The sequence below is a fragment of the Rhyacophila brunnea genome, unplaced genomic scaffold (genome assembly GCF_057557595.1).
Source record: "Rhyacophila brunnea isolate RB1 unplaced genomic scaffold, BYU_Rbru_1.0 scaffold_14, whole genome shotgun sequence".
Lineage (NCBI taxonomy): Eukaryota > Metazoa > Arthropoda > Insecta > Trichoptera > Rhyacophilidae > Rhyacophila > Rhyacophila brunnea.
Window position 1 is genome coordinate 25,332,376 of NW_028232796.1, and position 60,948 is coordinate 25,393,323.

A 60,948-nucleotide genomic window follows, 5' to 3' on the forward strand; every position below is an offset into this window, starting at 1 on the left:
TCGGATACGGACTCAGACGAGCCAATTGCATTTTTACGTTCTTGGAGAACTGGGCCACATATTCCAATAGTTCATGAATTCGATAACTTTCAATCCGGCATAATATCAAACGACCTCAGTGAAACCTCTTCTGAATGCCATTTTTTGAACATTTTCTTAATAATAAATGTCAGAGATAGTGACACAAACGAACCATTTTTTTTACACATATTTACACTAGAACTGCCCTGGGACCGAAATCGCAGTCACATAACTGGACCAATACATCAGTGCCGGAACTAAACACATTTTTTGCTGTCTCTTTGCTGATGACCAGAAATAGACATACTACGATCGAGGAGCATTGGAGCACCGATCCGTACCTCCATGCTGATATTTTTGGTAAAATTATGCCAAGAGATTGGTACCAAATAATCCTGCAGATGCTCCATTTCTGTGATTCGAATGTGACCACCACAGATAGGCTGGTCAAAATACGTTTACTTCTGGAGCACACGCGCAAAATTTTTAGAGAGACAATGCTCCCGCACCAAAACTTGTGCATTGACGAAAGTATCATTGTTTTTAAGGACAGGCTCATATTTAAACAATTTATCCCGTCAAAAAGGCATTGTTTTGGGATAAAAATGTTTGTATTGTGCGATGTCATGACCGGCTATTTAATTGATTTTATTATATATTGTGGCAATGGCACAGATATAGTGGACAACCAAAATTTGGGTATATCTGGTGGGGTGGTAACGACGCTATTAAATGATTATATCGGAAAAGGTCATACCTTATGGTGTGATAATTGGTATTCCAGCCCAGCTCTTTCTAAGGAGATGCCGAGCTTTAAAAGTTTGAAAAAGGGAGACGGAAGCCAAATCAAAAATCCATTATTGGCCCTTACATGGCACGATAGGAGGGATGTCGTATGTTAACCAGTTAACCACATTAACACGTACCAAATGGAAAAACTAATTTTAGGACAGGGGAACCCATCATGAAGCCTAAGTGTGTGTTGGACTATAACAAAAATATGGGGACGGTGGACAAAGTGGATATGATGCTCAGTAGTCTTTCGTGCATGCGAAAGTCTATTAAGTGGTACAAGAAGGTGGCTTTCCACATAATAGACTTATACTTATTAAATGCTAACTATTTATTCAAATTTGTAACAGGTAGCAGAAAAACATTGGCTGAATTTCAATTATGTGTAGTTAAACAACTTGTGGATAAATATGGTGTAAAAACTGCACATCCCCATAGGCCCATTTCATGCCATGGCTATTTTCAGACCATTTCATGGTTGAACATTAAATGTATGTATGCGGTATGAGAAAGATAAACCGGATAACATACTGATACCTCCACGTTTCTACGTGTATGGAGGACCCCTTTAGGGTAAAGTACGAGCGAAGCTATGGATGCCACATTCATGTTTCTTATAGTCCGCTAAGCCAAATGTCCGTCTATCGCCACTCGGTAATTTAAAAAAAAAAAAAAAAACCATACCTAATATTGTTTTTTTGGGGCACAATTCCCCGAATTCGCTGTAGCTCTCAACTACTTGGATGGAATGTGACCTGAATGACCCTTAAGGTAAGGCCCAGTTAGAGGCCAAGCATTCCGCCGCGTTCAGGGTTAGATTGAGAGAGACAGCGATAAAGCCAAAAAAATGGGACATAACCGATGGTCCAATCTGGCAGGTTAGTAAAGCCGAGGTCGTTGGGTAGGATGGACAGGGTGTCTCACTGCGTGCCACTCCTAGGGTTATAATTTTCGCTGAATTGTCAAATAATTTCAGAGTTCGTGGGCTACGTACGTTGTAGTGTAGAATTCGCTAGTGTTACGAATCAAGTGATTCATAGATTCTTAAACTTTAATTGCTGCAGTCCACGGCGCCCATTCTTAACAAATTTAGGACTGTTGCAAATTATTTATGTGAAAAACTTAATAATTGTGTATCTGTGTGTAATAGTGAGTAACCTTTTTGTGAACCTTAATTGTAAAAATAAAACTTTCTTCTAAGATTTGTGCTACGAACAACGTGTGTTTCATTTTGAATATTCACTATCATCAACTGTCAATCCTACATCTTAACCCAACTGTCAAGACTAACCTTACACTGAACGTGCTCTACCAACACCAAACCCAGCTTCGATTGACCGCCCTGAACAATTTACCATCACTGAGCTAGTCGAAGGGTGGAAGCTGGTCGTGTAACTTACACGTAACGACCGAAGGCGCGCTACCAAGGGCGTCATTAACGACAGGTCGACCGGAGAGCTGAGTGCGGAGGTCAGAGTGTCAATACAATACAAATACAATTATAGAAATACTTTTTAATGTGTCTGTATTTGGTTGACTTCAAAGACCATCTTTTCGACTTCAGATGTCACAATAATTGTACGTTAAAGAGCATGTTAAAGTCATGTAACACTGGAGCTATTCCATTAGAATATCACGGGTGGTATAAGTCGCTTCCTACTAATACTACCAGGAAATTATGTGTGTAAAAAATTCTTTACTAGCACTTTAAATATAAGTAAGTGAAAAATTCATTTTCACCACTACAAAAAAACGGACGTCAGAAGGATTTCTGAAACCTGGGGAAAAGGGTAAGCATTTAAAAAATAAAACCAAATACCACAACGATAACATGAATCGGAACCTAATCGTCCGGTTTGAAAGGACTGGATCGGTCGGCGATCTTCCGGGAAGAGGTCCTAAGCGCACCATGCACCGAGCCATGGGAAAATTAACTTTGAGAAGTGTCCTTATAAAAGTGAAAATCACTACAAGCACTAAGGTAAATGTACCAATATCCGTCACTGGTCCAATTATCGGCAATTTTAGAATGAATTCCAAAAAATAAGAATGGCAGGACTTCTATGGCTGTAAGAATGTGTTATCCGAAATCCACATTTCTTATGCGATAGAAAGAGATAAAGTTTTTGCTTCATGCTTGTAAGTACTGTTTCCTGCCACACGTCGAGTGATTTAGATGTACTGGGATATTTGAGGCAAAAGCTTGACAAGTAAGTAAACATTTCGAATATCTAGTGTTAAGCATTTTTCAAACTGAAGTATTAGATGTAAGGTTATATTTTAATATTTAATTTGTTTTTTTCCTTAAGGGGGGACATGCTCGTCGAAGGTCAAAATTGAGTTTTTATAGTATTTTCAAACCATGATCCTGGACACTCCTTAAACGTTGTAAATGATCTATTTATATAATTTTGAAGCCTTATTATCCTTTATAGTTATTTTAAACATTTGATGACTGCATGAAGTATTTTTGTTACATAAAATAGTATTCTTTTAAACCTCTCGCTCTAATGTTTTAGAATATAGTCATATTTCGGTACATAACTGTGCAGTGGTGTTAAATTTTTTTACATTTATTAATTTTTAAACGCATTTATAAAACCATTAGCATAATTTATTACGAGATAATTTTTGTAAAATATTCACGATAAAAAATTATATTGATAATCTCTGTGATCCCAAATTTGACAAGAATTAGGCATTTTATTATTCAAAAAATCGGCAAGATTAACACATTTGAAGATGATTCTAAAGATATTTATTATAAGCTATGTCTTTGACCATTCAAGTGTGATAAACATCTTATGAATAATGATTGCTTTATAATAATTATTGACCTAAGAATATGGTAGTGTTTTTTTGAAATACGCCATTTCTTTTGTCATTCCCCAGTGGTTAAGCTACAACATACGGCCGTAGCCATAAATTGACAAACTATAATTAAAGTAGGAAGTAAAATGATATTGACGCGCGTGTTTGAACATGTACCGTTTAAAAAAAAATAAAAAAAAATTCGGTTAGGTACATGTTCAAACACGCGCGTTAACATAATTTTACTCCCTACTTTAATTATAGTTTGTTATTTTATGGCTACGGCCGTATGTTGTAGCTTAACCACTAGGGAATGACAAAAGAAATGGCGTATTTCAACAAAACACTACCTTATTCTTAGGTCAATAATTATTATAAAGCAATCATTATTCATAAGATTTTTACCACACTTGAATGGTCAAAGACATAGCTTATAATACATATCTTTAGAATCATCTTCAAATGTGTAAATCTTGCCTATTTTTTGAATAATAAAATGCCTAATTCTTGTCAAATTTGGGATCACAGAGATTATCAAAATAATTTTTTATCGTGAATATTTTACAAAAATTATCTCGTAATTAATTATACTAATGGTTTTATAAATGCGTTTAAAAATTAATAAATGTAAAAAATCTTAACACCACTGCACAGTTATGTACCGAAATATGACTATATTCTAAAACATTAGAGCGAGAGGTTTAAAAGAATACTATTTTATGTAACAAAAATACTTCATGCAGTCATCAAATGTTTAAAATAACTATAAAGGATAATAAGGCTTTAAAATTATATAAATAGATTATCTACAACGTTTAAGGAGTGTCCAGGATCATGGTTTGAAAATACAATAAAAACTCAATTTTGACCTTCGACGAGCATGTCCCCCCTTAAAGTGTAAAATATTTTGCGTGTTTTTTGGTTAGTTTATCTAAAAATCAAGTAAATTTTGCTGCCGGTAATTGGCACCGATACGATTTGCACTTGTTCTTATTATCGGCAAAAAGCCGATAATAGGTACAAGCAAACAAACTTTTAAAAGCGCGTTATTGTTGGATAGAAACTAAATAATTTAATATTTTAAAATCTTTTTAAATTATTTAAATATTAATTAACCTCCTGGCTAATTTTCGGCACACCAAATTTATATCAGGAGAATCAGAAATAATCTTTTAAAATTGAATAATAACTTTAAAAATTCGGTGTGCCGATAATTAGCACACAATGTACCGGTAATAAGAGATATCGATCATTATGCAAAAATATTAAATACTGTTATAAATTATTTTTAATTACACAAGTAGCAGAGATTTTAGGAAGAAATACTGTTCCTTCTTAATTTAAAACTTTTTACAATAAGATATAAATTATAGTTTACTTTATAAAATACGATTACAATGTATGCCGATAATAAGCACGAACGGTGCCGATAATTGAAACATTTTTATTTTAAGGATGAAGAAGGTGCGAAAATTATACAGACGGCAGTCGCTTCAAGATGCAATTGAAGCTGTTAAAGGAGGAATGGCCACAATGGCAGCTACCAAAAAATTCGGAGTGCCCAGATACACAATCCAGGATAAGGTTCTAGGCAAATCATCATTGGACAAAAAGAGTGGACCACCAACAATATTGACCGCAAAAGAGCAGCAACTGATTGTTGAATGGATCACCATATGGGAAAAATTGGCTTTCCAGTAACGAAATAACCCCAACTAATAGAGAGTGTAGCTTTATTACTGAAAGAGCTACAAAGAGCAAATCGCTTCACTGGTGGCATACCTGGAAGACATTGGTGCGAACTATTCTTGAACAGGCATCAAACTATAACAACAAGGGTCTACCAACATTTTTTCATCCCATTAAAAGCTTATGGAAAACTTCGATCCTCAATTGGAAAATACAAAATAACAATTCAAAACTGCTGCGAGAAGATTTTGCTCCATTACTCAAAACTTGTTTGGATCAAACAAAGAAGGAAACCATCAAAAACGGATTTAAAACAGGACTATACCCTACTAAGTATATATTATATTGTAGCAAAGTATGAATGAAGAAAAATATAAATGTTGCTTACAAAGTAATTGTTGAACCTATATTTTTTAAACTTAAGTTTTAGGTTAAGTTTTTTTAACTTTATAGAAATTTCCTGTATAAGTTTAGTTGTGCCGATAATACGAACATAAGCTGCCGGAAATTAGTACCTAAATTTAATTCAGGTGCCGATAATAGGACCAATTGGCCTAATGTTGTTAAAACATAAAAAAAATAATATTTAACTTAAAATATTGTTGATATTGAACTTTTTTATTGTTAACAATATTTGTAAATATAAATACAAAAAAAGAAATATACAAATATATTTAAGCTGAGCCTATTATTTTAATCCTATGACCACATTTTCCTACTGGTGCCGATTATTGGTACATTTACCTTATGACTGGTTGCGCAAGCCTTCATCAGTAGAAGTATATATTTTCTCAACCGGCAGTGCAGAAACCAAAACCAGTCTCAGGTAACGACACGGACCCAAAAATCCCTCCCATAATCCTGCATGACAAAAAAGACTACTTAACGATCCTCCAAGATACGCAACTAGCCGGTCTCACTATCACCGACGCCACCGACCTAAAACAAGGCATCAAATTGACCCTACCAAACCCCATCAGCTACCGCAAAATAGTACAATTTTTAGAAATAAGACAGATAGCTTTACACTCATTCCAAATGCAAACAGAAAAAACGTATAAAATCGTTATTAGCGGTATTCCTGAAACTATAGAGGAACAGGAAATTCACACGGAACTAAACAACCTAGGATACCCTGTCACATGAGTACAGAGAATGAGGAAAGGTCCTGAAAGAATACCCCTACCCCACGTCCTCCTGGATGTCGAAAAAACCGAAGCAGGCAGACTATTGTATAATCTAGACTCTCTTTTCAAACTTAAAATCAAAATCGAACCGCTGAAAAAAAACTGAAACCAGCCAATGCCATAACTGACAACATTTTGGCCATGCAGCTTTAGCGCCCCAACATGCTGTCTGAAATGCGCACAAAACCATTCCAAGGCAACATGCAAATATACCCGCTCCATGCGCAAACTGCGGCGGCCCCCACCCTGCAAACAACAAAGGCTGCCCACCGAACACAGCATTCCTCAAAAATGTACACCAAATACCAACCTGGCCACGACTCCCCCTACCAGCCCCTCAAATGCCAGCATGGGCTAGACCCCACAACCCCTCATGGCAACCACAATTCGAAAATCACTTCTCCCCACTCCGCAAACCCTATGGGCAACAATAAAATCGTTGCCACTAAAACCAACCCCTCCAAGCCAAAACAGGGCAACCCCCCCCGAACAGAACCAACCTCGACTCATCCACAACAGCAACATAGATCCCAACGTAGTATCCTTATTGACAGCCCGGTTCATATTCCGAGCTAGCTGCGAGCCGGGTTACGTCATTAGGTATAAGACAAAAATGTATATTTTCTGTTATATGTATATTATTATAAATGCGATTAATGTTGTATTTAGAATTACCTGTCGTTTGACGTCACTTCTATAGGGAAACAACTCAAAAAACCTTGTTCTGAGTAAATCGCATTTGAAGTTTTACATAAAATGGTTCCTTTAAATCCACCACCCGGAACAGTTGTGGATAATACAATAACACAAAGAAAATTCTATGGTTAAATAATTTCGGTCAAATATGTGTACAATTTTTTTTATATTGTAGGAAGGTGACACAACCACAAAAATGCGTGCCTTCAGCCAGCATTTCTTGCGACGATTTTATGATGTCACAACTATTTCAGTCCGATTGTGAATGTCAATTCCGTGTTGAATTACACGGCTTACCTCGAGACAAAGCTAAAAGAAACATGTGATAAGTCCCATAGTTCAGTCTGAGCGACTTACAGCCACTCAGAGTGAACTATGGATGATTTCTTTCAGGCAGACCAAATGGTCTTGTAAGAAAAATGTAAGTAATTAAATGGTCTAGAATTTGCGATATCATTAGCTAAATGCTGTAAACAAAAGTTAATTCATAACTAATCTTTTTTGTATTATATAAAATCATTTTGCGTAGGTACGTAATATTTTGAATCCGCGTGAGAAAATAAATCAATAATGTGATCAATCTATTTTGGGCAATGTAAAATCTTCAGTAGAATGATGACATTTTTATAGCATTCGATTGGCTGAATGTAAAGACATTTCCGACCAATTGGCAACAGTATAAAATTAAACGTAAATGTCATCATATAACTGGACTATGATTCGCCAGAAATGTCATTTTTCCGATAGTGTCCAGGCTGTTGAGTTAAAATTTTTAATAAAATAGTGGGGAAGAATAATCCGCAGAGGAAGGTCGTGCCGATCGATTCCTCTGCGGGAAAAAGTTGAAAATATTCACTCGGGAAGAAAAGTCGAAATTTAACCGCGTAAATAGTGGTGCATTAATGCATTCATTTGTTTTCCGTGAGAAAGCTCTTGCCCTGATTAGAGTTCGAAAGGCATTTAGTGTAAAGATTTCAAAATTGTGACGATTATCTCGCATTCGATGTAAACAATTACATCATCTTACGATGAGATCACTCATCATCAGCCGTGCATGACAGCCGGTTTCTAATCTTTATAGTCGGTGCCTCGATAATATAATAATTGTGCAGCCATACCTATAAATAAAAATAAATACAGTGTCATGTTATTTATAACATGACACACTATTTTTTATGATGGCAACACTACGCAAAAGATCGACAGGATCACGCCTGCGCACGGGATAGTTTGTACGCAGTTCGTCAAACTATTTCCAGCGCTAAACGAGATAGGGGGCTTTGTACATGAAGGTGAAGCAGGAGTCGGAGCTCTCAGTGTTCATCGTTCGAAAGAAGCAGACGTCTCTCTTAAGTTCCGAGCCAATGGAACCGGGGCCATGGCTTCGATTTCCTGACGTTGATAATGGCCAACCAAAGGACGTCCCCCCACAGGCCAGGAGATTGAAGGAACCCCATGGACCCGGCACGTTTGAAGACGCACTCCTCGATTCCGTCCTGGAAGGATTCGAGGACAGCGAAGAGGCTGAATGGCATTTGTGTTTTTGGTATTTATTGTTGATTTCTTTACGTTACGGTCCACCGAACTAGCATTTGATTTTTGTTCTAAATTGTCTAAATATTATATTCCATTAGGCGCTCGTAATTCATTTGATTAATTATACAACTTTATACACTGTCGCCCGCAAGTAAATTTTATATATATTAATTATACATCTGTTGAAATTTCTTTACACTCTTTTTATTTAAATTACCTTTCATCAATATTGTCTCTATGCATTTCATAGAGTGGTGCTTAAATCCGAGATATCTATTAATTCCATTTTTATGTGTTTTATTAATACAGGCACACCCACGAATAAGTGAAGTAACCGGACAGGTAACTCAGGTCTTAGAGGTATTGTCAATCTACTCACGACCCTGCATTTCCCCCAAGTCTCATGCTCTCCGCGCTCCTATCCCATTCAACTCCAATCCACTCCTCTTTTCCTTACGTCACAATCTGATCAATTGTCACAATTCCCATCCTATCCATACCTACTTCAAATCAATATATGACAACAGATAGTTTTATACAATAAACTAATTAATTAAAATAAGTTTATATAATAAATATAGTTAATTATTCAGAAATAAAATATAGTGTTAAGATATTTAATAAACATTAATTATAATAAATTTATTTATGAAGAAATTAATAATTTAATAAATAATTAAAACAATACTTTTAAAGATTTTTAATTAAAAATAAATCCGCGATCTTTATCTCGGGTACATAATTCGATATATGAACCGAATGACAGCTATCAGCTGTTCTCTGACGTTTCGCGCACGTGGGTGCAGAACGAATTTGGATTAAAATAAATAAAGTATCTAAAGGATCCTGACGTCATCCTATTATTGGGTGGCGATTTAAAATCAATAATATAACAATATTGTTGTGGTGTGTTCGCAAGTGTCGATAAGAACTCTTATTTGACTACCCCCTCTGACCTTGTGCTGAGTTAGCCTAAAGTAGGGGTTGTCAACCTGGTCTAAGGGCAGGGCCGGTTGAGAATATAACGCCCTAGTGGTTTTACCAGGACCGGGGTTACGTCAAAGGACCACAGTAAAGGCAGCTTATTTGAACATATTTCTTAGACTGACTGGCATTTTTTCTTCTCACCATCCTTCCCATGTTTTCATAGATCGATGGCATATAGCAGGAGTGGCCACACTTTATTATTCTAGGATCGATCCTCTACATCTTTAGTTCTATAAAGAAACAAGTCAAATGTTTCCTTAAAAATGAAATATGTTTGCTCGCACAAACTTGTTTGAATGCTACTGTCTATGGAAACATTAAATGCGCACCAACTGAATCTGACATTTACCGCATTTGTTGCGTGCGATTTGTGCTGTTATTTCGATCTTAAAATAATATAAAATACCGAAAATGTTTTCAAGCCCCATGCATATCATGTCGTTGTGTGCTTGCACGGAAAATATCAAGGAAGAACAAAGAGTACGTATTTTTTAAGTAAGTAACGTAAGTTTTTGGAGCATCGGCAATGTTGCTGGGCGCTGTGCCGTGAGTTTGTTCTGCGGCAAATGTCAAAAACAACGCCCCAGTATAGATATCCAACTCACGAGTCGAATCGTGCTGAAAATAACTCGTATAGTTTCCAAGTGGAACAGGAAACTATACGTGTGCAGAAAATTTTTTACCAGTACTTTAAATATAAGTGAAAAATTCATTTTCACCACAACAAGAAAACAAACGTCCGAAGGTTTTCTAAAACCTGAGGAAAAGGGGAAGCATATTAAAAAACACCAAATACCGCAGTCTATGAAAGACGATATTATTACAAACATAGATTCATTTGCGCGGGTCGAGTCTCACTACAGCAGGAAACGCACACAAAAAGAGTACATAGATGGCGCTATCAATATTTCAATTATGTATAAACTGTATGTGTATATCTGCACGTCGGAGAACAAGCCAGCCGCCATATTCAGTATGTATAGAAGACTCAACACAAAATTTAACATATCATTTTTTAAGCCGAAAAAGGATGCTGCACACTTTGCACATCATTCAAGATGAGCAGGCTGCTAAAATGGAATTGTTACAACAGCATGATGCTGAAAAGAGGATGTGTCGACTGGAGAAAGAGCGAGATACAGTGTTGGCTACGACGTCGCCAGACATTGAAATGAGTTGTTTTGATTTACAGGCAGTTCTTTCGACGCCAACAGGTAACGTATCGGAGTTATATTATAAACGTAAGCTGTCGTAATATAATATCACCGTTTTTAATGTAATTTTAAAAAAATGGGTTCTGCTATATACATGGCATGAAAGAATAGCCAATAGAGGGGCTATCGACATCGGTAGCTGCATTTATTTATATTTAAAAAAATATTGTGTGGGTAAAAAGTAAAAAGACAGTTATGTTATATAGCGACAATTGGATGGCGCAGAACAAAACCAATATTTAATGTCTCTATACTTATATTGTTTAGAGACATTCAATTGTAGGTACATAAATATTTTATAATTGGCCATGGCCAAAATGAAAAAGATAGTGTCCACGCGTGTATTGAACGGGAGAAACCACGCATCCTGAAAACAAAAGACAATGTTATTGCTGTTCCTTGTCAGTAGACTGCTATTATGCAATCTGCCAAAAAACTGGGTCGGCGGCATACACTGTCAAGGTAATTGCAAATGATGAATTCGTGGACATTAAAAAACTGTGTGCGGAGACGGGAAAAAACTTTTCTGTGAACACAGAAAATGAAAAGTTTATATGGAATGACGTCAAAATGGTGAAGCTACTGAAGACCACGTCATACATCATTCACTATAAAAATAGTCATGGTGAAGGGAAGTTTAAAACTATTAATGTTCGTCGTCTGATGAGAGGAACCCCCCAAGTTCCAGTTTTTTTTAAGGCATATAATTTATGCACTAAAATCAAAGAGTGCAAGCTCTCGGTTAATGCAAACCAGGGCTAAATCTGGGAAACTGCACGCCCTGTGGCGCCTGACAACCCCTACACCCATAACCATGGCTGATGACCAGGTTAACCCCCCTGCCGCCACAATGGGAACCCTGTTCCAGGACTCCACAGCATGAGAGTCCAGCAATCTGAGCCTCCCATCGGCGGAAACTCGGACCGTCAGCCCCATGCCAACGTAGCTCCGAAGGCCATAAGCCGGAGCTCGAGGTGGAATATACAGGCACTGCTCACCAAGACGTGGGAGTATTCCTGCGTGGGTGTGCGAGGAATGTTTCATCCGAGCCCGCACCTCAGCCGCGAACTGGAGCACGGTTACGAACCGCCAGCTGAGAGGAGAGGCGAGTTGGTGGGCGACCACGCTCCCACGTGCTTGCAAGTGGGAACTTTGGGCGATCAACCGATTTTTCAACTCCCGCGCACGACGAGAAGAGCAGGAGGCGGATCTCCACATAAGGGTGTTGTAGCCTTATTAAAATCGGATATCAATAAAAGTGGAATAGATTTTTTCCATTGCATCATCCACCAATTGTGCTCGAGATTGGTAAAATTTACAAATGTCTTATCTGTTGTAGTAAAATGCATCGACTTCATCAAATAGACATGAACCGCCGCTAATTTAAAGAATTATTATCTGACGTCGAATCGGAACACTCTAATATGAAATATTACACTGAAGTAAGTTGGCTTTCCAAAGCATCAATGCTTTGAAGATTTTTTGCGTTGAAAGAGGAAATTAGAATATTTTTGGAGATGAAAGAAAACCCTGTTGTAGAGTTAGAAAATGACAATTTTATTTTCGATCTGGCGTTTCTTGTTGACGTTATAAGTTTTTTGTATGATTCAAATTTAAAATTACAAAAAAATCAACATGTTAGCCAACTATACGGACATATACAAATGAAACAGGTTTTATGGACGTAACTACAAAAAATGCAATATTCACTGTTTCCCCACTCTATCAAAATACAGTGAAAGATTTAATTGCGCTATATACGCTAGGGAATTCGATTTGAATAGTATTCTTGAAAAGAGGTTTAGTGATTTTAGAAATAAGGACATTTATATTGACTTATATTCGTCACACAAACATCACTAAACAAGGATTTATGAAACCCGAGGAAAAGTCGGTTAAAGCGGATACAACGGAAAACGCATTTTGAAAATAGCCGATAAACTGGATTATTTATTAGGTTAACCTAACCAAACCTAAACTAACCCAAACTAACAAATAATCCAGTTTATCGGCTATTTTCAAAATGCGTTTTCCGCTGTATCCGCTTTAACCGAACAGTACCGAAAAACCAAATACCACAGCGATAACATGATTCGGAACCTAATCGTCCGGTTTTAAAGGACTGGATCAGTCGGCGATCTTCCGGGAAGAGGTCTTAAGTGCACCATGCACCGAGCCATAGGAAAATTAACTTTCTGCAAGAAGTGTCCTTATAAAAGCTAATGAAAAAACCTTCTCCTGCGACCAGTGTCAATACAAAACTCAGAAGTCTTGCTGGTTGTTCCATCACAAAGCCGTCCATAGTGAAATAAAGCCATTCGCAGCGAATGCCCCGACAAGGCTAAACTACATTCCAGCCTCACATTACATATAAACTAGTGACGTGAAGTATCGGTGCACATATTGAGAATATTCGCGCACCTATCCCCATCGACTTGATCAACATGAACTCCATCATCACGCTAAGAAATATTAAATGCACCACTCGCCGTTATATATTTAAAACGGTCCTTGCCCTAAAAGCCTATCACAAAAAGCCTTTTAAATGTGGGAAATGCCCCCACGGCACGAGCATATTGACTGATTTAGAACTTCATACAAAAACTCACGAAACCAACAAGGTTTAGGTTTGCCAACAGTGCTTATTCAAGACAAGGGATGAGGCTATTCTAGAGGAACACAGAAACAATACTCATCTTGAGAGAATCCACCATTTATTTGCGAAACTTGTCATGTTTCTTACTGCTACTTCTGCTAAGTCAACTCTAAGGGTAAAATACTTTATATTTTTTGATCCACTGATAAAAGCATTAAATGTTATGTACCTAAATAAAATTGTGAAAATTGACAGCGTTGATGTAACGATAACATTTATGTGTAAGAAATCAAACGGCATATTTCATTGGCGTTATTTCATTAGATGTTTCGCAAATATTTGCATATGACATTGTCAAAATTTTATCAAACCCAACTGATATTCAACGTAGTTTGTTAAAATTTAAGTGGATTTGTAACTAAATCACAATTTATTTTTTAATTACTTATTTTGCCTGTTCTTCTTGGTGTGGAAAAAACGTGTGAACATAGCAAAGAAATAGAAAAAAAATATATTGACAATAATTATGCATCGGACACTATTTTAGATGACAATTTGATCTCGAATACGGGTAATACCTCATCAGAGGGTGGGTCCTCTGACGATTCTTAACCCGGCCGGCGCCGATGTCACACACCTTGCACAAATCAGGCAAATTTCGCAATGCGCATGTTACAAATCGATGTCACCGCTTACATATTTATCATACGAAACTGAATTTTTCACGTAAATTTGACCTGATTTGTCCTTCTCCTGCCACCTATGACTTATTTTAAAAGCATTGGTTCTAAATATAAAATAATCACCTAAGTTTCGAACCAATTCGTACGGCCAAGTTTCGCCGGTCGACAGGAATAAGCACACGTCGATAGAGGAACATTGGAGTACCGATCCTTACCTGCATGCAGACATTTTTGGAAAAATAATGGCTAGAAATCGATACCAACTTATTTTACAAATGCTTCATTTTTCTGATCCTAGTGTGACCACCTCAAATGACTAGCTAAAATTAGATTACTGTTAGAACATACAAGAACAATTTTTAGGGAAACGATGATACCGCATCAGAATCTTTGCATAGATGAGATCATAATCGTGTTTAAGGGTAGATTAATTTTTAAACAATTCATTCCTTCCAAAAGACATTGATTTAGAATAAAAATGTTAGTGATGTGTGACGTAATGACAGGATATATTATTGACTTTATAATTTATTGTGGGGAAGGGACTGACATACAAGACAATGAAAATCTCGGTATTTCCGGTGCGGTAGTGACAACGCTGATGAAAGACTATATCGGGAAAGGTTATACCTTATGGTGTGATAACTGGTATTCGAGTCCGGCGCTCTTTAAATACCTTCACTTCACAAAACGAATGCTTGCGGTACAGTGAGAAAAAATCATAAAGATATGCCTGAGTTCAGCAAATTGAAAAAGGGAGACACCGAGGCTAAGTACAATAGTCCACTTTTGGCTCTGAAATGGCACGATAGGAGGGATGTTCACATGGTATCTACCCTCCACGATGCAACATTTGGAACAACGCGAAAAGTGAACTATAGAACTGGCGAAGACATTGAAAAACCGAAATGTGTTATAGATTATAATAAAAATATGGGTACAGTAGATAAGTCCGACATGATGCTTAGCAACTTGTAGTGTATGAGAAAGTCGATCAAGTGGTATAAAAAGGTCGCATTCCACATGATCGACTTATATTTATTAAATGCTTTTTATTTATATAAATTTATTAAATGTGACAAAAAAACATTGGGCGATTTTCAACTCTGTGTAATAAAACAACTAGTGGACAAATATTGTGTGAAAATTTCAAATGCACCCCTGCCCAAGCCGACAGCGTCAACTAGCGATAATCCCGTACAATTATTGCCCAAAAGTGCAACGGGACATATGCCAGAGTATATTTCACCGACACAAAATACCGATAAGCCTAGAAGAAGATGTTTCGTATGCGGGAATTCTAAAAGAAATCCGAAAAAAACAAAACTCTCTCGCTATATGTGCCCAACGTGTGATGTTGCGTTATGTCCGTCACCTTGCTTTAAAATATATCACATATCAAAACAATTTTAAAATAGGTTCATTATTGTATTTATTTTTTTTAATATGTGAGTTTGTGTTAACTTATCAATAATATTCAATAAGTTAAGTATTTGTGTAGTAATGCTTCGATTCGTGGGAACGTATGCACAAGTGTCGAAATAGTACACACCGCGCAGAGCTCGAACTACTGGCTACAAAATGGCGTCTTGCGGTAAGTTCTTTCAAATTTGTATAGCATTCGTTTATTCGAGTGTTTCTGATATTATAACTGATTTATTACGGTTTTTTAGTGTGTCGAAATTATCTAAATGGCTTTGGGTTCTCGACTGGTGCTGACATATTTTTTATTGCTTTTTTTAGTATAGAACAAAGACGATAATAAAATTCATGCGTAGTTATGGTGCGTCATACAATTTTTGTAGGCAGATGCCGGGTTAAGACCAATAGCCACAGACGTTTTTTTAATATTTGAAAAAAAATATTTTCTTGTAATTTTTTATACTTTCATCAGTAAATCGTTATTAATTTTGAATCAATGTGTTTTAATTAATACGCAAAAAAACATTTATTACGCTAAGCAGCCGCCGTTGATCGTGCTCCCGGGCATTCACGTCCCGCGCTAACTTCGCGAGATACTCAATTGTTGTTAATTTTCAATTATTATAAACAAAAAGAAACAATAAAAACTGTGCCTATTAACCGTGTGTTTATGTACAACCCTTCTTGACCAAGCTTAGTGTAACGGCCCGCCATAATTCGCTTAGACAGTCAAAGGCCGGTCGGTGACAACACATCACTCAACCGCTAGATGTAGCTTTTTTTCAGCTGATTCATCTGAATTTGATATTGAAGAATTCAGCAATAAAAGCTGTAGGTTCCCCTCCCTTTTGAAGAAAAAAAGGAAGATAAAGAAATCAGCAAAGATAATAAGGACAACGAAGAAAATGAACAGAAAACTGGCGACTTTATATCAGTAGTTTATTAGTATTAAAAAACTAAGCACACATTTGTTAGTAAAATAATTGAAATATTTCAGAAGGCATTACCATTCAATTTCTGAGTCAAAAACCGAGAGGTACATACATATTTTCGGCCAGACGTACACGACATATCAACAGTATTTTTGTCTGATATTATCAAGATATTACAGTCTGAAAACAATGATACAGGATCTAATAAAAAAGACTTGGTTTTCCATTCGGACAAATTTTGTGGTTAGAACAAAAATTAATTCATTACATCACTAATATACCTATTGGCAGTTGTCATGTTACAACATGACACACTGAAGCAATTCAAAGTTTGAACGCTGGCAACACAAAAATAGACAGTCAAGGCAAGATGGCGGCTTGTGACAGGATATGGAGATTGTTGTTTCTGTGTGTGATTGGCGAATTGTGCGGAAATCAATTAAAGAAATGATTAAGAAGAGAGAGTTTGGTGACACGAAGCTTACGTGTGGGACCACCATCGAGGACGGACGTGCATAGTGGCATTTCGCAATTTCGGTCCGCTTCAAAAGAAATGGCATTTCGACGTGTACATAATGGGAAGGCAAGCCATTGCCAGCGCTCGTACGCGGATCCACCTTAGATACTCGGATAATCGTAAGCTGTATTCATTCCATTTTTCTTCAATTATTTATTAAAACCTACCGCAAGATTGTCAGAGTACCCTGTTTCTCGCTAGATAGTGTTTGATCCGCAGCGTAGATTCTTTTGTCGTAACATGTAAACCCAGCTGTCAAACTTATTGCGACACAATATAACTTCTTTTGTTGAAATTAACCTTATCTTTTATTTTGCTCCTAGTCTCCCAAATCATTATCATTTCAGATCTAGGAGCTGGCGCCCATTTCCTGCATTAGCTTTTGATACTTGATATATGGTTCGCTTTTAGTGCGGATGTTCCGGAGGAATGAAATTTCAGAACGGCCGTTGGTACTCAAAAAACCCACGGCCCGGGTTTGAGGTCTCTTACATTTGTTAGCCGGCCTTGAATACATAATACTTACCCCTTTTATAGGCTTTATAAACCCCGTTCACGAGAAGTTACGTGACACAGTGCTGAAGTTTAAAATTCAATAACCCAAATTTTTGATTACGGGGCATACACAAAACGAAGGCGATGGGCGTTCATTCTGTTATCGAGAAAAGCATCAAACGTAGTTTAAAGTCTGGACCTATTTACATTCCATTTCAATACGCCCAAATCATAAGATGTGCCAAAAAAATAGGATCACTTACAGTGTTACCAATTTGTCACACAATGATTTCAACTCATTGAAAGAACATGGTATTAATTTTACTAAATTGAAAATATCAGACTGTTATGTTCAAGTAATCAACATAACTAACTTTATGATTGTCGATTTGACTGGCAACACTTTCGTTATCTATGGACAGCAGCGGAGTTTGACAGCCAACGTCAAAGGCAGGGGGGTGAAAGTTCCATAAAACCAAATTTTTCATATGTTTGGTCGGGACTTCGAAAGATGGCTATAAGCCGATAATTTTTGGTAATGAACCATGCTCAGTCAATCATCGTTCAATGCTATCTATGGTGTGAAGTACATCCTAATGCTTCAAATACACTATATGACGATCGGTCACATATATGTCGGAAAACCCGTTTCTTATGTTGGCGTCCTGTGTGATAAGAGTGTAAATACGATGTCATAGACTGTCACATATATATCAAACGATCTATGACGGCCTTCTATGTCGTAGATTTTCGGCTCAGTGTAAACACCTCAGTAATTTTGTGTGACACTAATTCCATGTCTGTGACATCTATGCCAAACATGTTGTCATATATTATTGTTTATGGGTCATAGATCGCGCGGGAAGTGTTTTTCTGTCTTTGATTTCAAACGCCATCTTGACATCAACGAAACAATACCTTAAAAAATGGACAAAAGAAGTCGCAAAATCGTGTTGGAGTGGACGGATGAAATAATCATTAATTTAATCGGATTGGTGGAAGGTAATCCACTATTGTGGCACTGTACACTGACCGATTATAAAAACAGGGTCAAAAAAAATGCTGCTTGGGTCCAAATCGTACAAGATTTGGGCCCTGAAGCCCTTGAAAGCAGTTCTCAGTACTCGGTGGATGATGCCACGCGTAAAAGGCAGAGTTTGCGTTGCCAATACAAAGACTATAAAAATAAGGAAAAAGAGTGGCCAAGGGACCAGCGACAGGTACCACGTGAGATACCAACAATAAATATGCCACGATTGCCGCGGCAGTAGCTCCATCCGCCGGCATTATAATATGAGATGGACTGGAACCAAATAGATAAATAAATTTTAAATCTCACTAACAAGCCTATTGATTTATTTAGTTTTATACTACTATCTGTTTGACGTTTACGAAGGCGTACCAACCATAAAGTTTGTCAAGCGTCATGTTGGTAGTATTTATCAGTGGCAAATATGTGACACAATAGATTTTACGGCATCGTGTGTAAACGGATTGGCACATACGGGTGTCATAGAATCTATGCCCACGCTTCTGTCATAGATTTTTTTGACATATATTGGCTTATGTGTAAACGGAATGGCATAGATATGATCATAGACACTAAAACGCTTTTGTCACATATGTGCCCAATCGTCATAATATAGTCTATTTGAACCTTTAGTAGCAAATTTTTTGAAATTATTCAGTGACGTTTGACATTATTCCAATTATCAACTGCCATTTTGCTTGGATTAAAACGCTACGGATTTTATTATTAATAATATTTTATTGTTTTATAGTACTTAACTACCAGAATAAAATTATAAAATTGGTATGTATTGTGCATTACATTTGTTAATTTTGTTGTACACGACAACTGTTTGATATATAAGTGTAATAAAATAATAAATCACTAATACCTGAAATACTTTTTAGTGAAGTGATAGAGGCAATAAAGAGACTAAAAACCCACAAGTCACCAGGTGGCGATGGCATAGCTGCAGAAGCATTAAAAAAGGTCAATGATGACGGGAAAAGAATCATACATCAATTATGCAACATGATCTGGAAAAGTGGTGTCAGTCAGAAAGGTGGAGTCAATTTTGATCCCCCCCCCTGCACAAAAAAGGTTCCTCACGTAAATGTGAAAACTATCGAACAATCTCACTTATTCCACATGCAAGTAAGATCTTATTACATATAATCAGCAGGCGTCTGAAGCATTTCATCGACCGACAAATACCCAAGGAACAAGCAGGTTTTGTTATGGGGAAGGGAACTCGAAGCAAATTCTGAACATCAGACAACTAATTGAAAAATGCTAAAAGTTTAATACCCCTATGATGTTATGCTTTATTGACTACCAGAAGGCATTTGACTGCGTAAGATGGAACTGTATGTAAAAGGTACTTCTGGAAATGGGAGTTCCATCACACCTTACCTGTCTCATCAAAAACTTATATAACAATAGCCACACAAAGGTGAGAGTAAATAGTGCGTTTTCTGAGAGTTTCCGAACCGAGAAGGGAGTTCGTCAGGGATGTGTTTTATCTCCCCAGTTATTCAATATATATGGAGAGCATATAATGCGAAGAGCCCTAGATCATTGGCAAGGCGGAATAACAATCGGTGGCCAGAAAATAAATAACTTAAGATTCGCAGATGATACCACACTAATCGCTGCTGATGAAAGAGAACTCACAGAGCTGCTACACCGGGTAGAGGAAGAGAGTCGCAAATACGGCCTCCTTATTAATAGGAATAAAACCAAGTTAATGGTTGTTGATCGGACCAACCTTCTACCAACACCAAGTACACTCCAAAACCTCGAAACAGTCGACGAGTTTGTATATCTTGGATCGACCATCAGTGGAAAGGGCGGATGCGAAGCGGAAATAAGAAGGCGCACACAAATTGCAAAAAGTGCGATGACACGCCTTCCACTATATGGAAGGATCGGGGAATTTCGATTGCCACAAAAATGATGCTTGTGCAAACATTAGTGTTTTCGATATTCCTATACGGAGTCGAGTCGTGGACCCTGAAGGCAAGAGAACGGAAGGCCTTTGAGATGTGGTGTTGGCGCCGAATGCTTCGCATTTCTTGGACGCAGCACAGGACGAACCAGTCAATCATCCAGGGACTGAAGATAAAGGAACGGCTCTCGACGATATGTCTGAGAAGAATTCTGCAGTTTTTTGGACATATTGTCAGGCGCGGACCGGACAACCTGGAGAGACTGGTAGTTTTGGGTAGCCTCCAGGGAAGGCGAAGCAGAGGAAGAGCGTCTGCGCGATGGAGCGACCAAGTGAAAGAGCTGACTGGGGGCACCATCCATTCTGCCCTGAGAGAAGCGGAAGATCGAGGAGGATGGAAAGTCTTGGTCGCTCAAAGGATGGCGAAATTTAAATGTGGTCACGATCCTCAGCCATGAGTGCACGACCAAGAAGAGAGATAATAATATACATCACATGGGAAACATAATATGAGGCGCCGAGTGTCAAAGGAGCTCAACCGCCTACTTTACGATTTTTACATTTGATTGTAGGTAGGTTTTTTCTATAAATCGATATGTGAAATTTTACAATTAACATTTATTTTCTGTGGCAACATTGTTTTGATCATTATGTTGGCACACCACAGAAGATTATCCGTCATTATTCTATGGAGAGCGGGAGACCAAAACAGCTGTCAGATTTGTCTAATTGAATATACATTCTCAACAGTGAAAAAAACTAAAAATGAGCTCAAGGATTAGAAAAATGGGTGTTGAACCTGTAAACGAAGAAAATTAGGGTAAGTTTAACACGTTTTATTTGTTTTTTTTTTCACAAACGCTGTTGTTTAAAATATTTTAGGTGACTTTTGAAGTATGCTTATTAACGTCATTTTAGTAATTATTTTCACCAAACTTATACTTCAATGAAGGAAAATAACTCTTATCTTGTTATATCCAATAACAATAGATATTCACTAAAAAAAGTATTCAAAAAATCACCCGAATCCTTGGCAAAAAATGATTGTGTTAAATTTGAATAATGATTTTGTTATTTTGGCCAGTTTGGAGTAACGATTTGATTTAGTATTATTAATGATATTGGGTAGATAGATGGTTGTTACAACAAAAATAATCCAAAAGCTTTGAAATCATTGCTGTAATGGCAAAAACGTGTTTTGTGGCGGTTAGGTTTGTGTGGCAAACTGTTTTTGGGTAATGAGTTTGTTTGGCATACATCTTTAGTGGTGACTGGGACTCTCTGGAATGGAGTTTTGCAATAAATAGGTAGTTAAGTTTATTTGGCATGCATTTCTTTGGATTTTTGTGTTCATAGTTTTAATTAGTAATTTTTCCAGATGCTGCTGGGAATGTTGGAGTTACCGATCATCATAAAACTACCGCAAATGCTTTAACCAACTCAGAATTGATGGAAGCACTTCAACAAGACCTTGTTTTCGAAGTAGAAGTCAGGGATTGAAACGATTGCAACTTGTATTGGAGAAGATATTGAAACTGCTGAAGGGACTGTAACCGAGGAAGCACTTCAAACCGAGATCATACTTGCAGTAGAAGCCGTAGATGGAATGAATGCAGCTTGCAACGGAGAAGATATTGATATGCTTCGTCAAGATTCAAACAATCAATCCGATCCTGAACCGAGAAGATTTGTATCAAGAAAACGTGTCAAGGATGTGCATGGCTGGAAAAAAAACATTCGGAAGAATTAAAGAGACTCTGGAAAAAGTTATGTATCAGTTTGGGGTATACATGTGTCTGCTAAAGAATATCGATTCTACGAGTGTACTTGTTTCAGGAAATGCCAGGAATCTTTCCTATTCTAAGAGAGAAGTCGATTGTATGAGTTGTTTTACAAATTAAAAAACTTGTCACTTCAAACAGCTTTCATACGAGGAAGTATAAAAATTGTAAATATCAAAAGTATACGAAAATCAAAAGACGGAGATCAACATAGAAGAAAAGTTACACGATCCTATTATTTTACGCATTCTAATGGTCGTGATATTGAAGTTTGTAAAATGGTTTTCAAATATACATTAAGAATTTCTGATACCCGCAAAGCTAATGCAATAAAAACAAAACGAACGAGCCAGAAGACTCAAGAGGGAAACATACACCTCATAATAAAACAAACATCGCTGATACAAATATTATAAAGATTTTCATTGAAAGGTTTCCATCGTACACTTCTCACTACAGCCAAAATTATCCTATTATCTCTCCGAGAGGATCTTAAGAAACACCAAGAGATTGCAGATTACACCAGAAACATGATAGCTATGTGATACCAGATGAAGATATCCCTCGGGATACCATCGCGACGCAGCTGACCGAATCATCGGTTTTCCCAAAAAACCACAGCCTGCCGCAGCGTACTTCCACTTCAACATCAGAAAACACCACAGCCAACGTCCACTCTTTACAGTTCTCACGACCCTCAGCAAGCAGAGCCTACCTCCACCCTAAAGCAATTGCCTTGTCAAGTAAATCAATTCCTTGTTAATATTAATAATTAAATTAACAATCAAAACGCCTCGTGCCCCGCTGCAGCCTGCACCACGTGCTGTGCCGCCTTGTGCCCCGCTACAGCCTGCGCCACGTGCTTTGCCGCCTCGTGCACAGCTACGCTGCTCTCCGACCCGCCAGTTCATTGCCTTACCTCATAGGTATCGCCTTATTATCATAATAAACTGGTCTAAGAATACGGTGTGTTTCAGTCCCACCTCTCATTCTTGGCCAAAGCTCAGTGTAACTCGCCTCACCAGCAAGAAGGACGGTGACATTCTGAAGCCCTGAAAATGTGAGGCTTGCGGGCAGAATTGTGTCCGCCGAACCTAGCAGCGACCCTGACACCAACAGCGGGAAAAAGAGTGAGTACCTTTGACAATTATTAGTGCAAGTTGGTCCATGAATACCAGGTCCAAAATCTGGGAAATCGCACACCCAGTGGCGCCTGACCAGCAGATCAATCGACCAACCAGAGACAACAGCCATGGCAGACGATCAGGCCAACACTCCTGCACTGGACGTCCTCTTCCAGGACTCCCCAGCTGGAGAATGCAGCACTCCCGAGTCTTCCATCGGCGGAGACTCGCACTACCAGCCCGGCACCTAGCGCTCTTACCAAGGCCGTGACTCCGGGCCGCAAACAGTTCAACCCCTGGGGCGACAAGCCAGAGCTGGAGGTGGAATACACCGGCGCCGCCCATCAGGACATCAGTGAGTTCCTGCGAGAATGCGAGGCGTATTTCATCCAAGCCCGCACCCCAGCTGCGAACTGGAGCACCGTGGCAAACCGCCAGCTGCGCGGAGAGGCGGCTCGGTGGGCAACCACACTGCCGCACGCGTGCGAGCTTTACGTGAGAGATACAACACTTCTTTAACTCCCACGCCCAACGTGAAGAACAGAAGGTCGTCAGACCGTGTTTAGGAAAAAGGACGTAACCCTCACAGAACAAATTTTACAGGAGGGGCAAAAAACGTTATTTGAATGATTTTGGTTTAATATAAAAATAAAAAAAAATAGGCACAGACATTGGGTGCATTATTATAATGTACTAATATTGAGAATTGTTTTTCTATATGTAAAAAAAAAAATATGTAATATGACTCCAGTTGTTCAAAATCAATTTGTCACACTGAATTCACAACAAAATCAATTTTCAGAACTTATGTAAGTATATGATTATAATAATTTCTTTAAACTTCAACAATAAATTCCTATAAAATGTAATTAATATTAAACTTATTATCAGAATGTTAAGTAAGGCCCTCCTCCCACGGCGCAACTGAAATCTGACAGAACTGGTTTGTGAAAGATCTCATAAACTGGCCAATGTGATGCTTCGCACACGGCGCTACTGAAACTCAGTTGAAATAATAATCACATAACCTCAAACTGTCAAACTGGACTATCAGCTGTGTTGTACAAAACACGCGCGCTTATTAGGTTATTTTAATTTAAGTTAATATTTAACAAACAATGTCTTCGAGCGGGTCAAGCGACGAGGAGACTTTGGTTTTGTATCAATACAACAGATACAGGAGTCAAAATAAAAGAAAATATTGGATTCATCCTTATTTATAAAGGAACATAAACTGCAGACTATTTGTTGCTGCAAAGGAACTGCAAGAAACTGATTCCAAATTTCTGGCTTTCTATAGAATGTCCATACAAACATGCTCGCTTCGCTCATCTTGTACTTTTGAGTTTTGACGTCTCTGGTTGTTTCGGTTTTTACGATATGACGCTAGCGGCTTTACGAAGTGCTACCAATTTTGGTAAGAAAATATGATTTTTCACCGAAATCTAATGATGTTGGTACCACTGTTTTACGGTGACTGGAAACTTCAGAGACCGCGCGACTAGCATGTCGCATCTCTTCGCGACCGTTTTGAAGCTGAGAGATTCCGGTCTCGCCGTCAGCGAGCCGCCATTGAAATACATTAGCTAGATACTGGCTGGAATTTTAGTTTCAGTTCCGACGGACATAAGTTGCGCCGTGGGAGGATGGCCTAAGTCAATTCTCAGACATGTACCTATGTAAAGGTTTTATTAAAAATGTCTAAATACTGTAAGCTGTCATTCATATTATTATTATTACTATGTCTCTATTATAGAAATAAGTATGTTGTATTAAGTTATGTTAAGCAACAATGTAACAGTCCACCATTTATCTAATCTTTTAACCAAACACATCGTAAAATTGTACCATAAGTTTATTCTTTTGAAGGGAGATGTAATGTGCCATTCAAACTACGTAACTATAGTGAGTCAACATTCCAGTAGCTTCGACTGGGCTGGAAACAATGAGTTCATTATTTTACATGTTTAATCATGTTTCATTTTTGGTTTCTTGCATCATCAATCACTCTTCAAACCTAACCTAACCTAACCTAACCAGAAACACATATTGTAGTAATATTCAAACTTTATATTAGTAGGTATACCAGTAAAAGTGCTATGTGATTTTATGTTATAAAATGGAAAATAAAGGACAACATTAATTTTAATTAATAATATCTTAACTCCAACCCATAACAAAACATAACCCTACCCTGGTGGATGGAAGCGAAATATACAAAAGGAGAAAAGGGATACATGTTTACCCTATGAAAACAGAAATGGTAATATAAAATCTGCAAAATTGCCAAAAAACAATTGATTGCTCTTCCTGTCGGTTTAAATGTAGTACACACTTTAGTCAGGAAGATCGAAGACAGATTTGTCAAATTTACTGGGGATTAAAAAGCTTCGAGTGCAAAAAGCGATTTTATTTTAAGGAATGTAGACAGTGCTGCTGCAAAAACCCGAAGGGTACAAATTGCTGACGGAAAACTGCGCAAGGACTCAAAGTCATACCACTTTTATCAAAATGAAATTAAAAGAAAGGGTTTGCCAAAACTTCTTTCTTAAAACCCTTTCTATTTCAAATACTGTGGTAACGAATGCTTTCCAGAGTAGCAATGAGCAAGGTGGATTTCATGGGAAGGATATGAGAGGTCGCAAAAGCCCCGTAAACAAAACAAGTTCAGACGATGTGGATTTTATAAAAAACCACATCGAAAAATATGCGACGATGGAGAGCCATTATACGAGGGCATCCACTAAAAGAAAGTAGTTGGACAGTAGCTTATCAATTGCGAAAATGTATTATCAGTAGAATATTTATTGTGAAGAAAATAACCAAGATTCCCGCAAGTGAATTTATTTATTTTCCGACCATGTCCGATCCTAATAGGAACATATGGGCCTCCATAGAGTAGAGGTTTGTATTAACAGATTTTGTTTTTTACGAGAAATGGATGTCAGCCACTTGCTCAACCTATTAGGTCCATACCCTGACTCACACACAAATTGAAAAACAATATGTGTACTTGCCAGACCCAGGATTCGAACTTGGGACCCACGGCGTGATAGTCCAACGCTTAAGCCGCGCGGCCACCGTGGGTGTCTTTATTTATAGAAAAGTATTTTGTGAAAACTATAACCTTAGCTTCTTTCGACCAAAAAAGGACCAATGTATGACATGCATGCAATATTCAAAAGCATCAGCCCAAGAAAAACCAGCCTTGGAAGCTACATACCGTAAGCATATCGAAAGAAAGGATGCAGCGGAAGAATCAAAAAATGCTGACAAAAATATTGCACTGATTGAAAGCGACAAGTGTCTCACGGTAACGTTTGATTTGCAGAAGGTACTACAGATTCCCACGTCACAAGAGTCATTAGTATACTATTTAAGAAAACTAAATATGTATAATTTGACTGTTTATGAAAGTGCTCACCCAGAGGGTTTTGTTACGCGTGGTCTGAGGTTGATGGAAAGCGAGGAGCATGCGAGATCGGCTCATAATTGGCGATGTATATAAAAAATGAGGTTCCGGTCACCACAAAACATTTAATTCCATATTCGGACACTTGTGCGGAAACCGAAATATACATGTGGCTTCATTATTTTTGAACCTAGTTCAAACGACAAATTTGGAAGTAATCGAGCACACCTACATAGAGGTGGACAGTATGCATAGTGCCATTGAGCAAAAAAAGATATTTCTAGACGTCTTAAGTGTCCAAGACTGGCTGAACATTTTTGAGATGAGCCGTGTGTCGAGGAAATCTAAAAATAGTAATAAGCCGCCATATCATGTCAAACAAATGACTTTTGGTGACATGCTGGATTGAAGGCATTATCGAAGTCTTCAATTAGAAATAAAACAATCAATGAAAATCTAGACAAAGTGCATTGGTTAAAAGTAAAGTGCTTTCGATATGAGAAACATTCTCCATCATGCATTCTAGTAATTATAAAAAAATAAATGTGTTCGGTAATCGTCTCTCGCTAATTGAAATGCATTCCAGTGTAGGAATATCGGGTTCTGTAGTGTTGGCTTTGTTGAAGGACTATCTTGCTATCTTGGGTGCGGACATCGTTTGTATGTCGACAACTGGTACACTTCTCCCGCTTTATTCGATTGCCTTCATGAAAATAAAACAAATGCTTGCGGAACGGTGAGGAAAAATCGCAAAATGCCAAAATTCAACAAGGTGAAAAAGGGCTATGTTGTGGCCTACAATTCTCAAAACGTGATGGCTTTGAAATGGCAGGATAAGCGGGACATTTTGATGCTGTCTAGTATTCATTCCAATAACATGGTTGAAACGCAGAAAATAGACTATTCAACTGGATTGAGGAAGCATTAGCCGGAAGCTGTCGTCGACTATACAAAGCATATGGGAAGTGTCGACAATGTTGACAGAATTTTAGGACATGGAGCAGTCAGTCGGAAGACAATAAAATGGTACAAGAAAGTTTTCTTCCGACTATTGGAGATCGCACTCGTCAATGCGTTCTTTTTGTATCAATCTGCCAAGTCACAAGATACTACCTTTGAAGAGTTCAAAGAGAATCTCGTAGTCCAGATGGTTCAAAAATATCATACACCGAGAGCATCATCATCTATAAGGCTCACTGAAAGACACTTCCTACGACCAATTCCACCCACAGAGACCAAAGGAAGCAAAGCCCAACGTCGATGTTCTGTGTGCACGCACACCTCAAAAAGGCCACCACAGAGAAAAGAAACTCGCTACATGTGTCGTGAGTGTAACGTTGCCTTGTGTGTGCACCCATGTTTCATAGACAAAAAACATTATTAATTGTATGTCATTGATATCTGTTTAATTTTAAGTGAAAACAATAGTGTTTAGTAATTTTTAAATTAATATTTCGATTGTTTTTGTGATAGTCAATGGTTTGTGACAAAAAAAACCATTAAAATCGTAAGTTTTATTTTTTTAAATCCTTTGTGCTATCATAACACATATATTTATGAAAAAAAATAATACTATTTATATGTAAAAAAAAAACTCACCCCCCATAGCAAGGCTAAGATGAATCCAGTTACTCTCAGAAAGGTTAATATTCCAATGCAACATCTCTAAAAAACAAAATAGCGTCGATGACAGAAACGATTCTAATAATTCGACCCTTCAGGGTCCAAGTGTATTTCAATTTTTAGAAATTTTGAATTACTTACGGTATTAGACATAAAATATCATATTTCATTAACTGGCAAGGAGACATCAGAGAAAGATAGTTCAATACGTATCTTCTGAAAATACTTGGGGGGCCAAATTATGACCGCTGGCCACACATTCGAAAACCTTTTGCGAATGCAATTACTCATAGGTGATCACCCTTAGTTATACATGCAAGCCAGGTGATTATAGCTAGACTCCGAGTGTCTGGGTATGGGGAATGTATCTGAAGTGTGGTATTCCATACCAGAGATTTGACGGTACCTTCAATCTCTTTGCCCCACACATAACATTGAGATACACAAGGACAGCTCAGTCACAGTGGGCGGATGACTAATTAAAAATGTAAAATTATGTGGAATAATTAAGTTTTGTTTCATCTTTATTTTATGTCAACCGGAGGTGGGTCCTGGTTTTCTTTATTGACTTATGAAAAATAATTCTTCTCACAGAATGTTTCAAGTTATACCCAGGGCTTTTTTTGAAATGTAACGCGGTGGAATGGCGTTCCGGCACCCTTTTTCATGGTATTTTTAATGTTTCAAAAGCAATTAGACGAAAATTCGCGTTTCAAATATTTTTTAAGTGACTACCACGACGAAATGAATTTTTTAAATTACGAAAAGTGGCTGCAAAAACAACTTATACCAAATTTGAAGCCAAGATCAGTGATTGTTGTAGATAATGCTTCATACCACAACAAATTAATGAATCCAGCACCTACATCTAATTCAACAAAAGCCGTAATGAAGCAACATTCATTTTTTGACAATTACATGAAATTTTGGCAGTGCAATCTTCACAAAGCCTGATATGGTCAAAAAGTCCCTAAGTTAAAAGTCTTGTAAACAGTATGGAGACAATCTCCATTTAACTACGGGTTGCACATTGTTATCAATATAATAATCCTACATGTACAGTGGAAATAGAAGACGTACCTACATGGAGAAATTAAAAAAAAATATTGACAAGTGAAAAAAATTTGACTAAAAAATATCAAAACATAAATACAATATTAAAAAAAATACATACAGTATAACCCCATTATTTCGGCAGAACTCAATTCTACCCTCTAAAAATGTTTTTGTTCATTATAAATAAAAATATAATATTTTTTATTATTTAATTCAAAATGAATTTCATGCATTTTCGAATCAATGCAATTATACTGTACTTAATCTTGTAGAAATAACCTTATTTCAGCATCGGCAGAAAATATGTGGAGATGCATCATAATATGAAAGTTGAAGATGGTGCCGCAGGCGCATAGGAATCAAGAGTTGGGCTACCTCCTCAGCAAAAGGTCCACAAAAACCAGAAGCCATCACCCGTCAAGTGCAGCTGTACTCGTACTCGGAACACTGCATGTTTCCTGTCGCAATGAATTCACTACTGGTCGGTTGTATCTAAAAAGTTTAAGTAAATTGTTAATAAATGAATAATTGCATGGAAAGATGGGGACAAGAAAAAGATTACAGTGCCTCTTCGGTGTAAAACCATAACGTTGCACTAGCAGGAACAACTGGCTGTTCCGTTAGGCCCACAAATCATAGCTATGCCGGATCTGCTGATCAATCGTTATACCAATTTAACCAAAGATGTTGCACATAAGACAGAGCTATTCTGTAGTTTCCTTATCAAAACGCTGAAGTAACTTTCAGTTTGTATAAGTACAATTTTTCGATGTAAGACACAATGAGTTTCTTCTTCTCTTTTCAGAGTTTAAATGAAAATTAGTAGAGGGAGCTCCATCCTGGTTTTCCTTTGACATCTCAAAATTTAACATTACACTATTTTATTATATCATGAAATATTATTACAGATGAATCTTGACATTTTTTAGTTTGCCTAAATTGCTCATTGGCAGTAATGACTTAAATCGCTGTTAAAAATGACAAAATGTGTTGCGTCATGTTAATTATTGGTGTATTAGAATTTTACAATTAACGTAAATCAATGCCATATAATGTAGAAACAATGAATACGAATAGCTGTTAAAAAAAAATTGGTACGAACCATATGACAATAATGAAAATATGTACATACATTCTGTATTTCATAATTTTGAATTTTCTTTCACATTTCAGTCCTGTCAATTTTGAAATTGTAACAGGGTTTTCGTCAAAGAATTTGGACTCCAGATAGGAGTCTCATACGCATTTCGTGTTAGGAATTCTGAATTTGATTTTCGAATCGCACCATTAAATGTGTGTTAACAAGTTTATTATTTTCCTTTTGTATTGGCAGCCACAAAAACAAAATGTTGCTTTGTTTACATAACCTACGTACGCATTTCTTAGTGTTTTACATGATTATTCATCTTTCACATCACAACGAAGCATCTTTCCCCAGGTATCGCTAATTTTATATTTAAATGTCTGCTTCAATATGGCAAAACGTGAGGTCCATAAAATGTTAAATTTTAATTTAATTTTACACCATCCAATGCTATGAATTTATATTCATAGTATTCATGTTTTTTTGGCAATATCTACTAATAGAATCTTGTATGTAATGACTAATTAGTAGGTATTCTGAGTTTTTTTTTTGTCTGAATTTCATACATTTAGGCTCAATCTCTGTAAAGGTTTTTTCAAAATTTGCAGTTTTACTGTATACAGTAGAACCTCAATATAACGGGCTAATGCAGGTGAGTGGGGTGTCCGTTAAAGCCGTAAGTCCATTATATAAAACCACAAACAAAATCCTCCATATTATTCATTTTCAGATAATATATCCAGTCGTGGAGTGACATTAATATTTCGGTAATCCTGCTTTAAAAAAATAATCAAGTTTTGTTTGCACTTTTTTATAACGTTTTTCTTAGCTCGTATTCTTATTTGTCCGGTACAAATCTTGCAATCGATTTTTAACTAACTTCCCGACTAGCTAGACATTTGAAACTTTTAGAATAATCAGAACACGATGCCAATGCATTTTTTTAACCCGGCCGCCGCGTCAGTTTCAATATGAAAGAAGCCCGCTCTGCGGTAAGGTTTTTGTAAATGCTGTGCTTCGCTGTATTATGATAAATACGGCAATTAAAAATAGCTGGTATAACTGTTATCATGCCTAGATACATAAGGTTCGAAGTGCCACACTAAAAAATAGAATCGATTGTTGAATTTAGCTGTGTATACTTCAATAAAATCATTGATAGTCCCTTGTATTGAAAAATCATGGAGCCATGTTTGATGACGTAGACACGCTTGTGCGCCCATAAAAATTAATAAATCACTCACTATAATATTTTACTCATGTTAGAAACACTTAAAAATGCCATTAAAAATATTTAAAATAATAGCTTTTGTGTGTGTCGCATATTATTACATGTTTTATGGTTCGCGTAAAGTTGAGTCCACACTGGTTGAAATATTATAATAATTTCTTTTGTTATTTTTTGAGTGAAATTTGGATTTTTACTAGATTAAACTTTTCAGTTTTATTGAGGATTGTGTTATGTTAGTGATTGTTGTTTTATGTTTTATAAAAAAAACAATATTTATTTTGTAAAATCTGCGTAATTTTTTCTAAGTGCTATAAAAACATTTTTTGCGTGAGGTTTTAAAATTTTATAAACATTAAATTGCATGCAAAGATAATATGTAATATAGTTGAAAAGTCAATATTCCATGATTTATATTTTATATTATGTTGTATACCCGTGTGTTTTTTTTATACTTACGTTTATTTATACGTTTTATATATTCCTTCATAGTAATTCGTAATTTATTGGTAAAACTCGCAATCGTCCTAACTAAAATATAATAATATATTATATTTTTTCATCCGTGTGGACGCATCTTTACAAATATTTAAGACTTTCAATAATGAGCTCGATTTATGACTTTCAAACAATTGGGGTGACACATGATGACATGACCATGAGTAATAAAAATAAATGACATAATCCAGAACACAAGTTCAAGTACATATTTAGAAATATTTCGACACACATTATTTATTGTTTTCGGTTCGGTTTTTTGGTTGTCTTTTATTCCCGCAAACATGGTGTTGTAAAGATCGCGGTGAATATTCAACTTGACACGATAAATCACTCGGCGCACACTCAACTCGAATGAAAATATTTTGTATGCCTAGTGCGCAGGCGCTGTAAAATACCGCGTAGATTTGAACTGATGCAATCGTACCGGCGAATCTCAATATATCGAGAGGGTTCGAAAGATCGATGATTATGAAATTAAAACAACATATTTTTGACAAAGTTATATAGGTGGAAGTAGGCGGATGGATCGGGCTATTTTTTAATAAAATTCTCAATGCCGCATGAAAAATATTTCTTGCGTTATCCACAGGTCAAGGTTTGCGTATCTGACTGCTATACGGTCGCCCATGTGTTACGTACTAGCCGTATCCTACTGGAATACGGTCGCCGGGAAAGGGTTAATACTTTTAGCCATTAGTAGAATTAATTTCATTTTCAGTTACATAATTCTGTTTTGTATGAAAAGTTATTTCGGAAGAAATCCATAAAAAGTAAAACTATTATTGGTTGCTAAGTGGGTCCTAAGCAACTTAATTATTAATATTAATATATACGTGCGTTACTATGGAAATCAATATGAAGTGTCAAAATGACATTTCAGTATATTTATTCAGTATTTCTATCAAGTACAAATTATTTTGATCGTTTAAGCTAGTCAAGTCAAGTTTATATGATTCAACAGAATATTTAAAAACGTTTTTTTTATCTTGTAATTATTTATATTGAACTCTCTAAAATTACGAAAATGCATGTAATATAGTTGAATTTCATTATCTGATGGATAGTCAATAAATGTTATTAGATTAGATCGTCCAGATGCGATCATATAACTAATAAATTTGTTTTTGGGAGTGTTGTTTCATCTTCCTCGCTATCTTCACTTCCATCCTCAAGATCATAACTTAATCTGCTTTTCACTTTCTTCAGTCATGATGGGATATCTACTTCCAATCATTGTAAACTTATTGAATGAAGTGATAAATGCACCCAGTTACTTCGAGTAAACTAATTAAACTGCTGTGCAGCTATGTGAATTAGTGGCCGACGTAACAAACGTTAGTGCTACGTTCAGTCTACGAGCAGAACGGCATTATGACTCAAATTCGAGTGTGAGAGGTATGAAGTGATTATCATGCGCAGAACATTGTTTACAAGCAGTAACACTTGGATTTAAAGATGTAAAACATTAACAGGATGTTTTTACCAATTTTCACATTTGACCGGATATTTTGTCCGTTATATCGAGGTTCTATTGTATTATGTAACCAAGAAATGACAATAAAATACATAAATACAAATAAGAACTCAACAAAAGAAAATCTCTAATCTGTTTAAATACTTACATTGCAGCTGTGCCCGTTTTATCATCAATGTGCAGGTGGTACTGTCACCATCGTCATTGTGCGAATTCTCATATGATTATCCAATGTAAAATGATTGCATAAAATTGTTCTCAGCGAGTTCAAAATAACATGTAGCATAGATTATTAAATCTGGCTATGCAAAAGTCTTTTGATTTTATATCAAAGTAATCATCGCATTAGCTTAATAGGAACAAACGGCGATCCAATTCAAAGCGACCGCTTTTGATTATAATCTTTGGTTAATCTGCGACAACCTATATGTATTGCGTTATATCACAAGACCTTATAAATTAAGCCTGAGCACACTTATCACAGTGTGTTCAATAAGATTTATCTAAGAAGCGTATGAGAATATTGTCACTCTTTGTTATGAATTTCACAGTCCACTCAATTGTTGAATTAGAGAAAAGATATCTGCAAAAAAAAAGAGAAAAAAAACAGTGTTATTTAGTTACGTGTACATTTCCAAAGAATAGACAATGTTATTAAAAATGACATCCGTAATTTTCAGTGACATACAACAGCCTATCTTGTAAAACTAGATGCTATTTTGGTAAAAAAATATGATTATCATTAAATACGCTAATAGGGCGGCGCAGAAAGGCTTCATCTGTATCCAACAACGCATTTGAATGAGTCACCACTTGACGCGCACTTTCCCTCTGCCGTGCATCCCCCCATAAGCAATATTACGGCGGTCGCACTCTAGTATCAAATATCTACCAGTAGGATTCTTGATAATCAAGGTGCGCAAATTCGATTCCTTCACATACACAGAAAATAGATGGACCCAACCTGTCTAATCTAGCTCGCATCGTCTCTCTTCCTTGTTCTGTGCCCAAACTAGCCAACCCTACTTATACACAATATGATAGATTTATAGTAGTTAGTTAAATTAGCATCTGAATTTATTCATAACAATAAATAGATACATAATATGAACATCATTGTAAGTAAGGTTTGATGGTTCGGGCGGGTTACAAGAGTCGCGAGTGACACAAGTGAGACAGGCCGATATAAATAAAACAATGGAAACACCAAGTCGATAGTAACCATATTATAGAAATACAAATTGGCCACACCCCCCTCCTATAAGTGGGGAGAGATTGCACCTGCATACATTAAATCCACTTAATTTTCGTAAATATTTGTGAAACATCCAACTACCACTGCAAAAATCAGTCCAAATGCAGATTCCTCAAGTTGTTAGGTCAATGGGTGGTACCTTTTGACTGACCTTTTAAGAGATGAATGCTGTCCTCCATGGATGCCAATGCGTGTTGTCAAAAAAATAACAATGCGAGTGACGCCTGAGTTCTTTCAATTTCATAATTTGAGTACCATGTATTTTTTGCCCATTCTGCAAAGAAAAAGAAAATAAACAATAGAATATACAGTAGCACAATACGGGTAAATATGAGATAACATTTTGAATGACAATTTGTTGATAAAATTGTCAAGAGTCCATTTACAAGCACAAACACCATTGAAAGCAGCACATGTCTTGTGGATAGCGCAATAAACATTGCCACAGTAATATCGAATACTAAAATACAATCAATTTTTTCTAATCAATTCTAATCAATTGGAAAACAAACAAAAAAATGCAGAAATGCCACTATTGTTGATTATAAGCGATATCTACAGGTTGAATCGAGCATATTATCAAGAAATTTGGTACTTGAATTTACAATTGACTTTTCTATGAGACTCGATGGGTTCTGCGACATTTTCCGCAACTCATCAACATTACATACCGGCAACTTAAGACCCCTTTGATACGTAACAAGGAAATTTGTTCTCTCAATTTATTTATAGACAATGTTTGAATATTAACATTATTTCTATAATGCAGATAATTTGAAAATACGTCCGAGAAATATATATAACTACTAGAAAAATTCATTTTGAAAAATATGACACTCAGCAGGAACTGAACCAGCCCCCGATAACGCAAAGTCAACATTTTATGACATCAATTTATTGTAACACTAGGTATTTTAATATGAGGTGTGCTATTTCTTGTATTAGCTTTTATTTTTAGCCGTAGTAGTCAAGTAAGGAAGCATCTTCTGACTAATCCAGGTGGACACACCTATAAAGTTGTAAATAAAAATACCGAATAAGAACGAGCCCAACATTCAAGGTGAGATGTAGATATTTATTTTACCTGACGTACTTTTTATTATTTTGAAGATATCCCATGTCATCCATGGTGATAGGGAGAGTGGAATCATCGGTGACTTCCTGAAGGCAGAGAGTCTCCTCAGACTTCATAGGGTGATCGGTGAACTGGTCGATGACTCTGTCCAGTGTATGATGTAGATTTTCCAACAGATTAACGTCGCTGAATGTGTAGGACATGTCCATCAGAGTCTGGAGCTTCTCCCGGACTATGTCACGACTCCTGTCCATCTCAGTCATGTAGACAACGCTGGTGACCTGTGATTCCTCGGCCAGCACGGTGATTTCGGCCATCTCGGCTGCCTCCGCCTCCGCTACTTCTATGACGTCTGTCATGTCCGATACGTCTCCTGTCTCGACCGCGTCCGCCATGTCACTGCCGTCTCCGACGTCCACTGCGTCATTCACATCTTCCGAAGACGCGGTTTCGGGTTTGTATCGATTTTTACTAGCTTCGAGTATGCCCCTCCTCATGTGATTATAGATAATTTTGTCAGTCGGATAATAGCAGCGGTTGGAATGATGAGGGGGCGTCGTGTTGGCAAACATGGTCTCCACGAATCCTTCTAACTGTTCCTTTATTGCCTTGACGGAGCGGTAGTTCATATCGACGAGTTTCCTGATCTTCGCTTGCAGAATCGGGTGGAGTTGCAAGCAAGCGACGGCTGTGTTGATGGGGTGGGTGTGGGCGTTTTCAGTGGATATTTGAACGTATACCCTCTCTTCTGTTTTGATTAGGATATCTTTGTTGTCTAAATCGTTCTTCAAATTTTTCATGAGCTGTAAAAAAAGAAAGTAAATATAAATGTCTGTATATTATATAAAAACTGATTTACAGATCAGCCCAACTCATTAAGTTTTAGTCCGGTGTTTTTGTAGTGCCACAAATTTATCTGAAGAATTGATGGGGGAGCCACAGTCGAAAACTACCCAATCAAGACTCGCAACTGGACAGAATCTGACAGTGGAATGACTACAGTAAAACCTTGTTAATACGAATTCCACGGGACCGCAAATCGAAAAAAATTCGAATTATGAAATGTATGGAGGAAAATACTCAATAAAAAAAATTAAAAATTTACATTATTTTAGTTTTTAATCATAGACCCCCCCCCCCCCCGCGTATCAAATTTCCGATACAATTCTTTCAAATTAAAATCTGTAATAAATACTATGCGTCATTAACCCATTACGTGAAGGTGCCAAAAAAAGAATGTACCAAGTAGTGTAGGTACCTATGTATTTACCACCTTATGTTGAGCTATATTATAAGAAATGGTGAACCTACCTACCTAATGAAAAATATCCTAGTTTTATAGCGAAAATATTATTGCCCTCATAACAAGAAAAATGTAAGATATACATATTATGTTACTTGGGTTTTGTTTGCAGCATCTTAATTTTTCATTGATCAATAAATAGACCAACTGCTTGTATGTTATTTGATAATTCGAAGACCGTTACTACTGCCGAGAACTAGAATTAACATGTGAAACGAAAGATAATTAAGTCAAAAAATGATACTCTAATAAAAATTACAATTTGGAAAGCATTACATACCTTATATTCCATTTTCGTGGGTTTAAAGTGATTAAATGTTTGCTATAATACATAACATAACAATAAAAAACATTCACATCAATCATAATAATAATGTATATGCACTGTTTAAGTTGTATTAAGGCTTTTTAAAGAGGCACCTAGCGGAAAAATACGAAGCTTGCAATTTGAGATTTTTTTTTGATAATTTACAATTTCAACTGTATTAATGATTAAATATGTATCTGAAAACATTAAAAAGAAAAATATTTTTTATTTTAAGTCAAAGATAAACTTAAACTAAAAATGTAATAAAATGTGAATTTGTTGAATCGGACCGCACCCTATTATTACATAATATATTATATTTTATGGTATATTTATAGAATTTAGTAGATAAAAAATAGAGGTTAAACACATTTTTTATTCATACATTAGCATCACAACTAATAAACAGCTTTATGAATTTTTTCGTTAATCATTCATTCAACTCGTTGGGTGATACATAACATACTGATATGTAAATAAAAAAAACGGCTTACACTATCAATTTTGTTCAACATTATTTAACCGACAACTCACATCAAGTTTTTCGCGGGTGTTTCTGAAGTCTTCCATGTCGTAGCCAAGAAATATCTTGATAACCTTGACGAAAGCTTTGGCAGGGCAACCGATCCGCTGAGTGTTAACAGCACGCTTTCTTTTTTTTACAGGAGGCTGATTCAGCTGCAAATTGTATAAAATACATAAGTAACATTGAATTCATATATCACAGAATACTACGGGCAAAAAAACTATTCGACAATATCTGCTAAAAAATATTTCAACTGATTATGACTGACCAGATAATTAAACGGATAGCTGCCAATGACGTCTTAAGACACGAACTTTTCCGTGAACGGAATGCCGCTCATACAAAAATGACATCTTTGAATGTCCCGCTTTAAACGGGATTTACTAACGTAAATCAATTATTTTAAACATACAAATATTTTGAACACACAACGACATATATTGGGTGTATCGTCACTTACTCAGAATTGAAACAGAATTCGTTTTAACCACTTGGAAACAGCGTAAGGTTAGAGGGTAATAAACGATTCGGTTTGACCTATTTCGATGGACGGGGTATAACGTTAGATCGTGGGGGAAAATTCTACCAAATGTAGACAGTGATTTTTTGGATTCTATCGAGCCTGAGACAAGTGAAATAATAGTATCTGAAATATGTGAGCTATTGGCAAATTTACATGGCTTTGAAAATGTTGATAGAGAAAATATTGAGGAGTGGTTAGAACATGATTCATGTGATCCAGGTTTTCAAATAATGAGTGATGCGGATATTAGTTCCAATCTCATTTAACCAGAAGAGAATGAGGCTGAAAGTAAGGAAGAAATTATCAATCGCAATCAGTCAAGGCACTGACTTCTGTTGACACTTTATTGGAGTACATCGACCAATGGGAATTCGAATATAATGATAAAACAGCTCTTAGTAAAATTCAAACTGATATTAGAAAAATATTAAAAGATTCCTGCAAACAAACCAAAATCACAGATTTCCTTAAAAATAATGAGTATTAAACATGTTAAAATAATTGTCTGCTTTAGAAATGTATAATATTATGCAGTATTTAAAAAGAAAAAGCCAGTTTGGATTATATGTGTTTTTCGTTTATCCGTGCCGCCTCTCCCCACCATTAGCCAGGATAATCGGGAGTCTACTGTACGTAATTTTGTGTGGCATTTTCTATATACAAGGGTAATGGTTTTGGGATATTTTTTACAACTGTGTACACTATATTCTTATCAATCCTTAGTAATAGTAATAAAAAAACAAATCACCCTTTTCTGTTCGGCATTCCGACTTTCTTTTGACTTTTTGTAATAATGCGGTCCTAAGGAGCATTCCATGGAGAAGCATTTCGTTATTTGAAATGGTGAACCGAAAAAGGAAATCTCACATTCTCCTCGAAGATTGGAATAGCAGATTCTTGTCGTTTCTAGGCAGAAAAATATGGGAAAATTGATTGAAACTTTGTTTTTTATTAATTTTAGTGGATAATGGTATCTTGAAGTTAGTGAGTTTAACCCATTGAAGACAAGGGTACAGACCTACAAACTTATCTGTAGAATGGCTAAAATTGGAACTACCAACTACCACAGGACGGCATTTTGAAAAGGTCATTCGAATGTCAGATTTTGTCCAGTTACGAGTCTTGATTGAGTAGTTTGCGACAGTGGCTCCCCCATCACATTCTTTAGATAAGTTTGTAGGTCTGTACAAGTCTGTTTACTGGAAGCCAGGCGGGAACAGCGGCAATTTTCATTGCCGATGTAGGCAAAATTCATGAATTCAAGAATTATAACCTATCTTAACAAATAATCCAGTATATAGGTTATTTTCAAAATGTGTTTGCTGCTGGCTTCCACTAAAAAAACAAGAACCGAGACAAGACAAGGCACACTGATATAATTGATATAACCCATTTATAATTCAATACATTCAAATAAATCCTTTAAATATCTATGGGTATTGAATTCTTCTATTATTTATTTATATTTTAAGTTAACTTGTGCATCAGTGGAATCAAGGAAACATGTCAAATAGTAGTTTTTTTTAAAAAAAAATTATACAAAATGACAAAAAGTCTATGATAGAAATAAATAAAGAAAGATAACCTAAAACTGGAGCTAAATATAATGCTCTGAGATATTTAGGAGATGGGGGACCATTTTATATTTCTACTCTCTCATCTATTAAATTGATCAATTTGACAAATTGAAATAAAAATAGATTTTATAAATCAGATTCTTAAAAAAATACGGTAAATATGTCACAGATGCCCCTCATGAGATTTTATAACTTTCTTTTTAGACCAAACCAAACCAAAAATTAACAATTAATTATTGGATCGAAAAGGATCGCCGCGCACAGAAACGGTATTTGGTATTTAATATAATTGTCTACATGGAATAAACTGTTTTCGTTAAAAAAAGGTACAAGTCGGGGTAAATGTGCCGCAGAGGTGGCCATGAGATTTTACAACTTTCTTTTTAGACCAAACCAAACCTAACCTACCCCAACCTAATATTACCTCATATAATCTTAGTTTGTGATAATGGTGCATCAAAATTTATTAAAATTTCAAATTTTCAATTAAGCTGCGTTGTCACGGTCCAAGAAGACTTGGACCAAGCACACTCGTATGAGACATCTTCATACTAATTATTCCTATCCAAGTCAGCTTGGATGAGTAGGACGCGGTCCAAGTAGCTTGGATAGGAGTAATTTGTATCAAGATGTCGCGTACGAGTGCGCTCGGTCCAAGTGTACTTGGACGGTGTCAACATGGCTTTAATGATTATTGGATCGAAAAGCTGATGCGCCGACAAAAAAAGGTATTTATTATAATTGTCTACATGGAATAAACTGTTTTCGTAAAAAAAAAATTACAAAAGCTCATGGCCACCTCTGCGGCACAATTACCCAAGTCGGTTATGGAGAAGCCAGGCGATAACCGCGCTAATTGTCATAGCCGATTATGGGTAAAATTAATGAATTCAAGAATGAAAACCTAACCTAACCCAGCCTAACAAATAATGCAGTATATCCGCTATTTTCAAAATGTGTTTGCTGCTGGCTTCCCCATAACCGACTTGTAACAAAAAAAATATAAAAGCTCATGCTGGCATCTGCGGCACAATTACCAAAAATAAAAATCTGATTAAAAACGTTTGATTTTCACAATGTTCTGCACCCTGTAAAAATTGGTTAATTTATAGATAAACGGTAATGCTAAACACGAGTGACGAAAAAGCGAGAGTTGCAATTATTAGCTGACACCTGGGCCCCAATTTCCTAACTATCGTCTCGTGTGGCACCAGACGACATGACGTAATTGTGACGTCAGCCAATACACGCTCGAGCGGGCGGCATGTATTGGCTGACGTCACAATTACGTCATGTCGTCTGGTGCCACACGAGACGATAGTTAGGAAATCGCGGTGCAGCACCTGCCTCTATTGTCACCTAGATGCGTGGACTTGTAACTCCATATCGACCAACTTTACAGGAGGAAGAAAAAACTGTTTTAAAATTAAACGAAAAAGGTTTAGGAAAATTTTGCAAACACTATTAGTATTTTAATGTTATAAATGCGTAAATCAGGTCATTTTTACCAAATATTTATTAACAAAGAAGATAGAGAAATTTTGCAAACACTATTAGTATTTTAATGTTATAAATGCGTAAATCAGGTCATTTTTACCAAATATTTATTAATAAAGAAGATAGAGAAATTTAGCAAACACTATTAGTATTTTAATGTTATAAATGCGTAAATCAGGTCATTTTTACCAAATATTTATTAATAAAGAAGATAGAGGAGTTACATGGTTTGCTTTTGTTTTTTTTGACATTTGAGCTGGGAGTTACAATGTTTGAATTAAAATAAACAGTACCAAGTTTGTTTACATAATGTTGGAAATGTATAAATAGGGGAAATAAGCATTGCATGAATGAACGAAAAAAGATTTACATAATTAAAGTGTATTCAAGTTAGCTTTCAAATGGCAGATTAGTATAAAATTAGTGATAATCAGCCTCCATACTTGTTTTCAACGACTGAAGGTATTCATACTTTAAGCCTTTCTTGATATAGTTGAGGGAGGCTGTCAAAGAATTTCGGTTGCATAATAGTACTTTAATTTATTCGTACAGGAAGCTCTTGCCATTCATCACTAAAACGCAGTTTGAAATTAATATTTCCATTTATTCCATCCATTATATTGCAGTGCTCGAATATTAGTTACGACTGTGTCTTCTAGTTTTCCTCCTGGTCGTATGGATTTGAACATATTTTTTTTTGATTTCTCAACCTCTTTTCAATTACAGAGTGCATTGATCAACTTCAATTTGAGTATGGTCCTTCTCCATTTTTTATTGTACAGTGGTGATATTACGTGGCATTGCAATATTTAATAAAGCATTGGCGAGTACTACATATTTTTCTGGTTTGTTGCTCCATCACTATACAGAATAATGGTTTTATAGTCATCAGAAAAAGGTAGAAAAGGAAGAATAAATTGACTTATTACACTGGAAAGGTAATTTGTAGTAAACCCACTTTCGACTTCAATCCAAACATAGCAATGACCATCAATCGTTTTTGGTTGTAGAGGGTAAAATTATGAATGGCAAGTTTTGTTTTAAAATATGCGCTGGACACGTTAGATTTTGGATATAACAAAACACATTGAAGGCCATTGTAAACACATATTTTTCAGAAATTTTGTCAGATTCCTTTTCACTTCTGCCGTATTTTTTCTTTTGTTGCTGAACAAGGTATTTTAGTCCATCTAAATTATTTGTTTTGTATGCCGTGCATACATCACATTCATACTTAGACTGAAATAGTTTTCAATTCAGGTATTCAAATTTCCAACTCAAATTCCCAAACTATGTTTATAATGTTTATTTGTCCCTATGGTCAAAATCAGTGTTTCTAAACTTTTTTACACCTGCGGACTACTGAAAATATCAGAAACGTTTTATGCACCTCTAACTCATAAAGAAAACATGTTATTTATAATATAATAGCGTATGATCACAATTTATTTTGTCATATAATATTTTGTCACGTAAACCATTAATATATTTAAAAACAAAAACACAATGCTCAAACACTTGCAGGTGCACAGGTTTTGAAGGATTTTATTGAAATTTTTAGCATAGGTATTTGGATGCCAAAAATTCGCGGACCACCAGAAACTTTTTGAGAACCACCGGTTGAGAAACACTGGACGAAATTATACATTGGCATAATTAAATATACGGTAATTGTGCCGCAGAGGTGGACACGAGCTTTTTTTTTTTTTACGAAAACAGTTTATTCCATGTAGACAATTATAATAATAAATACCTTTTCCTGTCGGCGCATCGGCTTTTCGATACAATCGGTAATTGAAAATTTGAAATTTTCATACATTTTGGTTCACCATTATCACAAACTAAGATTATATGAGGTTGGGATAGGTTAGTTTAGGTTTGGTTTGGTCTAAAAAGAAAGTTGTAAAATCTCATGTCCACCTCTGCGGCACATTTACCAAATATACAACCAAACTTACTGCTTTCCGCTTTCTTGGGGCATGATTAATTAAATTTGATGTAAAGCAGAAACAATGATCGACTTTGACACAACGTCGCTATAGGATCGGTTTCCCGAATATCCGTTTTTGTCGAAATCGACCTCTTAATGCAGAATGTTTTTTTGTATCTAATTGGACGAGAACCATCCCTTTCTTTAACTTACTTTGTAATGGTAATGAATACATCATTCATATGCTGTGAACATAACAATTTAAATATCTCCATGTATTTAAATATAGGATTATGAAATTTGTTTTTCGTCTCCTGAACATTTGGTCTATTCGGGAAACCAATCCTACAGCGACGACAAGGCAACACGCGTGGACTTTTATGAAATTAAAAAAAAAAAAAACTTAAATGAAATCTTTATTTAGCTACGCATTTTTTTCGACCTTTACGAAGTATAAATGAGAACTCTGCCATTCTGGGCAGTGTTGACCTGTGTGTCCCTGATAACTATCTTAGAAATAGAGACCATCAGTTGTTTATTCTCCCAAGGTGCAGAACCAACATGCCACTGGTAATGCCAATTGGGAGGGCGATAACTATGTTCAACGAAATTGCTTCGGGTGTTGATATATTCCACCTAGGTTAGAATGAGTTTAGGTAGATGTTGTTTTATAAATTCTTAAAATAGGGTCTGCTTAACTCATCCGGTGTACTTCCTTGTACCTATCTAATTTATCTACTGATATACAGGGGGACCTCGACTTACGAACGTTCGACTTTCGCACAATTCGCTATTTCGCACATTTAAAAAAAAAATCGTTTTTTTAAAACGTCGCGCTGGCCGTCACTTGCATCCTGCTCGCACCCGTCACTTTGCTTGTGAGCTAGCTAGGATAGGTTTATTCTTGCGCAGGAGCGCGTGCGGGCGTGTCATGTTGTGCGTTTTGCTTATTTTATTCATTTGAAATTTTTCACCCTAAAAATTTATAAACATGAGTGAGAAACGGAAAAACTGCAGTGTTGATACGAACAAAGAGAAATCAAGGATTTATAAACTTCACATGACGTTCTGATTGCGGTGAATCTTTTGCTTCAATCGGACGTTCGTATGATACAAACAGGTCTACTACGATATGTTCAATTTTGAAAAGTAAAAATAAAATTAAGGAATATGTTACAAATTGTGGAAATATATCTTTAAAGGTTGTTTCCAAAAGACACGGCATAGTTATGGATGAAATGGAAAAATATAAATCTTAAATCTTAATAAAAAAGCATAAACCTTCTAAAAACCGATTGACATTGCTTCTTGGTGGAAACTTGGCTGGTGATTTAAAATTGATGCCAATGTTAATTTATCAACCAGAAAATCCCAGAGCATTGAAAGGGAAGGATAAAGAATTGCTTCCAGTAATCATATAAGAAAGCCTGGGTTTACTGCGTTAATATTAAAAGATTGGTTCACTTTACATTTCGTGCCAGCAGTTAAGCAATATTGTAAATTTAATGATTTACCATTTAAAATATTTTATTTAAAATAAAGAACTTTTTAAGGGTAACACCCGCAAACCCCACTTAAACATGTCTCTTAAACATCTTATAATATTTCAAAATACACACTATTTAATTTTTTTTTACTTCCCTCTACTTTCGAACATTCAACATTCGCACACCTTTTCAGGAACCAATTATGTGCGAAAGTCGAGGTCCTCCTGTACAATGACATATTAAATGGACGACTCACTTCATACCCGGCGCGCACGAGAAATTGTGCATGAAAGTCATTCACAGATGTATAGGTAGATGTCACGTGACCATTGACGTATCCGTTTCCATTATGCGATACAAGCTTCGAGAATTTATAGTAATATAACCTTTATTGTAATGGCGTATTAGTGTCATGACTCATTGCGTTAGAAACAGATTCTCGGTTACTTACGACTTCTCGGAGATTAGACGCAAGTGAGCCCAGCTAATCACAGGCGACTGACTGTCCAATGGTTCCTGTCATTCAATTGCATTGAATAAACATTCATCAATATCTTAAAATGGCATTTTATAAATAATAAATAATACTAACACATGCAAAGTGATATCCCATCTTTCTTGGAGTGTTTAGTAGATTTTTTTACAATTTTTAACTAGGCATATTGGCATTTTGTAACACAATAATAACGGTGGAGTCGAAACCTGACAGTCAGAAATTTTGTATGGGCAGACCCAGCGGTGTCGCCAGACCGCTTGCAAGCAGAATGTTCATTTGAGCGTAGGATACCGATATTAAAATATGAATTTCGCCATCCGGCAGACCCGACACAAAGTGAGTGTCATTTTATTTTCTAGATGCTTCGTCCATATTAATGTCATTGCTCCTGTATCTCTTTTTAATGTAATACTGTTATATTTATATTTCTTTGTTTCTAAATGTCATGTTGTGAACGTCTTAAACCTATAATTTGTAATGTCCACAATATGTTAAAAAATAAATTAATTAAATTGAAATTTACTGGAGTTACAGTGTGTGAAATCTGATAAATAACAGCGTCACAAGGAATGAACATGTGCTTTTGCTACAGTAAATATTTTTTTGGAGTTACAATATATGAACAGATCGATGGACAATTAAATTTACTATAACATTGCATAATTAACTCATTTTAGGCCACAAGTGGAGTTACAAGTTCCCCGAGCATTTAGGTGACGCTATACAACTTGACTATCAATCGCAATTCACCCATAGTGTCCACTTTTGAAGTTAAAAGATAAACCAAAATGACGACTCTTCACTGGCAAAAACGTTAATACTAACATTAATCAATACAGAGTACACAACTTCATTAGCCCAAACATAAGATAACATAACACGGTTTAAATTGTTAACAGACGCTATGTTTTGGACGCTATCGAGGTAACCATGCATAGCCGACGCAAACTAACCTTTATCTTCTCTCTTGATACTATGTCGTATAGCAAAAGAATATCCCATTGTACGAAGCTCATCCAATAAAGAGAGAAATTTTTCTTCCCCTCCGTCCATATAACCGCTGTGATAGTCATCCTCCGTCGCAAAATTTGTAAAACACCTCGAAAGGACCGCTTCAAGACTCTCAGCGCCAGGGACCGCCATCTTTTATCTTTTCTTGCTATTGCTATGTTTCCTTGCTTTTGCTAATTTGCTATGCTATCAGTGTTGCCATCTTTTCAAAATGTAAAGTACAGAGCCTCCAAAATTATAGTATTTGGGGAAAAATTATAGTACGCGTTGTCATTCTGTTGAAAATGTATAGGTTTTTGTTTCTCGGAAAAAAATTGAGAATTTATAATATTCCGAGGCCTCTTCCGACTAGAATGATTACCGGCGAAAGAAATTTCATTTTTTATCTGTTTCGAGGAACTTTTTTTCACAGCATGACATACTATCTACGAAAATATAGTAGGTACGAAAAAATCGAAATTTGAGTAGGTACTTTTAACGTATATTGTCATGTCGAAATTAAATATTCAATATTAAAATATCTACGTCTTTCTGCGATATTCTAAATTATTGTATTTTGGGCGTACACACTGTAATAAGTATAGATACCTTTTATTGTGAATACGCGAACCAAAATTATAATACAAATCAAAGAGATTATGCCGGCGCTCCATTGGCATGCAAATCAGACGATTTACAGTCTTCGGACTTTTTTTGCATGGAGCACCCCAGATCTGCTGACTTTTTAATCCACAGACCAGGCTTGTTGGATTTCAAACAATATGGTTGATATTTTACTCTCCGAGTTGCCAGACTTCGTCCGTCGATCACTACGAAATTTCGATATGACATTATAATGTAATAGGCAATCATGCAGACCGAAAAAAAATCTGTAATTGTTTTAAATATTTTTATTGATTGATTTGTTAATGGCTTCAAATTATTGGGTAAGTATATAATATGCATTAACAGCAAGTATTTTAATAAAAAAATCTAGCAAGTATTTTATTAAAAAGGTGGGAACTATTTAATTTGAACAGCAAGTAAAAAATGATTATTGGTAAGTATTATAATATATAAATGGAAGTATTTAAATTATTATAGGGAATTAGGTATTTAAAATAAATTCGGGAATTATTTAAATAATTAATGGCAAGTATAAATATCAATTTGTCAGAATAAAATCTAATTTGGACAGATTTTTTCTTTTACAGAAATAACTTATTTAGTAGCTTCCTTATGGCTTGCATTTTTGAAGCAAGTATTAATAGACAATTTTGAAAAGTTTTTAAATAACAACTGTCAGAATTTTAAATGAATGGTAAGTATTTATTTCAAAGTATCGGTATAAGCCCGCCAGTTTTAATGTTGAATGTAAAATATTGGTACAGCAAGAAATAATATTCAAAAATCAGTAGTAAAAATAAAGGCTTCAAATTATTGGGTAAGTATATATATGCATTAAGAGCAAGTATTTTAATAGAAAATCAAACAAGTATTTTATTAAAAAAGTGGGAACTATTTAATATGAACAGCAAGTAAAAAATGATTATTGGTAAGTATTATAATATAACAATGGAAGTATTAAAATTATTATAGGGAATTTAAATAATTAATGGTAAGTATTAATATCAATTTGTCAGAATAAAATCTATTTTGGACAGATTTTTTCTTTTACTGAAATAACTTATTTAGTAGCTTCATTATTATGATAAATTTAGCAGGATGGTATTGTTCTTTCTATCTGGCTCTCCAGAACAGATTGTACTATTAGAATAGTATTTCTCTTTTATTTCATGCCTTACGCCCATTCAGTGTAGCAGCATTTGTGTATCTATAAAATGGCTCAATGATGCAATGTCAGTCTCCTGAGCAAGCTTCTAGTGCTTTTAAGATACTATTTCATTTTAACTATCAGCTGTAACTTAACTGCACATTCCGAACCATCAGTTGTAGGTGGATAGTAAAATGGTTAATAGTAAAAATAATAAAATACAAATATAAATAATTAATATACTTAGGTACTTAAATTAGCAATTTTAAAAGACGTCGAAAAAAACCTTTTTTTGTAGTGATGAGTCCAAAACATGTGAAATTATAAAAAATCCACGAACCCTAACTAATTAATTTAGCATACAATTTTAATTGAGATAAATTTAATATCATACTATCAATTATTGTTGTTCCCAAACTGAGATTATTTTTTTTTATAAAATTAGACAATAATATGTAATAAAAATGTAGGTACTTAGTTTAAAAAAATATATTATTATGATTTCTGTAATATTTGTAGTACCTACCTAGATTACCGTCGTGACCCCGAGCTTCGTCTGCAGTACCTTACATCGCCTATTTTAGTTAAACCTAAAAATTACCCTTCTTTCTTTGACAATGGCATTCCTACTATCTTTCCAAAGATATATTCTTTTATAGTGGTAACATTTGTGCCAAAATTTGAATTTAACTTCATGTCTTGTGTCAGGAAAACACGTTTGTTTGTGATGCGGGAGTGTCGAGTTACGAATTGTCTTACAAAAATTTGTCTGTAAAAAGAATCTGTTGAAGGTAAGTTATTATTTTTGTATTCTATAGGTTTAATGAAGTTTTATATTTATAAATTGAAAACATTTAGAACTCTATCTTTGATTATAAGCATTTAATTTTAATTAATAAGAGACTCGAGCCTTTTCCCGCCAAAGTGATCCCAGCTTCGCCTACGCGTAGGGTTGGCACCACCATGTGTACTTTTTATTATTTTACATTCCATGAATTATGTTTTTGAAATATCTGTATTAAAATAATATGTCTGCATGATCTTGTCAACAAATATTACTTATTAACCACATGAGTATATTTTTTGTTTCAGATAAAATATTCCGTGCGAAGAAAATGTCTAATAAAAAAAGAAATTACACCACCAAACACGACGAGGAGATGATGAATAATTGCATTAGAATTAATGCGAGATAAAAAGTTATCGTCATATCAAGCGGAAAAACAATTTGGCATTCCAAGAAGAACATTGCTGGATAGGCTACATGGTAAACATGTAAAACCAGTTGGTTCTCCAACCCGTCTTACTTAGGAAGAAGAAGACAAAATTGTGAAAGTTTTAATTGCTGCTGGGGATTACGGTTGTCCGCTGACTCTGCTGGACTTAAGACTTGTGGTGCATCGATACCTATTGTCCAATGGGCGACAATTTTTATTTGATGGCAATCCGCCAGGGAAAAAATGGGCATATTCGTTTCTTAAACGTAACAAAGTTTATTTAACAACACGATCCACTCAAAATATAAAAAGATCACGCGCCGAAAAATTTCATGTGAAATCGAAATGTATTTCAAAAACTTGAAAGAGACATTGAAAGATGTACCACCGGAAAATATATTAAATTATGATGAAACCAATTTGGTGGATGACCCGGGTGCGTCCAAGTGCATTTTTCGCCACGGTATTAAATATCCAGAACGTGTAGTGAATTACACAAAAGGATCAATTTCTGTCATGTTTGCCATATCTGCAGGTGGTGTTTGCTTGCCACCGTATGTGGTTTATAAAGCGGAACATTTATTTCACCAGTGGCGAATAAATGGACCTATTGGAGCAAGATATAACAGGAGCAAATCTGGCTGGTTTGATTCTGTTATTTTTGAAGACTGATTCCAACAAATAGCTATACCTTGGGCTAATTCTAAAATTGGACTAAAGGTTATAATTGGAGATAATTTGGCGACACACATCAATCATTACGTTGTAGATTTGTGTCAATCAAACAATATTAAATTTGTTTTTTTGCCACCAAACTCGAGTCATTTGACTCAACCGTTAGATGTTTGTTACTTTGGGCCCATGAAGAAGTTGTGGCGTACTATATTATTAAAATATAAATACCAGAATCTAAGAGAAACATCTCTAAATAAGGCACATTTTCCAGAACTTCTTAAACAGCTGATTAACGAATTGGACGAAAAAAGGCATAATATTACTAGTGCTTTTGTAAATACCGGCATATACCCTTTTAACCCAGAGAAAGTACTGCGGAAATTTCCTGATGTATCAAATAGAAATGAATATTCAATAGAAAAATCATTTTTAGATTACCTGAAGGAAAATAGGTCACCCAAACAAAGAAAGAAAGAAATAAAAGACTTTACATCCAGCCTGGTACGTCTGAGTCAACTTACAATTTCCCCCCAGAACGTTCTAATACATCCAGTAAAATAATTGTTCCAGAATATGCTAATACATCAGCGAATAGCATAATTGTACCAGAACATTATAATGCATCTAATGAAATAATTCTACCTGGAACATCTAAAGATCCAAAAGATTGGAAATGCTCAGAACACGAAAGGCATCAAAACAAAAAATTACAGTAACTTCGGATATTCAAATAATTCCACCCACTAAAACTAAGAAGCGAAAAGAACACATTATACTTACAGATTCATCAGATTCTGAAGAGACTATTAGTAGCATTAGTAGATATTCGCTATTAGATGAATCTGATGACTTTTTGCATCGAGAAGATAGTGATGTTGACACCGAATCTATTAAATTCGGTGAAGTGTCTGAAGAATTTGAGAGTAGAAACATAAAAACTGATATTGATTTCAATATAACGAGCGAAACACCTGAACAGTATGACAATCTGGCAGTTAATTGTTTTGTTTTAGTCAAATTTCCTGTCCAGAAATCGGATCGCTTTTATATTGGACAAGTGATTAAAAAAATAAATGAAACTTATACGATAAAATTTTTGAGAAATAAAGGAAGAAACACATATGGCTGGCCGGTGGTAGATGATATTTGTCAAATTAATAAAACCGATATTGTTTTGGTTCTAAGCGAACCGAAATCACATCGCAGAGGAATTTTGATTTTTGATTCAGAAGTTTTAAACAATTTTTCAGTATATTAATAAGCTGTATTCTAATGTGTATGGTGTATACGACATTATGAGTGAATAAATATTGTGTTATGTGCATACAAGTTTGCTGAATAATTGTATCATAAGATTTTTTTATTACATATCATTTTTTATCTATGGCATTCTAATCGAATGCGATTGATTTGTATTTTTTCGTTATTGGTATACTTACATGTATAGTTGATTTAAATTAATTAATTGTAGTTGTAAACAAATGTTCCTTTTTATATTTTCATTGGTTATATTTCTCAAATCATTAAAACCGATATTGTTTTGGTTCTACACGAACTGAACCCATATTATCGCAGAGAAATTTTGATTTTGATTCAGTAGTATTAAACAATTTTTCAATATGTTAATAAGTTGTATTCTAATGATTATAACATATTTTAAAATAGGTATAGGCATATGTGTAGTTAATTTAGTTTATTGCAGTTGTAAACAAATGTTACTTTTTTATACTTACTACTATGTTCAAAAAAAAATCATAAATAACTATTAAAATTTTTTCACATTAGTTTTATTGACAACCCTGACAGAAGTTTATATATATATGGCTACATTTGAAAAATACAACGCTGGGCGAAGTTCGGGTAAGTACATCATGCTTCGCCTGGTGTCTTTCAATGATCAAAAATTAATGTTTTTCCTACAAAATGTGAAATTTCATGTCACTTGTACAAAATTGACAACGCAATACTTCATTGGATATAATTACTAGTTACGAAAACATTTTAATTTTTATGATATTACGCAAAATCACACTAAACTAGGCGAAGTTCGGGGTCACGACGGTACCTATATTTTTGATCAATTATTAATTTAATCTTTGAGGTTATTCACATTTATTATGTGAAATGTCTATCTAGCTCTTTTTTCTGCACTTGTGCGACTTCTTAGATGATCTTCTTTTAATAATAATGTAATCATAAATAGTTTTTTCTCACCGATATTCATGAATGCATAGACTAATATACTTTATATGCGATAATGGTAACCCTAAAATGCCGTACGCCCCATTGAATGTTTTTTACTTTTCATACTATCAAAATAATAATGGATGTTGGTTTTATCTATTGGCCCATGTCATTTAAATAATGATTATTTATTTTTACTACTGATTTTTGAATATTATTTCTTGCTGTACGAGTATTTTACATTCAACATTAAAACTGGCGGGCTTATACCGATACTTTGAAATAAATACTTACCAATCATTTAAAATTCTGACAGTTGTTATTTAAAAACTTTTCAAAATTGTCTATTAATACTTGCTTCAAAAATGCAAGCCATAAGGAAGCTACTAAATAAGTTATTTCTGTAAAAGAAAAAATCTGTCCAAAATAGATTTTATTCTGACAAATTGATATTTATACTTACCATTAATTATTTAAATAATTCCCGAATTTTTTTTAAATAATTCCCTAAAATAATTTAAATACTTCCATTGTTATATTATAATACTTACCAATAATCATTTTTTACTTGCTGTTCAAATTAAATAGTTCCCACCTTTTTAATAAAATACTTGCTAGATTTCTCAGATTACATTCAACTTTAAAACTGGCGGGCTTATACCGATACTTTGAAATAAATACTAACCATTCATTTAAAATTCTGACAGTTGTTATTAAATTTAAAAACTTTTCAAAATTGTCTATTAATACTTGCTTCAAAAATGCACGCCTTTGTTAATTTACACATTATAAAATGAAAGATTTATTAATTATTTTTTTATTTGTATTTATGAAATTCGTAAAAGAAAACGTAAAACTTGTGTTGTTTTTTTTATTGCTTTATTATTTCATACAAGTCTACATACACAAAATTGTAGGATTATCGGAAGACATTTATTAGGTGGCCATACACGTACAGTTTGAGTTGTAGGTTGAACCTGGCACAGACAATAACTGCACTTTAGTGGGCACATCACAGATCAGTTGAGGCGTAGAGTAACAAAACAAGCTCTTGACGATTAAAAAAAAAAAAAAAGTTATGAATGTACGCAACACCCCTCTTTCGTAAGACCTATCTTCTGTTCTAGGTGACAGTTTTAAATCCCTATCTGTTTCTTCAAAAAATCAAAATAAATATCGAGGAGACTGACTAAACCCGCTCTAAAAATAAATTTGTTTTGGTAAAACCCTCTCTGCGTAACCGGCCAATCAGATGCCGTGATTTAAATCATGACTCTTCACAAATGCTTTAATCTCCATACAAACCGTCAAACCGTTTTCTCGTGCGCGTGAGGAAAGTCATAATTTTGCTTCAATTATTTTACTATTTTTTACTTTTAACAATGAAAGTTTCAATAGTTAGTGTGACGGAATCATTATCAAGGAAGCGTTTGAAAAATCCAGCTGCGTGGAAATGTAGCCTGTTACGCCAAGAAAGGTATTTAAAAACTGACTATATTTTGCTGTATTGTTATGAATAACCCAGTGGTGGCTCATATTATTTTCTAGTTTTACGTGTATTTTTTTGTTGTCATTTATATTTAATATTCTGTGTGATATAATAAAATATCATAAGGTTCTCAAGTACACATTTTTATCATTATGTGGTTTGTGTCAAAAATATAATTAAAGGAAAACTATTTTCTGTCGGGGAAATGCTTTTTGTTTGATAATTTGTACTATACAAATGATAGATTTAGTAGGTTATGTTACGTTAGGTTAGTTTTTTCATCTCCCATGATAAAAAATTACATTCCTTATCATTATCTCTACGGGACAATTTTTTTTCGTCATAAAATTGTATCATTCGTTAATATGAATGATAATGAATTTTAATTCAAATATGTTTATTAATTTGTAGATTAGCTTAGTTGTAATAACGGTACATTACGTTAACAATGCTGTGCTATCTTGTAGAAATACCGTTATTTTTACAATACGTTTTTGCAATAAATTTCAGAAATTCCACGTTTACTATTATTTATATATAAAAAGTAGCAGGAACAACAGAATATAGGTAATACATATTTATGTGGAAAAATAAATACGCTAAGATTCGTGACTTTTGTTTGTCGGATTTGGTTTTCTGAATTAAATGCTATAAAATGTCTAATATACCTATATACTATATAAGTAGATTATGAATAATATAGCTTATAAATATTATCATTTTATTTTTACATTTAATAAATAGGTTGGTAGGTAATGATGGGTTTTCTACTGACATGGAATTTGGGGACATAGGTAATGTAGGGATTAGTTAGGTAAAGGCCGGTAGTTACTTAATTAACGCTGGGTTTTTTTTATTTAAACTATTGATATTATTAAAAAATATGTTATTGTTATTTCAAATTATCTTATAATTACCTTTTAAGGATTTAAAAATATCTTTCTGATTCAAAATATGGTCATTAATATTAAAATTATTAAGAATTATTAGGGCACCGATTAGTTACCTATTAAACAAATAATTTGCATGATATGTAGGTAATAACTAATTGTCTGCAGGAAAAGTAACTAAGTCATTTATTCAAACCCGCACCCCAAACAATTTTTTATACAATATAGACTTGGGAGTTGGGAGGGTCTTTTGTTTCATTAGGATTTTGGCTTCTATTTTGTCTAGGTGTAGCGTCTGATATTTCGTTCGTAATTATCTAACAAAGTTATCTTGTCGTACGTTAAGTGTTCAGTGAATATGATGCAACACCTAGAGGACCATGAGGAGGAGAATTTACAATCGATGGACACTTCAGACGGCGAAACGGAACTCCTTCACGAGGAAGAGTTCGATGTCAGAGCGTCAATCAGGACGCCAATGTTTGAGGTATCTTCACTTCGTACCTTATTTCAGCAGGGGGGGCGACAATGAGTGGTACAACCACCACCGACCCCTGAGGTGGAGAAAACCTTGGTGATGAACCGTCTACGCCAGACGCCGGCCCCCACACAACCTTGGGGGTCAAAGTACCAGTAATTAAAACCACTGTAAAAGAACCAATGTTCCCCAAGCCAGACCCGGCTGGACTCCAACATTTCGACTCCGATGGTTGGGCTGGTGTAAGGAACAACGACGCCCAAAACCAATTTTTGGCGGCCACTACGTTTGTAGAGCTAGGGTTGAATGACGAGGTGCGTCGATACGACTGCTCATCGTCGAATAACCATATGACGGAGAGAACGATCACGGCCCTCCAGAATGCGATGTTTTCCCAACGGGACAGCTTCTGGAAGGCTACGCAAGGGTTGGTGGTTCGGGAAATCGATCATCAAACCACCATGACTGCCGCGGGCGTGTACCAAAAGAATGAAGAGGGTTTTGGGGACAAGTCCGCCCATAATAAAATTTGTGAGGACATTACCAAAAATCCTCACTGGGAAACGCGACGAAATTACACAGGCTCGGCGCCAGGTGATTTTGGCCTCGGTGAAGGATACCTTCACTCGAGATTCCTCAACGAGGTCGGAGTCTCTATTTAATAAGGACCAATAGGCCACCTTCCCCCAAAAGGGAGGTGGACCGAAAAAACTCATCGAGTTGAAGCCAAAAGAGTTCTCATCTAGACAAGCGGGAACATCCGGGGGAGCTCAGAGGGCACCCTTTTCAGGAGAGCTTCGTACCAGAAGGCACTCGACCTCGACTATGGCCGAGGTACTCCCAAGGGGAGACGTCCTGTGGGAAAGGAGTTCTCCAGGGACAGCAAAAAATATGTGAAGAGATCTTCACGCCCGCAAATGGCCTTAGTAGCAACCAAGTCGGACGTCATTAGACGTCATCCGCTGAAGAATAGCCTGACCGCTTCGTTGTAACAACGTCTTTTGTGTGCTATCAACATTTTCAGCTCTGCTACTCAGCTACTCGGTAGCCGTGGTGTTTCCATCCTGGCAACCCATTCTTTAATAAATGAATGGCGGGGCCAATTTTCCGCCTTCAAAACCAACGTGCTTATCTTAGTAGGGATCCCTACCTTAAATGAAGCGTAATCACCTTTTCAATCAGCGGTACAATTCTTAGACTATAGATAATTTAAGTTATTTTAAAGAAACACTAGGTCACTGATATTAAAATATATAATAAAATACAAATAAATTATCACGAACATGTATCAACTTACTTATGAAACGTAATATCATCTTCTTGCTTATCAGTACGGCTACCACATTTTAAGACAACACACATAACCATTTTTTCTACTTAATTAACCAAAAATATTTACCACTGACTTTATGTTTAACACAAAAAATATCAATTTTAGCAACACGAGCTCGCAAATTATCGACGCTATGTGAAGCGTTTCGCCCCGATTTGATGGCGATACTTTTGGAAACTGGCTTGTAGCTAGTAGACCTTTTATCTTACTCTAGCGCGTGTCGCAGAGATTGTAAGGGTACCGAATACTTTCTCATTCGCACTCATGCATCGTTTTTGTTCAGGCCTTGGTACAATTAGTAATTTTTTAAATATAATTGTTCATGTCTGCAACTGCGGTGTCGCGATGAAAGGGGTAGAAGTGGTAATTTTTAACCACCTCCGCCCCCCTCACCGCCCCACCAAAGCTACCACGAAGCGCAATGGCTGCCCTCTTCCTCTTCACTACCGTTGACCATTCTTAACCGGTAGTGGAGTTTCCAAGAGATACATCATTTCCTGATACCGGTAGCCCCTCAGATTTCTGAGACGTCGAGGCATTGGGAGTGACATTTCGCTCTTCCGCTAAAGTCTCCTTTGCACGAGTTGCGTTTTTCAAATCTCCGGCAATTTTTTGAGATCTTGTTACTATAGTCGTTGCACGGGTATTCGAGTGTTTTTGAGTTGTTAGTGGCTTGGGCTCATTAACAGCTGCATTAACGCCGATTACGCCAATTAACGTTGGTGCAATTAGTGGCTTCGGCTTGAACTTCTGACTGAATGAATTTTTTAGTTCGAAGCAGACTTGAGAGTGGGTTTATTGTTTGGGCACCGCATCAGTGGAAGTATGGCTTTATGGTGGAGAGGGTACAGAAGAAATTCTTGAGACTCCTTTACTTGAGGTTGTATGGATACTATCCGTGGCTTTATCCAACTGACTTTCTCATAGGCATGATTACATATTGCAGTCTGCAATTTAGAAGAAATATTTATTTAGCTACGAATTTTTTACGAGGTATAAATGAGAACTCTGCCATTCTGGGCAGTGTTCCTGATAACTATCTTAGAAATAGAGACCATCAGTTGTTTATTCTCCCAAGGTGCAGAACCAACCTGCCACTGGTAATGACAATTGGGAGGGCGATAACTATGTTCAACGAAATTGCTTCGGGTGTTGATATATTCCACCTAGGTTAGAATGAGTTTAGGTAGATGTTGTTTTATAAATTCTTAAAATAGGGTCTGCTTAACTCATCCGGTGTACTTCCTTGTACCTATATAATTTATCTACTTATATATCTCTTTTTTAATGTAATACTGTTATATTTATATATCTTTGTTTCTAAATGTCATGTTCTGAACGTCTTAAACTTATAATTTGTAATGTCCACAATATATTAAAAAAAAAAAAAAAATCGTCCTCATTGGACGTCATACGTTCTCATTGGACATCATTTAACGTCATTAGACGTCATACGTCCTCATCGGAAATCTATAATCTAGGTAGATACCTACTAGTGTAAATTTTTATTACAATTAGCTGGTACTTAACGTAAATACCTATTATATGCACGAATACTAATTGATTATTTCAAATGTCAATAAGGATTAATAATCATTATGAATAGGTATCTATTTGCAATATGTACATCCGGCAACTTTTAAATCTTGCGAGTGACTGGCAAAAATATTTGGATAAATTAAAAAATACGGTATGTAACTACCAATAAATCTCTACCATAAATTCTCCTTGTTTCGTTACCAACGTTGATATATATAATATTATTTTCTTTTAATAACTATGGCGCGACATAATTATTGGCTTTTGCGCAGTATACCTACCACTGTTATGGAAGGAACTTTTTAATCTGAGTAAATGACATTGTATTATTATGACTGATTTATTATTCGTGTTTTACATTTATAAAAATATTCTAGTGTAAATAATGTGTCTAGGCGCCAAGTTTATAAGCATTTGTATACGAAACCGAGCAGTCAAAAATAAAATAAAATAAATCACTAGCGGAGCGTGGTGACATCATACTAAAATCGCTGCGAGTACCTACTGGGTAATAATAAAAAAAAGCATCCGGAACAAAACATCTCCAACGTTCTGGTTATAATATAACTAATTTTAGGTAGCTATTTCTATATAATACCAAATGATTCTCCTCAATTTGCCGCCCTTCGAGTATCTGCCGCCCCCAAGCGATGCTCAATCTGCCTACCCCCACGGGACAACACTGCAGATAGTAGAATCATTTCACCACCAAAACATCTTGAGTAATTGCGCAGATCTTTCATAGTTCGATTGAGTGCTGCCAATGCGCATTTATGCGCCATTGTGCATTCATCCCAAGTGATGATTTTACTTGCTACCAAAACTTTGGCCATTGCTGAGTGTTTCGCAATACTGCTTGTCGGTGTTTCAGTCGTTTGAAGGTTTAACGGCAATTTCAACGCTGAATGAGCCGTTCGGCATCCTTATAACAACGTGGCCGCTATCCCAGAAGAAGCAACTGCTACAGAAATTTCGGATCTCGCACGAACAGTGGCCAAAATCAATGACATGAGAAATGTCTTCCCAGTTCCACCAAGCGCATCGAGGAAAAATAAACCACCATTTCCATCATCAATTGCCTTCATTAACGTATCGTACACTTCCTTCTGTTGGGGGTTCAACATTGGTACATTCTATCGAACCGATAGGTTCAATGCATCTCGATCATATTCACGTTCACGTTCCAATTCTTGATTAAAAGCGTCATTCATTCCACGATGTGGCGTTGGCATTCCTAACTTGACTAACAAACTGCCGCTCATTAGATAACACATGTCTTTGATCAAAAGCAAAGCCTGGTTATGTATCTCCTCATTCACTTGGAGATCGGGATTCTCTGAACTGACACGAATTCGATGTAAAATGTCTTCTAACATGTCATCCTTGTACATGCTCCACAGTTCAGGTGGATTTGATGGGAAGCATGTCGAAATAATGATAGCAAATAATGTGCGTATCTGACTTGAAGATGCAGAAACTTGCTACAGCGATTTTCATGTCCCAATGAATATCGTTTTCAAGCAAATTGAGCTGTTGACATGCAGCACAAAATGTTGGACACACTACACCATTGACAGTTCGAAATGATTCAAATTAGGTCGGCCCACGAACATTTACCATCAACAACCGCAAGTAGAAGCATTCGTCATTCTTCGGATGAACTGTGTAAATACGACCAAGAGCATCATTAGAACGCACATCCAGATGATCAGGAACCGCATCGCCTTGCTTCCGGCGTTGAAATTTCTTCGATGAAGCGTTCCAAGTGTAATAACGTAGCATCTCAGAGTAGAGTAACGTTCGTGCAAACGGATCGCTTTGACAAATTGAAAAGAAACTGGTCAATGTTGTCGCTGGAGGTGTTACAGCACGTTGAGCAACATTCGATGCATTAAAATAAACTCGTTGACCATTCTCCAGATGCACCGCCAAATGTACAGCAGTGGGATGACGTTCATGAATGGGGAATGAGAAAATACGCCAAATTGCTTCATTACAGCTCACATATCGACAAACTTGATAGTGTGTGATTTCATCGTTGGTATTGGGAGTTTAAACGCCAAGAACTACAATATTGCTGCCTTTGGTGACATATTTGCATATGTATTTGATGTACTTTATTGAATTGCAATACTCATGTATCAGAGATGGCGGTATATACGGATTTTTTTGTGATTCTCTTACTTTTCCAATGCGCAGGAAGCTTCTCGAGGCCGAGACGAACAAAAAAAAATTAATCGAAATCAGTCAATCAGTTCTATATCATCAATAGACATCACAAAAAAGCCGTTCCATACGAAATGTATAAGAAAATGAATGTTCTTCATAATTTCTTTTTCCGTGAATTTTTCCGATGTTTTAATAGTTATTCTGCTATTCAGGGCGGAGACAAATCCAACAAATTAAAGATCATAAAAATCGGTCCAGCCATTTTTGAGTTATAAAATAAATGGTGTAATTAACCCGACTTTGTTTTATATATCGCACCCCCAGTAAAATACTGTCGTAAGTCTGAAATGGGCGTTTTCGAGTTATGGATGTGGTTGGATTCGTATTTTTTTTTGCTATTTTAATAAAATACTGTC

At 35.8% G+C, this 60,948-nt stretch overlaps 1 protein-coding gene across 1 annotated transcript; it reads right to left on the reverse strand.

Moving 5' to 3' along the window:
* Positions 1–28,408: 28,408 nt before the first annotated feature.
* On the reverse strand, positions 28,409–46,990 carry LOC147075795 (uncharacterized). The gene is made up of 8 exons (XM_085942115.1): positions 46,748–46,990; positions 39,556–39,713; positions 38,293–38,436; positions 36,167–36,951; positions 35,225–35,347; positions 33,967–34,401; positions 29,811–30,023; positions 28,409–28,517 (listed from the first exon to the last, which is right to left on the reverse strand). Exons 1-5 carry the CDS (start codon positions 46,935–46,937, stop codon positions 35,314–35,316), a joined length of 1,311 nt encoding a protein of 436 aa, XP_085798241.1. The 5' UTR covers positions 46,938–46,990; the 3' UTR covers positions 28,409–28,517; positions 29,811–30,023; positions 33,967–34,401; positions 35,225–35,313.
* Between the last annotated feature and the right edge of the window lie 13,958 nt (positions 46,991–60,948).

What these genes read in the sequence shown, in the direction of transcription:
- LOC147075795 (XM_085942115.1), bottom strand. Translation starts at nt 46,937, where the DNA reads ATGGCGGTCCCTGGCGCTGAGAGTCTTGAAGCGGTCCTTTCGAGGTGT. An exon ending in GGAATGCCGAACAGAAAAGG is followed by an intron (nt 38,437 to 39,555) that starts GTGATTTGTTTT and finishes TACAATTTGCAG; the next exon opens with CTGAATCAGCCTCCTGTAAA. An exon ending in TATCTTCAAAATAATAAAAA is followed by an intron (nt 35,348 to 36,166) that starts GTACGTCAGGTA and finishes TTTTCTTTGCAG; the next exon opens with AATGGGCAAAAAATACATGG.